The sequence below is a fragment of the Silurus aristotelis genome, assembly GCF_946808225.1.
Source record: "Silurus aristotelis genome assembly, chromosome: 10".
Lineage (NCBI taxonomy): Eukaryota > Metazoa > Chordata > Actinopteri > Siluriformes > Siluridae > Silurus > Silurus aristotelis.
The window spans coordinates 3,361,567-3,420,669 of NC_139583.1; the positions used below are offsets into that span (position 1 = coordinate 3,361,567).

The 59,103-nt window shown below is 41.8% G+C and overlaps 7 protein-coding genes across 7 annotated transcripts; all 7 read right to left on the bottom strand.

Annotated features, from left to right (window-relative positions):
- Positions 1-3,486: 3,486 nt before the first annotated feature.
- LOC310732648 (extracellular calcium-sensing receptor-like) lies at positions 3,487-6,508 on the bottom strand (the record flags this gene model as incomplete). The annotated part of the gene is made up of 4 exons (XM_083553266.1): positions 3,487-4,400; positions 4,502-4,625; positions 4,714-4,941; positions 6,488-6,508. 4 exons carry the CDS (start codon positions 6,506-6,508, stop codon positions 3,487-3,489), a joined length of 1,287 nt encoding a protein of 428 aa, XP_083409392.1.
- A 7,071-nt stretch (positions 6,509-13,579) lies between these two features.
- On the bottom strand, positions 13,580-19,021 carry LOC310732616 (extracellular calcium-sensing receptor-like; the record flags this gene model as incomplete). The annotated part of the gene is made up of 8 exons (XM_083553229.1): positions 13,580-13,711; positions 13,811-13,900; positions 15,894-16,780; positions 16,907-17,030; positions 17,119-17,346; positions 17,423-18,226; positions 18,344-18,635; positions 18,822-19,021. 8 exons carry the CDS (start codon positions 19,019-19,021, stop codon positions 13,580-13,582), a joined length of 2,757 nt encoding a protein of 918 aa, XP_083409355.1.
- Positions 19,022-22,325: 3,304 nt separating this feature from the next.
- On the bottom strand, positions 22,326-25,427 carry LOC310732617 (extracellular calcium-sensing receptor-like; the record flags this gene model as incomplete). The annotated part of the gene is made up of 6 exons (XM_083553230.1): positions 22,326-23,242; positions 23,343-23,466; positions 23,555-23,782; positions 23,857-24,660; positions 24,750-25,041; positions 25,228-25,427. 6 exons carry the CDS (start codon positions 25,425-25,427, stop codon positions 22,326-22,328), a joined length of 2,565 nt encoding a protein of 854 aa, XP_083409356.1.
- Positions 25,428-32,565: 7,138 nt separating this feature from the next.
- On the bottom strand, positions 32,566-35,678 carry LOC310732072 (extracellular calcium-sensing receptor-like; the record flags this gene model as incomplete). The annotated part of the gene is made up of 6 exons (XM_083552311.1): positions 32,566-33,473; positions 33,596-33,719; positions 33,798-34,025; positions 34,102-34,905; positions 35,037-35,328; positions 35,479-35,678. The coding sequence occupies 6 exons, from the start codon at positions 35,676-35,678 to the stop codon at positions 32,566-32,568; spliced, it is 2,556 nt and encodes an 851-aa protein (XP_083408437.1).
- A 2,548-nt stretch (positions 35,679-38,226) lies between these two features.
- On the bottom strand, positions 38,227-41,503 carry LOC310732074 (extracellular calcium-sensing receptor-like; the record flags this gene model as incomplete). Its single annotated transcript, XM_083552313.1, has 6 exons — positions 38,227-39,134; positions 39,415-39,538; positions 39,624-39,848; positions 39,925-40,728; positions 40,838-41,129; positions 41,304-41,503. 6 exons carry the CDS (start codon positions 41,501-41,503, stop codon positions 38,227-38,229), a joined length of 2,553 nt encoding a protein of 850 aa, XP_083408439.1.
- Positions 41,504-48,108: 6,605 nt separating this feature from the next.
- LOC310732618 (extracellular calcium-sensing receptor-like) lies at positions 48,109-53,943 on the bottom strand (the record flags this gene model as incomplete). The annotated part of the gene is made up of 8 exons (XM_083553231.1): positions 48,109-49,016; positions 49,367-49,490; positions 49,575-49,802; positions 49,877-50,680; positions 50,817-51,108; positions 52,355-52,464; positions 52,627-52,743; positions 53,806-53,943. The coding sequence occupies 8 exons, from the start codon at positions 53,941-53,943 to the stop codon at positions 48,109-48,111; spliced, it is 2,721 nt and encodes a 906-aa protein (XP_083409357.1).
- A 1,057-nt stretch (positions 53,944-55,000) lies between these two features.
- On the bottom strand, positions 55,001-58,373 carry LOC310732619 (extracellular calcium-sensing receptor-like; the record flags this gene model as incomplete). The annotated part of the gene is made up of 6 exons (XM_083553232.1): positions 55,001-55,917; positions 56,266-56,389; positions 56,475-56,702; positions 56,777-57,580; positions 57,694-57,985; positions 58,174-58,373. 6 exons carry the CDS (start codon positions 58,371-58,373, stop codon positions 55,001-55,003), a joined length of 2,565 nt encoding a protein of 854 aa, XP_083409358.1.
- Positions 58,374-59,103: the final 730 nt, after the last annotated feature.

Genomic DNA, 59,103 nt, shown 5'->3' on the forward strand with positions numbered 1-59,103 from the left:
CACTGCTTAGAAGCCACCCTCCCCATCAAACCATGTAGAGCTACATCTGCACTAGTGGGGAAGTTCCAGGCAACGGGTCATGCTGGTGCTTCCCTGCACACCATAATGGTTTTGCAGTTGTACCAGGCTGACCAGCTGAAAGACCTGAGCGGAAATAGATGAATTAAAGAGGTGTTTTCAGAGCTATGCTTAGCTATTGATCTCTCTTTTTGTGCAGCCAATAGTGGATAGACATCTGTGCCTCAATGTCAAATGCATCAGGGATAGGGACAAGGTGCCATGTCAACTTCCAGTCTTTTGTTGACTCTGTTGATACAGTCAAGGAACATGAAGAAGTGTTTGATAAATTTAATCCCAGCCATTTGCCTTGATTCAGTCTGGTCCCACTGTGGCATGAATCCCAAAAGCAGAGCATAGTGAGTCATGCATCCCCTCATTAAAACTTTGGAGCAGCTTGATGCTCTCAGAAGCTCAGTAAGTGGCCAGACCTAAAGATTCTAATTTCTCTAAGAAAAAGTGCTAAGGGTGGTGCACCCAGGACCGTGGAGGTGTGTCATCTCAGGGAGGGGCATGAGAAGTTCTTAAAGAGAATAAGGGCTCCTTCCCAGTACTCTCAGGAGACTGCTGTACTCACCGCCACTGGTGTTTCAGGGGCAGTGGTCTCTAACACCTAACCTCCCCAGTAAAGCGTAGCATTTTAGCATTTTATATACAATCCAAGGATTGGTATGTGATAATCTGCCTCAAGGATGCATACTGACATAAATAAAATAATTGCCACCACTCAGGGAGTCCCTGAGGTTTGCTTTCAGGGGCAAAGCTTACCAGTATCAGATTCTTCTTTTCGGCCTTCAAGCAGTTCCTCCAACTGATCTGCTTCTGGGAGCTTTATAAAACACTACGCAAAACCAGTTTACTGCCAATTTGTCTCAGTGCTAAAGTTCCTGCAAGAGAAAATCACTGCACAGGACTTAACTATAGTGGTTGAGGATCTGGTTGGGTCCCTTTTTTTAACCACTAGTCAGCGCCTGTCAAGTTTTTGACTCTAAAGGTGTGTTTACTAATTCCTATTTCTTCTCTAAAGAGAATTAGGGATTTGCAGATTCTGTCAGGTCAAAGCTTTTTTTCATCCTCACTGTAGGTATCTTTCTAAAGTTCCATTCACAACCATACATTAGGTCTTGAAGCTTTCTGTAGGAGAATTCACCTACTGTGTCCAGCACATGCTCTTTAAGCTTATGATCACCGCATCCAGTCTCATAAGTTGGAGCAGTTTTTCATATGCTATGGCTGCCGCAACTGTGGGGAGGCAGTTGCCACTAGGCAAATAATGTCACATTGAGTGAGTGATGCCATTGCCTTAGTCTATGAGAGGAGCAGTTAACCTCCACCTCTAGGAGTCAGGCCCCGTTTAACCAAGGGGGTTGCATTCTCCAAGGTTTTAGCAAGAGGTGTCCCCTTGCATCAAGTATGAAATGCGGCAGACTGGACCCCCTGCCCATGTTTTTTAAGATTTATAGTTGGATGTTCATGCTACTCCAGGCTCATATGCACCTGAGTCAACATCTCAAAGCCATATCTGAGACCTCTTTAATGTTTGTGCGGACACACTACACAACTTTAAGGGGTCCAGACACTTCCAGGGTGGTGGTGTTGATATTCTCGTTTCCATATCGTTATAAAACACAGCATCAGGTGTAGCTTTTGATAAGAAATGTCTAGGGTTACTTTAATGTGTAACCCTGTTCATTGAAAAAGTGAGAACAAGATGCACCACATTGCTGCAATGTGGTCATATCTGGATGTCTCTTTGGACATAACCTGAAGACTTTTCATGTTGCGTCTATTTATAGCCTCACAGTTGCACGCATTTAAATGATGTCAACTGCCGAGGTTATTTAAACCAAATTCTTGGCGTGACACACATGCTTCACAACTGGTCGAACAAGGAATGTTCCCATAGCGTTGTGAAACACAGCATCTCATTGTCATTTTTTTCAGTGAAACGATATATATTTAAGTAACCTGAGACGTTTACACTAGTTCATCACACTTCAGTTTGGTTTGTTTGGTGGCTCATGGACTAAATCCTATGTCCTTTACAATGCTTATCCTGCTGCCTACTTGCATGACATAATTGTTTATTGTAATAGCTAGCATTGGCACTTTCAACACAAAAGTGGTCCTGAGAACCTTGAGGTGGGCAGGACCTACAGCAACTTCAAAAAAAGTTAACAATTGGGTGGGTGGAAATGTGATATATGGGCTTTCATTTGGGTCATGGGCAGGAGCATCCCCAAATTGATTAGACAGCAGTGATTGCAACCTACCTGAGATCCAAGATCAAAAAAGGAGGTGAGACTAGCTCTGGGGCTAGCTGGCAATTATTGTTGGTTTGTTCATTTGAATATCACTAGCTCTTTGATGATCTTACATAGAAGCAATCACTAGATCTGGTCCAGTAGATGATGTCATGCTAGCAGGCTTTTAAACAGGTGAAAGCTGCACTCTGTGTTTGACCACTGTCATATTCCCCTTACATTTCTCTCCTGTCTTACAGACATATTTAATGGACAGGGGGCTAGGGTCATTTTCCCAGGCAGTGGAGGAGGAAGGAGCACCCTGTGCTTTTAAAAAGAGTGTAGGGCAATTAAATGAGTGGTCCTTGCTCTTCGATACTATCTGCTGGGACAGGCCTTCACTCTCTGTTTATTCCACATCAAAATTGAATAGTTTTATAGCATAAAAGATTCCAATGTGTCGATCACTCTGTGGCACTTCAGCCATTTAAGTTCAGGGTGGTCCACAGACAGCTGTGAACAATTTTCTCTCAAGTAAGGAGAGAAATCAGATGTAGGCCTAACAGCTCCCCAACCTGAGTCAGTCTGTGGGGGAATGTGGCACCGAGGATGTGGCCGAGTGGTGGGCTTGTGAAGGGGGTGGTAAGGTTCACATGCCTGTAGGTGTTCTAACTAATCAGTGTTCTCTGTTGCGGTGATCGAAGAAGAAGATAAAGATGGGAGAGAAAAAATATCTTATTACTTATAATATGGACTTATTATAATATTTAGCTGAAATTAAATGATAAGGTCAGATTCTGTATATCTTATGATTACGATAGTATCATGATGCTATTTTGTATGTGCATGTGGACTAGAGTGCAATGATTTTACACTCAGTTTAGTTAATAAGTTTAATTAGCAGTGTTTTGAATCCAAAAGTTATAAAACAGGTGTAATGCATTTACATTTAATAATGACTGGTAAATTACAGAAAAAATTACTGACACATTTTAGTGTTTTAACAAAGCATATTTTTTGTTTGAAAACAAATATAAAAATGCAAAATGGCTATGTCACCATATTTATAATGTTAAAGATATGAAAACATATTAGAAAATAAATAGCAGGGTTTTTTTTTAGCAGTTATTTATTTCAGTTATTGAAATAGTAGCTCTTTATGTAATTTAATTAAAAAGGCTTTAATTTAAGTTAATTTAGCAGGTGCTTTACCCATCATTTGCTTTTTAGTGTTTTTCTCTGGTTCCAGTATGATTATATAACACTTTGGAACAAATATGCAGAATAATAATCCATAGCTTGATGTTAAAATGGCAAAAATCTCCACAGCTACAGTGAATTTTCCAGGAGAGCTGACATAAGCTGGGATAAAAGTGATCCAAACTGCACAGAATATGAGTATACTAAATGTAATAAATTTTGCTTCATTGAAATTGTCAGGTAGCTTCCGGGCCAGAAAAGCCAAAATAAAACATAAAACAGCCAGAAGTCCTATATAACCCAGCACAGCCCAGAAACCTATAGCAGAACCTACATTACACTCTAATATGATCTTTTCCTTGTAATACTTCATATTTCTGTAGGGAAAGGGAGGAGATATTGTTAACCAAAGTATACAAATGATGACCTGTACAAGAGTGAAGGCAAGTACACTGAGTTTCTGCTGTAGAGGCCCAAACCATTTCATGACATTGCTGCCTGGAAGTGTAGCTCTGAAGGCCATTAACACCACCCCAGTTTTTCCCAGAACACAAGAAATACAGAGGACGAATGTGATTCCAAAAGCTGTGTGACGCAGCATACAGGACCATGCAGAAGGCTGAGCAATAAATGTTATCGAACAAAGGAAACACAAAAAGAGTGAGAAAAGCAACAAGAAGCTCAGCTCAGAATTATTTGCTCTAACAATTGGGGTTTCCTTGTTTTTAAAGAAAATTACTGCAATGAAAATTGTAAAAGAAACTCCTAGCAAAGAAAATGCTACAAGGATGATTCCCATTAGTTCCTCAAATGACAGGAATTCCACCAGCTTTAACACACATGCAGATTTCTTGTCATTAGACCACAGTTCAGGTGGGCACTTGATGCAATTTATAGAATCTAAACGAGGAACACAATAATATGAATTAATAAATTATTAATGTAATGAAAATTTATTTTTATGTTTGTGGATTATTTAAACTAAGCAATATGCATAATACCTGTTATATTACTGATTTCCCCCTCTGCACATGATACACAGTCAAAGCAGCAGATTGGCCTTCCTTTCTGTACAGCTTTCCTGGTGCCTGGAGGGCAACTGGGACTACACACAGAGACTGGCACCTAAAATAAATATATATTTTTTTTTTATAAATTAATGACTGTAAAATATTCATTGTACATATCTATTCATATAGATTATTTTGTTTACCTCTGATTTATTGTGGGCCCAGGTTATACTGATGTTGTTAAATGACAACTGATTGTGTTTTTGCAGGGAGCTGTCATAGAAGCCCACTTTAACAAACACTGCTTTACCACCTTTGCTTTGTTGCCAGTTCAGTAATTCATACCTTGCTGCAGGGTCTCCATTTTCATCAAAATATACATCCTCTCCATTTGCAGTGGTGAAACGGAGCTTCTTTAACTCATTCACTACCTAAACAAAGCATTTCAATCTCTTCAGTGCCAAATATAAAGTACATGCTGTTCACCATATATTGTTACACTTACCTGCCATGGTTTATTAGTTATGTTTGCGCATGCAATAAGACCTTCTTGCTCACTTTCTCTCTTAGAACAACCGTATGTGTTATGCAGGGCATAAGCCACAGCATAAACAGCCTTGTAAACATTATTTGGAACTCGTAACTCTGAAACATCTGTGTAAAGGTTTTGAACTTGACTGAGACTTTCATTACCTTTGCACATTTGTTCTATCTTAACATTTTCTTGTGTGGTAAGCTTACATTCAAATATCGTCTCCCAAAGCTCTTTGAAAATCTTTGCATCAGAAGCTGGATTAAGTTTGGTCAAAAACGCATGAAGGCCATTGATTTGAGCTTTTGGCATAGCAAAACCCATTGATCCTTTCAGCAGATGTTGCCATTGAGCATTCGCTCGATCAGAAATCCAGGACTCACTTCCAATCCACTGAAACCCAGTCATGTTTTGTAAGGACATTTCGTATAGAAGAACAGCAAAGTCGGAATTTGAAACAAATGCTACAATAACTTTGGAGGTTGAAGCCTTAATCATATCAACAATATTCAGAATTTTTTCTCTGGGTTCCGTTTTTAAGAATGCTTTGGAGTATTCAACACAGATTCCTTCTTCTTTGGCTGCAATGATAAATTCATTTAGACCATTGTTCCCATAGTCATTATCACTGCATAGGGCTCCTACCCAGGTCCAGCCAAAATGCCTGACTAACTTAGCCAAAGCTCTGCTCTGGTAATAATCACTGGGAACAGTTCTGAAGAATGATGGATATTTCTTCTTGTTGCTTAGGCATGAACATGTTGAAAAGTGGCTGACCTGCAATATGTAGATTTTGTTTACTTTTTGGTTATAATTTTTTATCATTAATTTGACAACAGAAGCTTTAGATTGACAAGAATTTAAAATTAGGTTGGGAAAAAAGAAGAGATCTTACCACTGGTATGTGCAAAGGTCCTACAGTAACAGAAATTGCCATAGAAGGACTGGATGATATTTCTCCTATGATTGCTTGAACTGTAGCAGGTTTGGAGCAAGACATTACAGATGTATTTTCTCCATGGTCATTAACTAGAGACAATGATGCTTTTGTAGTTATTTCTACTGATGAACAGGAATCATAAATCTTATAACCCAATTTGACTCCAGGAAGAATATCAGTTCTGTTGTTGATTTCTTCAATAGCATATAACATAGTTTGCATATTTTGAAATTCACGGTAGCTTAAACTGCACGCAAAAGCAAAAAATGTTACAGTGATTTTCAATGAATCACACATGAATCAGTACATTAACAAGTTTATAAATCTTTTTAAATATTTCTGATCTTTTAATTTATAGATCTATGACCATTATTATAATTCCACTTACTAAACTAAAACATATTAAAATTATGATTGTGCCCTCACCTATTACATTTTGGTTTCCAGAGCCCAGATGTAAAAACATGCACTGTCTGCTCCATTTTGCCATGTAAGGTAAAGATACCTCCAATAAGTATATCGCCATCTTTGCTGAGATGAGGTGGATTAGGCAGGCCTAGTAAGGTGCAGGGAGGATCAGCTGCTCTGACCTGAGTGAATAAAAGCCATGCATGCAGAAACCTCATTCTCATCTCTCTCTAAATGTTTAACAGCTGTTTAGCCATTTATATAATCCTTTTACTCCAGTCCCTTGGGTTTAAGAAGTACATTACCTCATTGTATTGTACTGATTAGTGAGGGACACATTTAATTGAATACTGTAAATTTATACACACATCTATTTTGCCTTTTATTCATGCATTCTTTATATTAGTGACTTATTTAAATGTGCCTTGCATAATGTACACTAGACTTAGTTATTACATGCTGTAGCCTACAGATGTATTTGCACTACAAGCATTCATGACTACACATTTAGTTTTTTGTACAAAAAAAAATTAAAACTTTTTATTTTATAAGAAATGTTATAACATGGCACAAACTGGAATTATAAATTCATGTCCATATTATAGATAAATAATAAAGTGCTAATCAATGAGGAATGCTCTTTCAATTGATAACCTGCTTATAGCCAAATATATTTTCAGCACACCAGACTGACCAGTCCCTGACCTGTGTATATAGGCACAGCTAGGTCGCCGGACAGAGGGGCCAGGTGTGGTACTGAGGTCAAGGTTATAAAACTGAACAAAGTTCAGCAGGGTGGACCAGCCCACAGCATTGCAGATGTTTTGGAGGGACACTCCAGAGGACCAATCCTTAGTGGCTGCCACACTTTGGGTCGAGTGAGCTCTGACCCTGAATGGAGCGGGAAGACTAGAAGACTCATAAGAAGATGCAACAACATCAATGATCCCTCTGCTCACAATCTGCTTGTTAAGTCAAGTCAAGTCAAGTCAAGTCAAGTTTATTTGTATAGCGCTTTTCACAACAGACATTGTCTCAAAGCAGCTTTACAGAAAACAACAGTGAAGGTGAATGGTGTGCGTTTGTCCCTGATGAGCAGCCGTGGCGACAGTGGCAAGGAAAAACTCCCTTAGATGATATGAGGAAGAAACCTTGAGAGGAACCAGACTCAAAGGGGAACCCATCCTCATATGGGTGACATCAAAAGTTTGGTCATAAATCTTTCAACAATACAGAACAATTTGTGATCAGAACAATTTGTTAGCAGGGAGGCCTCTACTCAATGGCCTGTAGCAGACGAGCAGTTGATCTGACTTCCTCCAGGGATCCGTCTTGTGGATTTTGGTTTCCAGTGCTCGCACCAGGCACAGCTGGTTCAAATTTTCCTGGTCTGGGGCCTGAAACGGAGGAGGGTAGAATGCCTGCAACCTAACAGGTCGTGGGACCCAATATTGGGTGCAAACAGATGCACCCAATATTGATAAGCTTTGAGGTGAATTTGAATTGAGGTGGATGAGACCCAATCTGAGTCATGTAGCCTATTTTTTACAGTGCTCAGGAACAATGTAGACACGTTTGGCAAGAGTTTCCATGCTACCAGTTTCTTAAGGGAATCAGTCTCTTAAGACTGACCATCTCTAGGTTACGACCGTAACCATAGTTCCCCGAGGGAACGAGACGCTGCGTCAAAACGCTATGGGAACGCCCCTGCGTGACCATGCTCTGAACCACGTGTGAAATCTAGCCAATAGGCAAGCCGTGACGTCATAGACAGGTGACGTCGCGTAAACCAGGAAGCTACAAGATGGCTGTGCGGTGGTAGCGACATTAGCTTCTGCAAAGAGAGAAGGTAAGCGCCGCAGGGATGCAGGGAGTGTGGCACGGAGACGCAGCGTCTCGTTCCCTCGGGGAACTATGGTTACGGTCGTAACCTAGAGACGTTCCCCTTCAGGAACTCGAGCTGCGTCGAAACGCTATGGGAAAGAGTGTCCAATCACGCCACACTGACCAGACCCTGCCAAAAGAGTGAGGGCCTCGGCACCAGCACGCAGAACAGAGGAGCCCAGGGTGGCTCTGAGGTCAAGGCCATAAAACCAGACAAAGGTCAGCGGGGTGGACCAACCCGCAGCGTCACAGTCCCGAAGTGACACTCCAGTGGATCCGGCCGCAGAGGCCGCCACACTCCGGCGGAGCGAGCCCTGAATCGGAGCGGGGACCAGGACTCGCAGCCAAACAACTGCACCCACCACCTCCAAGGACTCGTCCTGTGGAGATAAGCCCCCAGTGCTCGCACTGGACACAGCCGGGTCTCGTAACCCCCGGTCGGGGGCTATAAACAGAGGAGGGCAGAATGCCTGTAACACGACACATCGTGTGGGAGCACCCTGGCCATGCCAGGGGGCAACTCCAGGTGGGACGAGGCAGCTGCCAAGACCCAGACAGGCACCCTGAGTTGCCTCCCGGGCCACAGCCTCCGGGCGCCGCGGAGGAAACGTGTCACCAATGGGACCCACCCAGTGAACACGGAAACCCTCAGGGTTGAAGGAGTTAACCCTGCGGCAAACTGTACCTGCAAAAACACCAGAACTGAACCGACCGGGCGGTTAACTGGGTCAAAGTCATGGTGCTCACACCGTGACGCGAACAGTTGCCATCGTGTGGCGTACGACCTCCTCGTGGAGGGAGCACTGGAGTGGAGAAGGGCCTCTACTACCTCGGTAGAGAGAACAGCCGCCATGAACTGTGCCCCCTTAGGGGCCACAGCCTCCACAACCCGGGCGGGGGCGAACCAGGGTTCCGCCCGCCCTTGAGGTGCCACCAGGAGGAGAAGACTTCCTCCCGGCGAACTCATACCAGAACTCCCAAGAGCAGCGCGACTGGGTGGAAAGGCGTACAGGCGTAGCCTCGCCACTGGAGGGGCCACATGCGGAGAAGGCCGAGTGGAAAAACACTGGACGCTCCCGACATGAGACCCAGCAGCCTCTGGAACTGCCTCACAGTGACTGGCTGGCCTGCTCCTACCCTCCTGACTGCAGTGAGGATGACTACAAACCAGGCGGGAGACCGTGCCCGTAACCCGGCTGAGTCCCACACCACGCCGAGAAAGCGGTCCTCCGCGCTGGGGAAAGTACACGTTACCCGGCGTTTCAGTCTAAACCCCAGTACCTTCATGCAGGCGAGAACAGCATCTCAACGCCGAACCGCCTGGCGCTCTAACGAGCCAACATTAACCAATCGTCGATATAAAACAAAATGCGGATGCCCTAAAGCCGCAGCGGGGTCAGTGCCGCGTTCACGCACTCTGTGAAGGCACGGGGTGAGAGCGCTAGGCCAAACGGAAGGACCGATATTGGTAAGCTTCGCCCCGAAAGCAACCTCAGGAACCTCCCGTGTGCGGTGAAGGACGGCTGCATGGGAGCATGCAACCACCAGATCTAACGTATGACAAATCAGTCCTCGGACTCGACCTGAGACACGACCTCTCTAAACGAGAAACCTGAACCCGAGCCTCAAAAGTGAGTGGTTCAAGGAGTGGAGATCCAGAATGGGATGCAACCCACCGTCCTTCTTTGGAACAACGAAGCACGGGCTGTAGCAGCCTGACTCTCTGAACAAGGAGGAGGGAACCACCTCGACAGCCGAATGGCCCTTCTCCACAGTACGCAGGACCCCCGAGAGACTCCAGGCAGCCCTCCAGACTGACAGAAAGTCTCCACAGGGAGAACCAACCCCTCAGGGCCGGCCCCTGACCCACTCAGAGCGGCTGGAGCGGTGCACTGCAGCCGACTACACCTCCTGAGAGGCGGCGGATCCCCCCCATCCGCAGCGACCATACGGGCAGAATACGGGGAGCAAACCGCTGGAGAACGCTGCGCCCTGAACACGACCAGTGGCAGGGCTAGCAGACAGTCCTCCTGAACCCGAACGGCAGGAGCAGCGCACTGCGGCCATTGAAGCCCCCTGAGAGGCAGCGGATGACCCCCATCCGCAACGAACCTCCGGGCGAAAATAAGGGAGTTAACCGCAAAAGGGAGGCAGCGTTCCGAACACCCTGTGGCAGGGCCGACAGACTGGCCTCCCTGTGGTGCCAGGGAGGGACGAGCGCCGTAGCATGAGGTGCGCACCGCCCTCCAAGATGCAAGCCATCAGGCCTACGCACCACAGCCCGTTCACTAGAGGCGGGGACGACCATCAGGCCGTCCAGCCCCTCCTCGGGCTCAGAGTGACGCCATGGGCCCCTAGGACCTCCCCGCGGGAATCGGGTGGCAACACTCTCACCGGGCTATTTCGCTGTGCCTGGACGTACCAGGGCGAGGCTGCTGCCAAGCAGCCCCATCGGAGCAGCGAGGAACTACCACTGAAACGCCACCGCGGTCTCCTGAACCCGCCAGCAATCGCCCTCACCTACAGCGTTACCAGGTCAGGCCAGGAGGGGACACCATGGCGCTCAGAAGGAAGCTCGCACCATCCCCCATAGCAGGCCAGCCCGGTATGCCTGCAACACACCCATCGTGTGGAAGCAAACCGTGGCCTGACCTGCCGCGTAGCCCTACCCACCAGAGCCAAGCGGCTCTACATAGGCAAACCGATAGCCGTCACAGACGCAACACTCGGGGAGAGATAGCTAGCTAGCGTCTCTACCACAAGCGGCATCGTCCCGTAGCCACGCCACTTCGCTCCAACAACATTCGCGCACAGCGAAAGAACATCGGAAAAGCACGCGCACACACGGGCCTCCCAGGACCCAGACACCTCGGTGCGCAGATCAGGGAAGGCGCTGAGGCTGTGACATAGGGCGCAGGAAACGCACAACCAGCTCACTGGGTGCCACACGACCGGCAAGCTAAATCCAAGCTAAATCCGGCCCGTGCCACGACCTCAAGGAGCCCCACATACAGCACAGGCTGTGAGGAGGCCGCAGGCTCGCTAGCATCCATCATCTTATCCTCCTTGGAGACAGAGACATGCAATGCTGCTCCGCCCGCACCGGGAGAAGAAGCAGCCGCCAGGCATGCTTCCCCTAATTTCCCGAAATTTCATCCACCTCGGAGGAAGAAATACGGAGCACCGCGTCACACACACCGGGAAAAAAACTATTCCAAACATAGCCACACGGCTAATGCTAACAGCCGATACCATCGAGAGCCGAAGCTTCGAGGGAGAGTGCCCACCTCGGAGAGCGCTCTCCGAAATTCCCCCACCTCGGAGGAAGAATACGGAGCACCGCGTCACACGCACCGGAGAAGGAACCGCAAAACGAGCGCAATCCCCGGGGAACGGGAGCTCGCCTCGCAGCCGGGAGCGCATAGCCGCACAGCTAAAATGCTAACAACCGATACCCTCGAGAGCCGACTAAGCACGCTCCTAAGCTAAGCAAACAACACATCGGCTGCGTGTCACCCCCCCCCGAAATGAATCGGGGTAAGCAGGAAACACGCAGACGGAATTCTGCCTGCATATAAGCTCTAGACTGCACAGATAACACACTCAAAGCGCTTACCTGAACAAGCAGGAGCTAATGTCGCTACCACCGCACAGCCATCTTGTAGCTTCCTGGTTTACGCGACGTCGCCTGTCTATGACGTCACGGCTTGCCTATTGGCTAGATTTCACACGTGGTTTAGAGCGTGGTCACGCAGGGGCGTTCCCATAGCGTTTCGACGCAGCTCGAGTTCCTGAAGGGGAACTCTGGTATGTCTAGAGCAGCTTGAGCAGTGCCCTGAAGCTTTGGAGCCTCTGGGGAGATGGCACGACCCCCAAATCCTGTACGTTTTTGGGCGGAAACTGAGGGAGGCACTCGCTGGAGATCATTGTGCCCTGAAGCATCGGAGACATACACCTCCCCCACTCAGCAGAACCCCTTTGACGTCCTGAGCAGTTAAGACCTTTTCGTCAAACCCTTTTGTTGAAGATCAAGATCCTCAGATCTGTCACCTCCCTGGGCTGAATTTCTACTCCTCTTGATGCCTACTCGTACTTGGCTGTTGTAGTGCCTGCCGAGCAGCCTCATGAGAGCGAGGTAAAGAAGCACCGACTGTCTTTTCGACTCCTGATACTTGACTATTGTATTAACAGCATCGCCGAACAGGCTGGTCAGCATGAGAGGGGCATCCAGGAGAACGGCTCTGTCCCTGTCGGAAAGATCGGACAGGGTCAGCCAAAGGTGCCTCTCAGCAGTTACTAGGGCTGCCATAAACCGGCCTATGGCCTAAGCAGCTCTAAAATGTTGTCATCTCTCCTTTAATTTCTTTTGTATCTTTATAAGTAGGTTTGCCTGAAAGGCTTGCAAACAACCTCCAGTCTGACCTGCCACCATATAAGCTTTGCAGACGAAGTCCACTTGCCCTTATTTGCTTGCTTTTCCATTTCCTGATTTTTATAATTTACCGACTTAGCAATGCTTACCTGATCTTATAAATGCGCCAAACAAACATACACAAAGCATTTCCTGAAAAACAGAAGCTAGTGCCAACTACATGGCATGCACTTTCATACTTCTGCTCCATCCTGGCGAACTCTCTACAGAATTCCTGGGAACAGCGTGATAGAGGGGAAAGCGTACAGGCGCAGCCTTGGCCACCATGGTGTCCAGCCCCAGGGGGGCTGGATGAGTGAGGTAAAACCAGAGGGGAGAGTACAATGTCTCTTGAGTCGCAAACAAATCCACTTGTGCTCTGTAAGATCTGTTGCACCACCTCGATGTGGAGCCTCCATTCCCTGGGCCTTGACCCTTGCCTCCAAAGGGCGTCTGCTCCCTGATTTAGGTACCCAGGGATGTAATCTGCCCTCAATAAGCACAGTCCTCCCTGGGACCACAGGAGGATCTGCAGTGCCAGCCTGTATAGGAAGCGAGATCGCAGACCCCCCTGATAGTTGATATAAGAGACCACCAATGTGTTGTCCATATGGAAAAGCACATGGCGATTCCTCAAGTCTCGGAGAAGTGCTTCTGAGCCCTTAGCATGGCCAGCATCTCCAGGCAGTTTATGTGCCAAGTGAGATGAAACCCCCTTCATTAACCTTGGGTGTAGGGCCACTCATGACCACTCCTCACTCAATGAGGGATGCATCCATTGTTAGCATTGTTAACAAGGAGGTCCCAGGACGGGGCCTTTAGACAGAAACACAGGTTCTTTCAGGGAAAAGTCAGGCAGGCCATGGAGGTAGTGCTGTAAGATGCAGAAAGCATTCATCCATGCTGCTTCTGCTTCTCGTCTGGCCAAGCCAATTCAAGTTTGAACACAGCATGAGTCACTGCCTCCAAGAGCTCCTCATACAGCACAGGCTTGTAGAAGTCTGTGGGCTTGATAGTCTCCATACTCTCCTCGGAGGAGGAGGAAGTTCAGAAGGCAGAGTGCAGTGCTGCATCTACTGGGGAAAGAAGAGACAAACCCATCTCCAAGTGCTCTGCCAGACTTGCCTGCGAGCCCGACCAGATCTGATGCCGCCTTGCCTCAGCAACAGCGGGGCCAGAGCCATGAGGGAGAGTGCTCTTTTTAAAGAGCACTCTCTGAGAGCGGAGCATTCGCATAGACATGCAAACACAAAGTTCACGGCTAAAAGACCGGGGCCAAATGTGCGCAAAATATCCTGAACAAACAGAATCTAGTGGCGGCTCCACTACATGCACATTTTACGCTTCCTGATCGTGCCGTTACCCCACCCGGTGACGCATCATTCCATTGGCCAAATTACATATGTAATTGAGAGCATCAAACACCGGAAGCGTTTCCAAAGCATTGTTGACGCAGCTCGAGTTCCTGATAGGGGAACCCTCCAAGCTGGATGAAGATTTCTATTAGATGGCCAGGGGGTTGGATCCTAATGTTGGCCCCTCCCATTTTTTCCTGCTCTCCATAGTGAGTTTTCTTGCTCAAAGAGTGTAAGGGTGCAGGAGTATACTATGATATCCCAGGTGAAAGAGATGATTGAATGGTATCTCTCTTGACAATGCATCACTGCTTTTGAACCACCCTCCCCATGAAACCATGTAGAGCTTATTCTGCACTGGGGGGAAATGTGTTCTAAGTTGCAGGTCATGCTGGTGCTTCCTTTCACACCATGATGGTTTTTCAGGCTGACCAGCTATAAGACATAAGCACAAACAGGGGGAATTAAAGAGGAGGCATTTTTAGAGCTACACTCCATTGATCTCCTTTTCTGTGCAGCCAAGCAAATGGTGAATAGACATCTGTGGCTCAATCTAAATTGCATCAGGGATAGGGACAAGGTGCCATGTCACCTTTCAGTTTTTGCTGACTCTGTTGATACAGTCAAGACACATGCCGAAGTGTTTGATCAATTTCAGCCCAGACGTTATATATTGTCCCAAGAGCTAGATAGATGGGAAGCCATCCTAGCTCACCTCAAATCTTAAAACTCAATGCCAAGAAAGGCATTCTTGCTCCTCCCAAGATCACAATGTATTTGGAGACTTTAGGGGATTTGGTCATGATGCATGCGCAGCTGCCACCTGCACGTATTGCACCCAGTTTAAATATCCTAAAGAATATCAAGCTAGGCCAGAAAGGTCCTGTCAATTGACATCAAAGGTTTTAAGACTCATGGCGGCTGCATCCACGGTGATTTGTTGTCGTCACAAGATGCTAATGACAGGGTCGTGTTTTTCCAAGTAGTGGAGGAGGAAGGAGCACCCTGTGCTGTTGAAAAGGCATGTATGGCAATTAAATGAGTGGTCCTTGCTCTTCGATACTACCTGCTGAAACAGGCCTTCACATCCGTTTAGTCCACACCACACTTCAAAGGTTTTATAGCATAAAAGATTCCAATGCTTAGTAAAGCCTGTTTGATTGTTGTGGTTAAACTTGTCTTCTGACTTTTTTTGCTTCCTTCCTGAACCAGTAAGCTCTCTATAAGTAGATATGCTATTTATTTGGTAATCATATTAGTTACTTTTATTCTCTGATTACCATGTGGTCACAATGCTTAACCTCATATTAAATTTAAGTGGGGTTATACTGATAATAAAAAAAAGGTATTTTATTAAAAACAATTTAATTGCTTATTATATGGACCTATAATTTGATTTCAGCTAAATCATATTATAGGGTCAGATTCTGTATATCTCATAATTACTATAGTAGCATAATGATGCCATAGTGTATGTGCATGTGGACCAGAGTGCAATGATTTTACACAGGGTTTAGTTAATGAGTTTGATTAGCAGCTTTGTGAACCCAAAAGTAATAAAACTGTTGTAATTCATTAACATTTACTGATGACTGGTGAAATACAGAAAGAATTACTGACAAATACATTTTAGTGTTTTTACAATGCATATATTATGTCTGAAAAGAAATATAAAAATACAAACTGGCTATACCACCATATTTAAAATATTAACGGTATGAAAACATTCCTTCAAAAATTAGAGAATGAACAATTTATTTAGCAGTTATTCATTCTAGTTACTGAAATAGTAGCTCTTTATGCAATTTAATTAAAAAAAGCTTTTATTTAAGTTCATTTAGCAGGTGCTTTACCATCATTTGCTTTTTAGTGTTTTTCTCTGGTTCCAGTATGATTATATAACACTTTGGAACAAATATGCAGAATAATAATCCAAAGCTTGATGTTAAAATGGCAAAAATCTCCACAGCTACAGTGAATTTTCCAGGAGAGCTGACATAAGCTGGAATAAAGGTGATCCACACTGCACAGAATATGAGTATACTAAATGTAATGAATTTGGCTTCATTGAAATTGTCAGGTAGCTTCCGGGCCAGAAAAGCCAAAATAAAACATAAAAGAGCCAGAAGTCCTATATAACCCAGCACAGCCCAAAAACCTATAGCAGAACCTACATTACACTCTAATATGATCTTTTCCTTGTAATACTTCATATTTCTGTAGGGAAAGGGAGGAGATATTGTTAACCAAAGTATACAAATAATGACCTGTACGAGAGTGAAGGCAAGTACACTGAGTCTCTGCTGTAGAGGCCCAAACCATTTAATGACATTACTACCAGGAAGTGTAGCTCTGAAGGCCATTAACACAACGACTGTTTTTCCCAGAACACAGGAAATACAAAGGACAAATGTGATTCCAAAAGCTGTGTGGCGCAGCATACAGGACCATGCAGAAGGCTGACCAATGAATGTTATCGAACAAAGGAAACACAAAGTCAGAGAGAACAGGAGCAAGAAGCTCAGTTCAGAATTATTTGCTCTAACAATTGGTGTGTCCTTGTGTTTAAAGAAGATTACAGCAATAAAGATGGTGAGTGAGACTCCTAACAAAGAAAATGATACAAGGATGATTCCTATTATTTCTTGAAATGACAGAAATTCCACGAACTTTAAGATACAAGCAGTTTTCTTGTCATTAGACCACAGTTCAGGTGGGCAACTGATGCAAGTTATTGAATCTGGAGAAGGAAAAAAATTAAATATGAATGTAAGTAATTTTCTTTCTTCTAAAATGTATAAAGTGAATCAAAATATATTTGAAATAACGGTTAATTATTAGTAAATATATGTAATATGCATAATACCTGATATATTACTGATTTCCCCGTCTGCACATGGTATACAGTCAAAGCAGCAGATTGGCCTTCCTTTCTGTACAGCTTTCCTGGTGCCCGGGAGGCAACTGGGACTACACACAGAGACTGGCACCTAAAAAACATTGTTGCTGTATCTAATTTTGACAATTTCTTTATATTTTATTGTTTTCTTATATAGATGTAGATATAGTGTTATTTACCTGTGATTTGTTGTGGGCCCAGGTTATACTAATGTTGTTAAATGATATCTGATTGTGTATTTGCAGAGCATCATCATAGAAGCCCACTTTAACAAACACTGCTTTACCGTCTTTGCTTTGTTGCCAGTTCAGCAGTTCATACCTTGCTGCAGGGTCTCCATTTTCATCAAAATATACATCCTCTCCAGTTGTAGTGGTGAAATGGAGCTTCTTTAACTCATTCACTACCTAAATAATGAATGACATACTCTTCAATGACAATTATAGGCATTTGTTAGTCTTTAGGCTATATTGTTACACTTACCTGCCATGGTTTATTAGTCATATTTGCACATGCAATAAGACCTTCTTGTTCACTTTCTCTCTTAGAACAACCATATGTGTTATGCAGGGCATAAGCCACAGCATAAACAGCCTTGTAAACATTATTTGCAACTCGTAACTCTGAAACATCTGTGTAAAGGTTTTGAACTTGACTGAGACTTTCATTACCGTTGCACATTTGTTCTATCTTAACATTTTCCTGTTTGGGAAGCTTACATTCAAATATTGTCTCCCACAGCTCTTTGAAAATAGTTGGATCAGAAGCTGGATTAAGTTTGGTTAGAAATTCATTTAGTCCATTGATTTGAGCTTTTGGCATAGCAAAACCCATTGATCCTTTCAACAGATGTTGCCATTGGATATTAACTGGATCAGAAATCCAGGACTCACTTCCAATCCACTGATACCCAGTCATGTTTTGTAAGGCCATTTCCTTTAAAAGAACAGCAAGGTCAGAGGTTGAGAGATATGCTACAATAACTTTGGAGGTTGAAGCCTTAATCATCTCAACTACTTTTAGAATTTTTTCTCGGGGGTCCGTCCTAAAGAATGCTTTTGAATATTCAACACAGATTCCTTCTTCTTTGGCTGCAATGATGAATTCATTTATGCCATTGTTTCCATAATCATTATCACTGCATAGGGCTCCTACCCAGGTCCAGCCAAAATGCCTGACTAACTTAGCCAAAGCTCTGCTCTGGTAATAATCACTGGGAACAGTTCTGAAGAATGATGGATGTTTTTTCTTATCACTTAGGCATGCACATGTTGCAAAGTGGCTGACCTGCAATCAAAAGATTTTAATTATGTTAATCATGTGCATTATAATGGTCATCAATAATTTTACAATTGTAAGCATTAGTTTAAAAATATTTTTTTATTTACACAAATTAATTCTTACCACAGGTATGTCTAAAGGTCCAACAGTCACAGACATGGCAATTGATGGGCTGGAGGCTGTTTGTCCTAAGATTGCTTGAACTGTATTAGGTTTGGAGCAAGACATTACAGCTGTGTTTTCTTTATTGCCATTAACTAAGGACAAGGAGGCTCTAGTAGTTATTTCTGCTGATCCACAGGAATCATAAATGTTATATCCCAATTTGACTCCAGGAAGAATATCAGTTCTGTTGTTGATTTCCTCAATGGCAAAAACCATTGTTTGTGCATTCTGAAATTCACGGAGGCTCAAACTACAAGAAGAAAAAAAAAATGGATAGCAATTCGGCAAACTCTGTAATTATTATTAAACAAGTGGGTAGATGTTGTATTTTTAGTTAACTAATATATTACTTATACAAATGTATATCACCTATAGAATGAATATAATTCAATTTACCAATTCCTACTAAGTTTAGATTCTAGTAATATGTTCTCACCCTATACATTTTGGTTGTTGGAGCCCAGATGTAAAGACATGTGTTGTCAGGTCCCATTTGACATGAAAGGAAAAAATCCCACCAATTAGTACATCACCATCTTTGCTGAGTTGAGGTGGATTAGGCAGGCCGAGTAAGCTACAGGGAGGATCAACTGCTCTCACCTGAGTGAATAAAAGCCATGTGTGCAGGAACCTCATTCTCATTGCTCTCTTTGTACAATGACATCCATTTCATCATTTATATAACTCCTCAACTCCCATATTTACCAGACCCCTGGGTGTTAGGAATTGGATTATCTCATTGTATTGTACTGACTATTACAAGGTGCACATTTTAAAATTTAATCACACTGTTGTTTAAATCTATTTACGATGTCATAAACAGGTTTGGAAATGAACTATTTTAGAGAACAAATGTTCTTAATGACCCAATGTTAGACCGTAGTTTCCCATTACGCCCCCAACATTTTTAGCATGTTGGTCTTTGTCAGATATCAATATAAATGCATTTTTTTTTCCTGTGAATCAGCAAAACAACACCCAAATGACAAACTGATGCCTATATGCATTACCAAACAGATCTCATTCTCCTAAACTTCATTCTTGTACAAAAGTTTGTGGAGACTGTTTTTGACTACAAGATGTTTATGCTCATTTATCTTTACATTTATGGCCAAAGAGCAGGGTCCTACCCAGGTTTCTAGCCATCTATCTACCTAATTTTTGCTAAATAAATTTTATATACAATCAAATAACAAAAAAAAACTAATAGAAAGATGCATAATAATCTTTATTGTTTAGTTTCTGTATAAATAAATTAATAAATTTATTCAATTATTTATTCATTCATTCATTCGTGCCTTCAGTGTGGTGGTAAATACTTCACTGGTTGCTGACTTTAATTGTGTAGCACCTCACTGCAGAATGGGTTGAACACAGACATTATGCACCATTTATGTAGGGTGGCTTAGGTTGTTTGTAGTGAACATTTTGTGAAGATGTGCATGTGAGCAGCAGAGTCGGCCCATAGGTGGAGGTAAGAGAGGGGCATGTTGGTTGTGCATAATGGTTTGGGCAGGGAGGAATGGGCTGGATTGCATGTGAACTGTGTCGGCACAAAAATGTCTCTCGTCTTCCAAGGAAAGGCGTAGGATTATCTGAATCATCTCCACAGCTGCTGCTGTCACCAAGAAGAAGAGAGAGAGAAACAGATCCAGTATTAGAGTATAGCCAAAACTTTTTTCAGCTGGCAGTCTCCTCAGTGTCTTTTTACATGCTTGTAGACAGTGAGGAGCTTCCATCTCATTATTCCCTTCCAGCTGTGTCTGGTTACACTGCCCCGACCTCATGCTATGTGTTCAACAGTGGTGCTAAATTGACACTATACATTCAGCACCTTGCCGGCAGTTGTGTTTGGGAGTCAATGCGTGAGTCAATGGCCTATTGTCACAGTGCCCCCCAAGACCCACTATCAGCGGTGCTTGTGCCTCTAGTCCATGTCTTTAAGAGAGAACATCTGCATTGCTTTGGCTGGCCACAACTCGGTGCTGGACCTAAAATGAGAAGTCCTGTATTGACAGAAACCACTGGGTTGCTCTTGCTTTAGTCTTTTGTGTGGGCCATCCAGTGGATTTGGGCATGGTCAGTGACCAGCATGAATTGTCTTCCTGCCAGGTACTAATGTAACTATTCCCCTGCCCACTTTATTGCCAGGGCTTCTTGTTCTACCACAGCATACTGTACCTTACCTGTTTGGCAAGTATCAGTTATCGGCTGACGTACAGCACCTGATGTTCTTCTCCCTCGATGACTTGTGAGAGTATGGCCCCCAGCCCGGTTTCCTGTGAATGAAGGAAAAGCTGAAGTCGGTGTTTCTCAGCACTGCCGCACGGCGAGTGTCCATTTTAGTTCCAGGAATGCCTGGTTTGCTGCCTTAGTCCACCGACTCATTCAGGCTGTCCTTCCTTAATAAGATCTGAGAGGGGGGAAGCCGGAGAGGAGAAGTTTGGACATAGGGTGGGGATATTCCATCCGTTTCAGCAAATTCTTGCCAATGCGTCAGGTACTGTGCTTTGATCAGCACCAGATTTCTCCTCTGTGTACAGGCCCTCAGCAGTCACACTTGGTATCAGGAGTAGCACCCAATTTCCATGATGAAACTCCCTTGATTAAAATGGGCAGTTGTAGAAGCATTGCTGTTTGGCCTGTGCTTCCTAGCTGTGCTATCTGACAAGACGTGCTTCTCTGTCAATGCACTACTGCATTTCCTTTACATATTTAAGGAGGGACCTGTAGAGTAAAGGTTCAAGGTCCCAGTTTCTCCCTTCTTTGTCCACCACTAGTCATAGCTTTTGCTTCAGTGTCTGGTTAAAACGCTCCACAAGCCTGTTTGAATATGGATGGTAGACCGATGTCCTCATGTGTTTCACTTACATAAGCAGATGAAGGTCTGCAATTATTTTGTCATAAAGCGTGTACATTGATCTGTCAGCAGTTCCTTGGGTATACCCACCTGGCTGAACAGGAACATCAATTCACGGGCAATGTTTTTTGAGGTGATTTTACAAAGGGGAATTGCTTCGGTGTTCCGAGTGACATACTGTATATTCCTTTGTTTCTGTCTGGTCTGTGCTAAGTATTATGGTTAGCTTGTTACATATACCAAGTATTTCATTTTTATTTCTTTTTTTGCCAGTCTTTGAACTTATTTTGGTACATTTTCTTGTATTGCCTTAGTAACATTGTGTGCCTACCTTTGCATGCTAATTTGGTTGTTTGTCTTGGATATTTAAATTAAATAAACTTTTGTTCCTTTTTAAACATTCTTGCATCTGCTTGCACTCGGATTACATGACAAATAGTAATACTACCAGATAAAAAAATGTGCTAATGTACATGAAAGTGCCTTCACGCTATCAATACCGTATATTATTGTATGCATTGTAGGTACAGCTGAAAAGATTTTAAAATATTACAGAATTATTGACATTTTACCCATTATCATTATTGACATCATGCTATTATTATTAATTTTTTGTGTGTGCTTGAATAAAGTGACTTGGGACAGGGCCTAGTTGCAGGTTATGTAACAAATTAAATAATTTGTCCTTGTAGTGAATTTAAACCCAAAGGTTATAAAACTGATTTTGTTTTCTGTATGGATATTTTGGGGTGTTTTTTGTTTTCATTGGAATATGCACTCTGCCAGCAGGTTATCTTTATCGCCAAAACTGAAGACAATAATTTTGTGTCACAAATGATATGGAAAACCACACTGTGGTTATGTCAACATAATTAATACACTAAAACTAACATTTGTAAAATATCATGCAATACAGACAATAGATATAGCAGTTTATTGTCTGTAATTAATAAAATGGTAATTCTTTATGCAAATCCATTTAAAAAGCTTTTATTTAAACTAGAGCTTTCCCTACAATTAAGGGTTAGGGTTAGGGTTAGGGTTAGGGTTAGGGTTAGGGACAATTTTAATAGTGGGTATCTAAGAAGTTAATTTAGCAGGTGCTTTACCCATCATTTGCTTTTTAGTGTTTTTCTCTGGTTTCAGTATAATTATATAACATTTTGGAAGAAATATGCAGAATAATAATCCAAAGCTTGATGTTAAAATGGCAAAAATCTCCACAGCTACAGTGAATTTTCCAGGAGAGCTGAAATAAGCTGGAATAAAGGTGATCCACACTGCACAGAATATGAGTATACTAAATGTAATGAATTTGGCTTCATTGAAATTGTCAGGTAGCTTCCGGGCCAGAAAAGCCAAAATAAAACATAAAAGAGCCAGAAGTCCTATATAACCCAGCACAGCCCAGAAACCTATAGCAGAACCTACATTACACTCTAATATGATCTTTTCCTTGTAATACTTCATATTTTTGTAAGGAAAGGGAGGAGATATTGTTAACCAAAGTATACAAATAATGACCTGTACAAGAGTGAAGGCAACTACACTGAGTCTCTGCTGTAGAGGCCCAAACCATTTCATGACATTGCTGCCTGGAAGTGTAGCTCTGAAGGCCATTAATACTACTACTGTTTTCCCCAGAACACAGGAGATACAGAGGACGAATGTGATTCCAAAAGCTGTGTGGCGCAGCATACAGGACCATGCAGAAGGCTGAGCAATGAATGTTAGTGAACAAAGGAAACACAAAGTCAGAGAGAATAAAAGCAAGAAGCTCAGTTCAGAATTATTTGCTCTAACAATCGGTGTGTCCTTGTGTTTAAAAAAAATTACAGCAATGAAAATGGTGAATGAAACTCCTAACAGAGAAAATGCTACAAGGATGATTCCCATTATTTCCTCAAATGACAGGAATTCCACCAGCTTTAAAACACAGGTTGTTTTCTTGTCATTAGACCACAGTTCAGGTGGGCACTTGATGCAATTTATAGAATCTAAAAGAGGGAAAAAATAATATGAATTAATAAATTATTACGTAATGAAAATTGATTTTTATGTTTGTGGATTATTTAAAATAAGTAATATGCAAAATACCTGTTATATTACTGATTTCCCCCTCTGCACATGATACACAGTCAAAGCAGCAGATTGGCCTTCCTTTCTGTACAGCTTTCCTGGTGCCTGGAGGGCAACTGGGACTACACACAGAGACTGGCACCTAAAATAAATATATATTTTTTTTAAATAAATTAATGACTGTAAAATATTCATTGTACATATCTATTCATATAGATTAATTTGTTTACCTCTGATTTATTGTGGGCCCAGGTTATACTGATGTTGTTAAATGACAACTGATTGTGTTTTTGCAGGGAGCTGTCATAGAAGCCCACTTTAACAAACACTACGTTACCATCTTTGCCCTTTTGCCAGTTTAGTAATTCATACCTTGCTGCAGGGTCTCCATTTTCATCAAAATATACATCCTCTCCATTTGCAGTGGTGAAAAGGAGCTTCTTTAACTCATTCACTACCTAAACAAGGCATTTCAATCTCTTCAGTGCCAAATATAAAGTACATGATGTTCACCATATATTGTTACACTTACCTGCCATGGTTTATTAGTTATATTTGCACATGCAATAAGGCCTTCTTGTTCACGTTCTCTTTTAGAACAACCATATGTGTTATGCAGTGCATAAGCCACAGCATAAACAGCCTTGTAAACATTATTTGCAACTCGTAACTCTGAAACATCTGTGTAAATGTTTTGAACTTGACTGAGACTTTCATTACCTTTGCACATTTGTTCTATCTTAACATTTTCTTGTGTGGGAAGCTTACATTCAAATATCGTCTCCCAAAGCTCTTTGAAAATAGTTGGATCAGAAGCTGGATTAAGTTTGGTCAAAAATTCCCATAGGCCATTGATTTTAGCTTTTGGCATAGCAAAACCCATTGATCCTTTCAGCAGATGTTGCCATTGAGCATTCGCTCGATCAGAAATCCAGGACTCACTTCCAATCCACTGAAACCCAGTCATGTTTTGTAAGGCCATTTCCTTCAGAAGAACAGCAAGGTCAGAATTTGAAACAAATGCTACAATAACTTTGGAGGTTGAAGCCTTAATCATCTCAACAACAATCAGAATTTTTTCTCTGGGGTCCGTCTTAAAGAATGCTTTGGAGTATTCAACACAGATTCCCTCTTCTTTTGCTGCAATGATGAATTCGTTTAGACCATTGTTCCCATAGTCATTATTACTGCATAGGGCTCCTACCCAGGTCCAGCCAAAATGCCTGACTAACTTAGCCAAAGCTCTGCTCTGGTAATAATCACTGGGAACAGTTCTGAAGAATGATGGATATTTCTTCTTGTTGCTTAAGCATGCACATGTTGAAAAGTGACTGACCTGCAATATGTTTTTATCAACAATTTACCAATTTACCAATTGATTTACATGAATTTAAAACAAAGCTTATATAAATAAAGAGATCTTACCACTGGTATGTGCAATGGTCCCACAGTAACAGAAATGGCAATAGATGGACTGGAGGATATTTCTCCTATGATTGCCTGAACTGTATCAGGTTTGATGCAAGACATTACAGATGTATTTTCTCTATGGTCATTAACTAGAGACAATGAGGCTCTTGTAGTTAGTTCTACCGATGCACAGGAATCATACATTTTGTAACCCAGTTGGATTCCAGGAAGAATATCACTTCTGTTGTTGATTTCCTCAATGGCAAATATCATTGTTTGTGCATTCTGAAATTCACGGAGGCTCACACTATGGGCAGAAAAAAAAATTAAACTACATAGCTATTTAGAATGCTGTATTAAAAAAAATAAATTAAGTTTGCAGATGTTGTATTGTAAATCATTTAACATATTCCTCTCCTTCAAATGAATAGATTCTTTACAATTGTTGTAATTCTAAATACAACCAAATAAAATGATCCTAATATGTTCTCACCTTATGCATTTTGGCTGTTGGAGCCCAGATGTAAAGACATGTGCTTTCTGGTCCCATTTGATATGGAAGGAAAAAATGCCACCAATTAATACATCACCGTCTTTGCTGAGTTGAGGTGGATTAGGCAGGCCAAGTAAACTACAGGGAGGATCAACTGCTCTCACCTGAGTAAATAAAAGCCATGTGTGCAAGAACCTCATTCTCATTGCTTCCTAAATACAATGACAGCTGTTGAGCCATTTATATATCCCTTTAACTCCCAGATTTACCAGACCCCTGGGTGTGGCATTACAAACTGCATTACCTCATTGTATTGTATTATACAATGATAACCATTTTTTAGACCCAGTGGGGTTTATGAGTGTCCCAGTGTTATAGACAGACCTTTGTCTTTCAACCCCTATCATTTTCAGCATGTTGGTCTTTGTCGGTATACCACTAAAAATGCAGTACCAAAACATCAACCACCTGACCACCTCATCATGATTCATACATGCATTCTATAGAAGTTGAGTCATGTCAAGTAAACTTCTTTCTGGTTGGATGAAAAGTTTCTCTACACATCCAACTAGTTACTTTAGTCTGAGGAAAGTTGGCAATATTCCACAATTTTTTTGGGCAGAAAACGCTGCTCAGATGAGTAGTGTTTCAATCAAACTAGATAGATCAGTGTCCAGATAATTACACCTGGATGACTTTACAGACATATTTCTGTATGCATTGCCAAAAAGGTATCCTGCCCCTTACCTTCATTTTTGTGCAAAAGTTCCTGAAGACTCTTTCGAATCAAAGATCTTCACACTTGCTTAACTTTACATTCATGTCCAATTAGCAGAGTCCAAACTAGATTCCCCTTTTGAAACTGGAGCTGAGGCAACAACGCTTTGGGAATGCTTCCATGTTGTCCATAGCCTAATTTACGTGTTTACTCCGGCGGAATGACATCACAATGAGGAAGCTATAAAACGCACATGGAGTGAAACCAGTGCTAGCTTCTGTCTGTTCTTGAAGCACTCTCTGGTAAGTGGTTAATGTCCGAAAAAATAAAAGAATAAAAAAATTTAAAACAAGCAACAAGACTTTCCGTCTGCGTGTTCCTCCTTGCCCCCACTATATCACGGGTGGGATACACACACCCTCTCGGGAGAGCCAACTGCGCAGATTTGTGCTTGCATGTCTTTACGAATGCTTCGCTCTCGAAAATTACTGAGATTCTGTGTGTGATGCTGAGATTCGACTCAGCATCACACACAGCATGAAACTTCTGAACTGAAATGTCATGATCTTCACGGAAACATGGCTACACAGCGGCATTCCGGACAACACTATTGAGCTAGTGGGGCGACACACACTCCGGGCGGATAGGACATTAGATGGCTCCGGTAAGACCAGAGGCGGTGGATTGTGCATTTATGTTAACAAAGCTTGGTGCACGAACTCTGTTATTGTCGAGAGTCATTGTTCAGCTAACCTGGAGTTTCTCCTGGTTAAATGTAGACCGTTTTATCTACCGCGGGAGTTCACTTCCACCATTATTACTGCTGCTTACATTCCCCCCGATGCTGATGCTAAGCTCGCTATGATGGAACTTTATGCGGCCATCAGTACACAACAGACTGTTCACCCGGAAGCTGTGTTTATTGTTGTGGGAGATTTTATTCACTTAAACTTAAAGGCAGTTCTTCCAAAATTTCATCAGCATGTTTCATGTCACACCAGAGGGAACAAAACTTTAGACCATGTATACACAAACATGGCTGGAGCTTACGTTGCGACCCCCTCCCCCACCTGGGACAGTCAGATCACCTTTCTTTGTTTCTCACCCCCAAGTATGCACCCCTCATTAACCGGGTAAAGCCATCAGTAAGAACCATCAAGGTGTGGCCCGCAGAGGCAAATTTCACACTTCAGGAAAGGTTTTTACACACAGACTAGAGTACATTTGCTTCTCAGGCCACCAGTGACTCTCACACAGACATTGACTGCTATCCCTCCTCTGTACTGGATTACATTAGTTCCACCACAGACAGTGTTACTACCCAGAAACAGATCATTACATACTCCTGCTGAAGGCACGCACTACCGCCTTCAGGTCAGGTGATGCTCAGGCCTACAGCACATCCAGAGCTAACCTGAAGAGGGGCATCAAAGAGGCCAAGCACTGCTACAAGCTAAAGATAGAGGAGCATTTCTCCAACTCTGACCCTCGACGCATGTGGCAAGGCATCCAGGCCATCAGTGATTACAAATCCTAACACCCCACCCCCGCTGCCACTGATGTCCTCTTTTTGCATGAGCTTAATGACTTTTATGCTCGCTTTGAGAGAGACAACAAAGAAACTGCCACAAAGCTTAAACTTTAGGCTGATCACTTTTCAATCAAACTCTCCTCCATAGATGTCTGCAATGCACTGAGCCGGATCAGCGCTCACAAAGCCGCTGGACCAGACAACATCCCTGGTTGCGTACTCAGGGCATGTGCTGAGCAGCTCGCTGGGGTCTTTACTGACATCTTCAACCTGTCTCTTGTCCAAGCAGCTGTTCCCACTCCAACCCAATGTGCCTGAATGACTACCGCCCTGTAGCACTGACACCCATTGTCATGAAGTGCTTTGAGCAGCTGGTCCTGGCACACCTGAAGGACTCGCTGCCAACCACATTAGACTCCCACCATTTTGCCTACCGAAGCAATAGAAGCACAGAAGATGCAGTTTCCATGGCACTGCACTCTGTGCTCACACACTTGGACAATAAGAACACCTATGCACATATGCTGTTTGTTGACTTCAGCTCAGCATTCAATACCATCATTCCATTCAAGTTAATAGCCAAACTTCTAGATCTGGGCATTAACACCTCCACCTGCAACTGGGTCATGGACTTTCTGACCAACAGACCCCAGCAGGTTCGATCTGGCTCCATCTGCTCCAACACTATCACACTCAAAACTGGTGTACCACAGGGCTGTGTGCTGAGCCCCTTCCTCTACTCCCTCTTCACCTCCGACTGCAGGCCTGTGAATGGATCTAACTCCATCATCAAGTTTGCAGATGACACTACCGTGATCGGTCTCATCACCAACAATGATGAGACTGCCTACATGGAGGAGATCCAGCACCTAGCCACATGGTGCAATAACAATAACCTGCTCCTTAACACCTCCAAGACAAAGGAGCTTATTGTGGACTTCAGGAAGGAGGCAAGAGGCACGCATGACACCACCCACATCAATAGGATGGCTGTTGAGCGCGTCTCCAGTTTCAAGTTCCTGGGGATCCACACCTCGGCGGACCTGTCCTGGAACATCAACACCTCCAGCCTGGTCATGAAGGCTCACCAGCGCCTCTTTTTCCTGAGGACACTTAAGAAAAATCAGCTCTCCTCGGATATCCTGGTGAACTTCTACCGCTGCGCAATAGAAAGCATCCTGACCAGCTGTGTCACAGTCTGGTATGGGAGCTGCTCTGTTGCAGAGCGTAAGGCACTGCAGTGGGTGGTGAAAACTGCCCAGCGCATCACAGGGACTCCACTCCCAGCCATGGAGGACATCCAAAAAAAAACGCTGTCTGCGTCGAGCTCGCAGCATTCTTTAAGGACTCCTCTAGTCCCGCCCATAGACTGTTTACTCTTTACTCTACTGTAAGAGTAAGCACCCTCGTCGTTTTCCGCCTGTTACTGTAGCGGACTTAAAGGGCTTGCTGCCTCTTAGGAGCCCCCTAGAGCTGCACCAGGGCATAGCTCAGACTTTAGGCATACCTGAGAGACTATCTAACCCTAACCCTAACCCTCTCGACGTTGGGGGCTAAGGTCCGGGGATTGGTGTCTCCACCTAAACGCGGTGGAGAAAATTTTGGAGAAATTATACTGAGCTCAGGTGGACCTGTTTGTGAATCAAGAGACATTGCACTGTCCCCTCTTCTCCCTCACACACCCAGACCCTCTAGGGATGGATGCTCTGATGCAATGGATGCCTTTTTTCCCATCACAATGCTGGAAAGTTCTGTAGAGAGTTTGCAGAGACTAAGTCCGTCTTTTTCTGGTGGCCCCGCGGTGGCTGGTGACCTGTTGATGACAGGTTTTCTCCGCGGTACCAGGAAGCTAAGGCCTCCGGTACGATCTAGAGTACCTGCATGGGACTTGGCCATTGTCTTATAGACCCTGTTGGAGCCTCACTTTAAGCTATTGACCGAGGTGCCTTTGAGGGTTCTCACAGTAAAGACTGTGTTCCTCTTGGCCATCTCCTCTCTTAAGAGAGTAGGGGACTTGAGGCCCTCTTTGTGGCCCTTCTTTGCTAGAATTTACTTCAGGCATGGCCAGTGCCTTCCTCTACCCTTACTAAGGGTATGTCCCTAAGGTATCCTAGGTCATCCCATGACCTGTTATTCTCTGGGCATTATTCCTGCCTATGTATAACACCCCAGACCAGGAGAAGCTTAATTGTCTGTGCGAGCACAGGACATATATGTCCACAGAATGGAACTGTGGAAACAGTTGAAGTAGCTGTTCATCAGCTATGGCCCTCCAAGGAAAGGTCTCTCTACGAACAAGCAGACACTCAGCAAATGGATTTTGGATGCTGATGCTTTTGGACTCTGGTCTCCCTGCTCCTTTCGGGGTCAGAGCTCACTTGACTCCATGTCTTATTCACGTGTGTATATGTACCTCTTTGTTTCTTTTTTTGCTAAAGATTATAGTTAGCTCACCACATATAACCAAGCCTTTGTTTCAATGTTTTACATTTCTTGATTTTGCCTGTCTTTGATTTTTATTTGTTTCATGTCCAGGTTTTTTTTTTTTTTGCCATAAATACTGGATGTTATTTGACGATCTCCTGTACTTTGCCTGTTTCTTGTGCCATTGGGCGTTTTATGTCTGCTATAGTTGCTGTGGAGAGACATCTGTGGCTCACACTCACGGGTCTCAAGGATAGGAATAAATTGCTTCTCCTGGAAGCCACCATCTTGCCATTCTGAAAATTTGGCGAGTCTGTTTATATAGTAGTCTGAAACTTCCCCACTGTGCTCAGGGCTCGGGGATGCAGGCGGCACAGCCCTGACCCAGTCCAATTCTGCTGTTGTGTGAAGCCCAGAAACAAAGTATAGCAAATCATGCGCCCCCTCAAAAGGACTGGGGAATGGCTCGCCGCTCTCAGGAGCCCAATAAGAGGCCAGTCCTAAAGATGCTTAATTTGTCCAAAAAGAAGTCCTGAAGGTGGTGCACCCAGGACCATGAAAGTGTGTCCCCTCAGGGAGAAATGCGAGAAATTTTATAAGAAAGTAACATCTCCTTCCCAGCACCTTTAGGGGACATTGTACAATATTCGCCATCACTAATCTTTTTGTGGGCAGCAATCTCCAGTGAAATCTTATATGTTTGTTTGCCTCCTGCCAAGGTTCAGGGCATTTAACAACCAAATCTGCCCCAGCAAAGCATGGTGTCAAAAGTAGTGCCCCTTTCAGAGAAACTGGAAGCGTAGAAACTACTGCCAAACATGTCTCCATAGGTTGAAAGGACCATAGAGAATGGTTGCATAGTACAGTTTTCCGCATCATCCTCAGCACTTCAACGGCATGGTACACACTACCATGAAACCAGAACAAGTGCATTTGTTGACACAAAAGTTGCAAGCTCTGCTGGACAAAGATGCTTTATAATGTTTTCCCCTGCCAGACAGAAATTGATACAGCTTTGTATATAGTTACCAAGGAAGATTAGGGGTTGCATCCAATTTTTGACCTTTGTGGGTTAAGCCACTACTTTAGAACATACAAGTTCAAAATACTGACAGACACAATGAGTGTATCTCAGATCCAATCCAGGGATTGGATGTGTGGTAAATTAGCCTCAAGGACGTGTACTTTCATATAAAAATTTTGCAACAATTCAGGAAGTTCCCTTTTAGGAACTCAAGCTGCATCAAAACACTTTGGGAATGTTCCCAATGATGTGTCTCGTTCCCTCAGGGAACTAGGTTTACATACGTAACTTATAGACATTCCTGAGGTTTGCTTTCAGGAGCAAAGGTTTCCAGATTCAGCCTAGTTATATCACGCCACACAAACATGAAATGTATGGATGCAGTACTGGCACCTCTGCGATTACAGGGCACCTGAATTCTAAACTACATAGACAACTGGCTAATTTTTGTTCGGTTTCAAAAGCTTGCATTTCAACATCCAACATTTTAACATGGAGTCTGTATGGAATTCGATCACATGCAGGCACAACTGCCTAACGCATAGGTCAAAACCATTCTAAATGCAATACAGAATATCAACCTAGGCCAGGAGGTTAATGTCCATTACCTTCAAAGGGTTTTAGATCTCATGGCGACTGCATCCATAGTAATACCATTGAGCAACCTCTAAAAGAGGCCATTTAAGTTGTGGCTCAGAACCAGGTGATTTTATTCATAGGATAATTTTATTCAAAGGATTATTCATAGATTTTTATTCATTGTCATGCTTTGTTTAACTCTGTAGGCAAGCATACCCTAATCAGCCGCTTCATTTGTCGAGCAAAGTGACTGAAACTGAACACCAGAGAAACAGTGGATTTCACTTTAGTGCTTGAGGCTCTGGGTGGTACCACTTTTGAACTACTGGAGTTAGTACCTTTTAAGCTTCTGACTCTAAAGATGTTATATCTCGTAGCTATAAATTCTCTGAGGAAAATCTGGGATTTGGGTACTCTATCATTCTCACCATCCTATATATTTACACACACACATATACATATAACTTAAGAATTTTAACTTGCTTTGGTTCAGCTTCTTGTATTGCCTTAGTAACATTATTTCCCTGTTTCTTGTTTCTGTTCTTGCCTGTTGATTTGTTTTTTTTTGCCTTGGATATGTTCACCTCACAAGCAAAATGGATTTTATTTTATATTATATGTGCAGTCTGCTAGAATTTACTGACTTGGGACAGGGCCTAGTTGCTGAATATTTCACAGATTAAATGAGCTTTCCTTGTAGTGAAGTTGAACCCAAAGGTTATGAAATTGATTTAGTTTCCTGTATGGATACTTGATCTCTCCACTTTTCATTGGAATATGCGCTATGCCAGCCGGATATCTTTATGGCAAAAAGCAGGGGACAGGGGATAATTTTGTGTCTCAAGTTATATGGAATACCACACAATGGTTATGTCAACATACTGAATACACTAAGAACTAACCATATGTGAAAGGTACTGCAAAATTAGACATTAAATAGCATTTTATTATATGTAATTACTGAAATAGTATCTCTTTATGCAAAACCATTTTAAAGCCTTTCATTTAAACTAGAGCTTGGTCTTGAAATAAGACTTTGAACAGACACGTTTGATAAAAAGCTCATTTAGCAGATGCTTTACTCATCATTTGCTTTTTAGTGTTTTTTTCTGGTTCCAGTATGATTATATAACACTTTGGAACAAATATGCAGAACAATAACCCAAAGCTTGATGTTAAAATGGCAAAGATCTCCACAGCTACAGTGAATTTTCCAGGGGCGCTGACATAAGCTGGAATAAAGGTGATCCAAACCGCACAGAATATGAGTATGCTGAATGTGATAAATTTGGCTTCATTGAAATTGTCAGGTAGCTTCCGAGCCAGAAAAGCCAAAATAAAACATAAAAGAGCCAGAAGTCCTATATAACCCAGCACAGCCCAGAAACCTAAAGCTGAACCTACATGACATTCTAATATGATCTTTTCCTTGTAATACTTCATATTCTTGTAAGGAAAGGGAGGAGATATTGTTAACCAAAGTATACAAATAATGACCTGTACTAGAGTGAAGGCAAGTACACTGAGTCTCTGCTGTAGAGGCCCAAACCATTTCATGATATTGCTGCCTGGAAGTGTAGCTCTGAAGGCCATTAACACTACCCCTGTTTTTCCCAGAACACAGGAAATACAAAGGACAAATGTGATTCCAAAAGCTGTGTGGCGCAGCATACAGGACCATGCAGAAGGCTGAGCAATGAATATTAGTGAACAGAGGAAACATAAAGTCAGAGAGAACAAGAGCAAGAAGCTCAGTTCAGAATTATTTGCTCTAACAATCGGTGTGTCCTTGTGTTTAAAAAAAATTACAGCAATGAAGATAGTGAAAGAGACTCCTAACAAAGAAAATGATACAAGGATGATTCCCATTATTTCCTCAAATGACAGGAATTCCACCAGCTTTAAGACACAGGCAGATTTCTTGTCATTAGACCACAGTTCAGGTGGACATCCGATGCAAATTATGGAATCTGGGAAAAAAAACCCCATTTATATTAGTTGAGGTAATTTAGATTCTATTAGCAATTATTATCGAAATTACATTTTGAAATAACTTTGAACAATTAATGAAGCAAAGCACTATGCATAATACCTGTTATATTACTGATTTCCCCCTCTGCACACGGTATACAGTCAAAGCAGCAGATTGGCCTTCCTTTCTGTACAGCCTTCCTGGTGCCTGGGGGGCAACTTGGACTACACACAGAGACTGGCACCTAAAAAGGATTTCTGTTGTATTAAATTATGGTAACAATTTAGTAATTTATTATTTGCTCATATAGATAATCATATACCTGTGATTTGTTGTGGGCCCAGGTTATACTGATGTTGTTAAATGACAGCTTTTTATGTCTTTCCAGAGAGTCATCATAGAAGCCCACTTTAACAAACACTGCTTTACCATCTTTGCTTTGTTGCCAGTTCAGCAGTTCATACCTTGCTGCAGGGTCTCCATTTTCATCAAAATATACATCCTCTCCATTTGTAGTGGTAAAATTAAGCTTCTTTAACTCATGCACTACCTAAACAAAGCATTTCAAACCTTTCAGTGAGAATTATAAGCATTTGTTAGTCTTCAGGCTATATTGTTACACTTACCTGCCATGGTTTATTAGTTATGTTTGCACATGCAATAAGACCTTCTTGTTCACGTTCTCTCTTAGAACAACCGTATGCGTTATGCAGTGCATTAGCCACAGCATAAACAGCCTTGTAAACATTATTTGCAACTCGTAACTCTGAAACATCTGTGTAAAGGTTTTGAACTTGACTGAGACTTTCATTACCTTTGCACATTTGTTCTATCTTAACATTTTCTTGTGTGGGAAGCTTACATTCAAATATCGTCTCCCAAAGCTCTTTGAAAATAGTTGGATCAGAAGCTGGATTAAGTTTGGTCAGAAATTCATGTAGTCCATTGATTTGAGCTTTTGGCATAGCTAAACCCATTGATCCTTTCAGCAGATGTTGCCATTGGATATTAACTGGATCAGAAATCCAGGACTCACTTCCAATCCACTGATACCCAGTCACGTTTTGTAAGGCCATTTCCTTTAGAAGAACAGCAAGATCAGCATTTGCGACAAATGCTACAATAACTTTGGCGGTTGAATCCTTAATAATCTGGACTATTTTCTGAATTTTTTCTCGGGGGTCCGTCCTAAAGAATGCTTTTGAATACTCAACACAGATTCCTTCTTCTTTGGCTGCACTGATGAAATCATTTAGGCCATTGTTCCCATAGTCATTATCACTGCATATAGCTCCTACCCAGGTCCAGCCAAAATGCCTGACTAACTTAGCCAAAGCTCTGCTCTGGTAATAATCACTGGGAACAGTTCTGAAAAATGATGGATATTTATTTTTGTCACTTAGACATGCACATGTAGCAAAGTGACTGACCTTCAATAAAAATATTTCAATTATGTTATTCACATATGTATATTATAACAGACATCAATAATTTTACAATTGAAACATTTGATTATTTATATAAAAGATGTTTTTTATACAGATTAATGAGGATGTCTTACCACAGGTATGTGCAAAGGTCCCACAGTTACAGACATGGCAATTGAGGGGCTGGATGATGTTTGTCCTATGATTGCTTGAACTCTATCAGGTTTTAAACAAGACATTCCAGATGTATTTTTATCATTGCCATTAACTAAGGACAAGGAGGCTCTTGTAGTTATTTCTACTGATCCACAGGAATCATAAATTTTGTACCCCAGTTTGACCCCAGGAAGAATATCAGTTCTATTGTTAACTTCCTCAATGGCAAATACCATTGTTTGTGCATTCTGTAATTCACGGAGGCTCAACCTACAGGGAAAATATAAAATAAAACTAAATAGAAGTTCAGCAAACCCTGTATGAATTAATACAATAAATACTTTAAGTTTGTAGACGATAATACGATAAATCATTTTAATAAATTCCTGATCCTATTTGATTATCCTAATCTGTTCTCACCTTATGCATTTTGGTTGTTGGAGCCCAGATGTAAAGACATGTGTTGTCTGGTCCCATTTGACATGGAAGGAAAAAAGGCCACCAATTAGTACATCACCGTCTTTGCTGAGTTGGGGTGGATTGGGCAGACCTAGTAAGCTGCAGGGAGGATCAACTGCTCTCACCTGAGTAAATAAAAGCCATGTGTGCAGGAACCTCATTCTCATTGCTTCCTAAATACAATGACAGCTATTTAGCCATTTATATAACCCTTCAACTCCCAAATATACCAGACCCCTGGGTGTGGAGTTACAAATTGCATTACCTCATTTAATTGTATGATACAAATATAACCAGTCTATAGACCCAGTGGGCTTAATGACAGTGTCTGAACATAATAACAATCTTTATTTTTTTATTTTTATTTTTTGCATTCATTCATTTATTCATTTAGGTGTCTTTGATAGCTAAAACTTTGTTTTCATGTATTGACGTGGCGGTAAACCCTTTACTGAGTGATCCCTTATTATTGTAACCAAGAACAATCTCTAATGTTCTAAAAGCCTGCACAATGTTATATTACTTGCATTTAATTGTGTACTGTGTAAAAATGCCAGAGATTTCTCCCTTGCTTAGTTTCTTTCTTCATATATTCTTATGTTGTCTCAAGTAAAGCTGTTGACTTCAATGTCAAAATCAGGTGAGTGTATATATACCTTTTTGTTTCTGTCTTTACTAAACATTTTAGTCAGCTCACCACATGTAACCAAATCCTTTGCTTGTTTACACATTTCTTGATATGCCTATCTTTGATTTTGATTCGTTTCATGTACAAATTTTGTTTTGCCTTAAAAATGTTTAATCAGCTGAACTTTGCCTGTTACTTGTTTATGATAATGCTTGCTGATTTGAATTGTTTGCATTAGATATTTATATTCAAAAAACTTTGTTCCTTTACAAAGAACACGCATTAGCTTGCATTAGTATCACATAACAGAATACTTAGCTGACCTCATTGATGCAAAGATGAGGAACACATGACCACTATGGTAGCTTTTAACATGGTCCATCTTCTTCATTTGGAACCACCACACTATGTTGTTTTTGCAGTTATACCAGGCTGACCTGCTAAAAGACCTGAGCAGGGGCATTAGTGAGGAGGTGTTCTCAGAGATATGTTAAGCCACGGATCTGTCTCTCTGTGCAACCAAGCTAACAGCCTGCGCCATCGGACATTCTATGGCTGATATGGTGTCTGTGGTGAGACAACTGTGACTCAACTTTATGGCTCTCAAGGATAGGGAAAAATTGCTCCTCCTGGAAGCCACCATCTTGCCTTTTGGCCTATCTGGCAAGTCTGTTAATATGGTGGTTACAAGGGTCAGGTGATGCACACAAAGATGCGTTTCATAAATTTCTCCCCTGCCATGCACAGAATTCGGGGCTGTCGGCCACCCAGTCTGATTTTGCTGTGTTGTAAAGCCCAAAGACAGACAATAGCAAGTCATGTGCCCCCTCATAGGGACTGGGGAATGGCTCGCCATTGTCAGGAGCCCAATAAGAGGCTAGACTTGATGATGATCATTTTGTCCAAGAAGAATGTGCTGAGAGTGGTGCACCCAGGACCAGGGGGGGTGTCCCCTTGTGGAGGAGCATTGCAAAATTCTAACAAAGAGAAAGGGCTCCTTCTCAGCATCCTTACGGGATATTGTACACTGTTTGCCACCACTGTTGTTTAGGTGAGCAGTGACCTCAAGCAAAATGTGACTAATTTCCAAGTTTCAGGACACCAAACACCTAACCTCCCTCATCAAAGCGTAGTGTCAGAACTAGTGCCCCTTTCAGAGAAAATGGCAGCAGGGAAACTACTACCAAACATCTTTTCAACTGTGTGGTACCATTACCATGAAGCCAGAACAAGCACATTTTTGACAAAAAAAATTGCAAGGTCTGCTGGACAAAGGGGCTGCATGATGTGTTCCTCTGCCAAAAATAAAGTCGATACAGCCAGAATTTTCTAGTTTTTAGGGAAAATTTATGGTTGCGACCTTTTAGTGTTATTATACCCAATTTTAGAGCTGCTACTTCAGAACATACATTCTGAAGTATATAATTCCTTTGTTTCTGTCTTGTCTTTTTGAAGTATCATGATTAGCTTGTTACATATAACAAGTATTTAATGTCTTGTTTCTTGTTTGAACAGTCTTTAAACTTGTTTTGGTTCATGTTTTTGCATTGCTCTAGTAACAATGTTTGCCTAATTTTGCCTGTTTCTAGTTTATGATTATTGGTTGGTTGCCTTGGATATTTATATGAAATAATTTTTTTTCCTTTTTATACATTATTTCCTTTACTTGCAGTCGTGTTACATAAAAATTAGTAATACTACCAAATAAAAAATAATGCCCATGTACATGAAAGTGCCTTCACACTATCAGCATATTAGTTTATGCATTGTATGTATAACTAAAAAATAGTGAAAGAGAAAAACATTTTGGGAATTGTTACCTCATCAACAAAAAGGTTTTATTATATATTTGCATGTGTAGTGTGCTAACCCCACACCATGGTTATGTCAACATACTTAATGCACTTAAAACTAACCCTATGCAAAAGGTCCTGCACAATTAGACAGTAGAAGTTATTAGACTGTATTTATTAAAATAGTTATTCATTTTAAAATTTATTTAAAAGCCTTTCATTTAAACGAGAGATTGCTCTAGAAATATGATATGAACACCCAGCTTTTATATTGGGTATCTAAAATTTTCATTTAGCAGGTGCTTTACCCATCATCTGCTTTTTAGTGTTTTTCTCTGGCTGCAGTATGATGATATAACACTTTGGAACAAATATGCAGAACAATAACCCAAAGCTTGATGTTAAAATGGCAAAGATCTCCACAGCTACAGTGAATTTTCCAGGAGAGCTGACATAAGCTGGAATAAAGGTGATCCAAACCGCACAGAATATGAGTATACTGAATGTGATGAATTTGGCTTCATTGAAATTGTCAGGTAGCTTCCGGGCCAGAAAGGCCAAAATAAAACATAAAAGAGCCAGAAGTCCTATATAACCCAGCACAGCCCAGAAACCTATAGCAGAACCTACATTACACTCTAATATGATCTTTTCCTTGTAATACTTCATATTTTTGTAGGGAAAGGGAGGAGATATTGTTAACCAAAGTATACAAATGATGACCTGTACTAGAGTGAAGGCAACTACACTGAGTCTCTGCTGTAGAGGCCCAAACCATTTCATGACATTGCTGCCTGGAAGTGTAGCTCTGAAGGCCATTAACACGACTACAGTTTTCCCCAGAACACAGGAAATACAGAGGACGAACGTGGTCCCAAAAGCTGTGTGACGCAGCATACAGGACCACTCAGAAGGCTGAGCAATGAATGTTATCGAACAAAGGAAACATAAAGTCAGAGAGAACAGGAGTAAGAAGCTCAATTCAGAATTATTTGCTCTAACAATCGGTGTGTCCTTGTGTTTAATGAAAATTACTGCAATGAAAATGGTGAAAGAAACTCCTAACAAAGAAAATGCTACAAGGATGATTCCCATTATTTCCTCAAATGACAGGAATTCCACCAGCTTTAAGACACAGGCAGTTTTCTTTTTATTAGACCACAGTTCAGGTAGGCACTTGATGCAAGTTATGGAATCTGTAGAAAATCAAAAAATTATAAACATATTATAAACAGTTTTCCCCGCATCTCCGCATGTTTAGAAGCTAGGGTCAGAGAGCAGAAAAAGCTATGATGCAGTACCCTGGGACACAGAGGGAATGTTTAAGGGCCCAAGATTAACAGTTTGGTGATACCAGGGCTTGAACCCAACCTTCTGATCAGTAACCCAGATTCTGAGCTACCACTCCCCCTTTTTGATTGCTTTTAACAGAATAAAAAAATTAAATAGTGGATAGTTCTGCACTATGCATTGTACCTGTTATATTACTGATTTCACCCTCTGCACACGGTATACAGTCAAAGCAGCAGATTGGCCTTCCTTTCTGCACAGCCTTCCTGGTGCCTGGGGGGCAACTTGGACTACACACAGAGACTGGCACCTAAAACCAATTTTTGCTGTATATAATTATGATAACATTTTAGTATATAATGATTTGCTGATATAGATACAGTAGTTTTATTTACCTGTGATTTGTTGTGTGCCCAGGTTATACTAATGTTGTTAAATAACAGCTGATTGTGTCTTTCCAGAGAGTCATCATAGAAGCCCACTTTAACAAACACTGCTTTACCATCTTTGCTTTGCCAGTTCAGCAGTTCATACCTTGCTGCAGGGTCTCCATTCTCATCAAAGTATACATCCTCTCCATTTGCAGTGGTGAAATGGAGCTTCTTTAACTCATTTACCACCTAAATAAAGCATTTAAAACCTTTCAGTAAAAATTATAAGCATTTGTTAGTCTTCAGGCTATATTGTTACACTTACCTGCCATGGTTTATTAGTCATGTTTGCACATGCAATAAGACCTTCTTGTTCACGTTCTCTCTTAGAACAACCGTATGCGTTATGCAGTGCATAAGCCACAGCATAAACAGCCTTGTAAACATTATTTGCAACTCTTAACTCTGAAACATCTGTGTAAAGGTTTTGAACTTGACTGAGACTTTCATTACCTTTGCACATTTGTTCTATCTTAACATTTTCTTGTGTGGGAAGCTTACATTCAAATATCGTCTCCCACAGCTCTTTTAAAATAGTTGGATCAGAAGCTGGATTAAGTTTGGTCAGAAATTCATGTAGTCCATTGATTTGAGCTTTTGGTATAGCAAAACCCATTGATCCTTTCAGCAGATGTTGCCACTGGATATTAACTGGATCAGCAATCCAGGACTCACTTCCAATCCACTGAAACCCAGTCATGTTTTGTAAGGCCACTTCCTTTAGAAGAACAGCAAGGTCAGCATTTGAGACAAATGCTACAATAACTTTGGAGGTTGAATCCTTAATAATTTGGACTATTTTCAGAATTTTTTCTCGGGGGTCCGTCCTAAAGAATGCTTTGGAGTACTCAACACAGATTCCTTCTTCTTTGGCTGCAATGATGAATTCATTTAGGCCATTGTTCCCATAGTCATTATCACTGCATATAGCTCCTACCCAGGTCCAGCCAAAATGCCTGACTAACTTAGCCAAAGCTCTGCTCTGAAAATAATCACTGGGAACAGTTCTGAAGAAAGATGAATGTTTTTTCTTGTCACTTAGACATGCACATGTAGCAAAGTGACTGACCTGCAATAAATAGATTTCAATCATGTTCTTTCCAACTCTGTTTAAAAAAATACAATTTAAAGCATTATCTAATTATATTTAAAAAAGAGAAAGAAAGAAGAGATCTTACCACAGGTATGTGCAAAGGTCCCATAGCTACAGACAAAGCAATAGAGGCGCTGGATGATGTTTCTCCTATGATTGCTTGAACTCTATCAGGTTTTGAGCAAGACATTACAGATTTATTTTCTTCATTGCCATTAACTAAGGACAAGGAGGCTCTTGTAGTTATTTCCACTGATCCACAGGAATCATAAATATTATAACCTAGTTTGACTCCAGGAAGAATATCAGTTCTATTGTTGATTTCCTCAATGGCAAATACCATTGTTTGTGCAGTTTGAAATTCACGGAGACTCACACTTTAGAATGAAGAAAATTAAAGTACACAGCTTTTCAGTGAAACCTGTCAGCATTAATAAATTAAACAAAGCTGTAAATGTTTAAAATATTCCTGATCTTCTTAAAATCAGTACCTCCTATAAAAAAATTCAATTCCATTTTACCAAATTTAAATTATCATAATGTGCTCTCACCTTATGCATTTTGGTTGTTGTGGCCCAGATGTAAAGACCTGTATTTTCTGGTCCCATTTGACATGGAAGGAAAAAATGCCACCGATTAATACATCACCATCTTTGCTGAGTTGAGGTGGATTGGGCAGACCTAGTAAGCTACAGGGAGGATCGACTGCTCTCACCTGAGTAAATAAAAGCCACGTGTGCAGGAACCTCATTCTCATTGCTCCCTTTGTACAATGACAGATATGTAACCATTTATATAACAGTTTAACTCCCCAATTTACCATACTCTTGGGTGTGAGTTTAAGAAGTGCATTACCTCATTGTATTGTCCTGATTTATTTAGAATTATATTACACTGTTCTTCAAATCTCTGTAAAAAATTTATTTTCTTATATGTTTTTTTTTTATTGTTATAAACAGGTTTTGATAAGCATTTTTTATTTGGCTCTCAAGAGAACTAAATTATTAATGAAGGATGAGGCTGCTAATGCTAACTCTTTATAGACCACCTGGTCTATTAGTGTCCCAGTGATATAGACAGTAGTTTTTCTTTTCAGCCCCCACACTTTTAGCATGATGGTTTTTGTCAATATATAAATATACTGTATATGCAGTTTATTCTTCGCATAAACTGCAAAAAACTATTTGGCCACACTGAGCTGACCTCCTCAATATATAAAATAATGACTACATGCATCCCTCAACCAGATCCTCCTACCCCTTACCCTCAAGTGGATCAGCTTCCTCTGGGCCCACAGGAGCATCTGATGTTGCAGCTTGTACAGGAGGCGAGATTGCAGACCCACCTGGTGGTTCATGCAGGAAACCACCAAAGTGTTGTTGGTACAGACCAACACATGGTGGCGTCTGAGGTCTGGAAGGAAATGCTTCAAAGGTTGAAGCATGGCCAGCATCTCTAGGCAATTAATATGCCACATCTGATGGAGCCATTCCCAGAAACTTTGGGTGGAGTAGGCACTCATGACTGCCCCCCACCTGGTGAGGGACGCATCTGTCTTAAGCATTATGTGACGATCAGAAACTCCCAACATGAGGCCCTGCGGCAGTACCATGGGATCTCTCCACACATCTAAGGCACGTAGGGCTCGCCGCATGACCTTGATCGTATGGAGTGAATTGCCCCTTCGAGAGAACCCTTGGGCCCTTAGCCACCACTGGAGGTGTCTCAGGTGCAGGAAGCCAAGTGGAACCATTTTAAATGCTGCTGCCATCAGACATAGCAGTCTTTGAAACAGCTTTACAGTGATTTACTGGCCTTCTTCTCTCCTCTAGGCCATGAGGATGGATTCGACACGAGCAGGGGACAACTGCGCCTGCATAAGGGTCGGATCCCATACTACACTAGATAGGTGGTTCTCTGTAATGGAGAAAGCACACTCTTTTTGGTGTTCAGTCTCAACCCCAGCTCCTTCATGTGGGCAAAAAACACATTTTATGATGGACTTCCAGCTTCTACAATCAAGCCAATATCAACCAATTGTCAATATAATTTAGCGGATGCCCTGAATTCTCAGCGGGACCGGTGCCGCATCCACACACTTTGAGAGGGTGCGGGGTGAGAGGGCAAGACCACACTTTGGCCCCAAACGCAAACCTCAGGAACTTTCAGCTGAAAAGATGGATGCCTGAAAGTATGCATCCTTCAGATCTATCGTGACAAACCAGTCCTCGGTCCTGATTTGGGACACCCTGATTCAAGGTCATCATCTTGAACTCAAAAGTCTGTGGTTCATGGACCGGCCAATGGCAGCAAAGCTCCTGGACTTCCTGACCACTTGAGGTGCCTCCCACGTTTAGCTCCCACAGCAGGTCAGCTTGATAGGCCTGCAGCACAGCCATGGTGTGCAGACAGTCTGCGGCTTGAAACATAAGCCTTGCCAACCAGTGCCAAGGTAGTTTGAAGGCGCTTGGTGGGCAGTGCCGGGGTTAGTAGGGACGACGCAGCATCTGGGAAGCCTCTTAAACCTGGGGCATCATCCCTTAACCACACTATTTTAGTCTAACTATTATCAGAGTATAGCGACACTTTAGGAATGAAGACACCTCGGTCTATCTCAAGCTTGGCTACAGCATGGGTCACTACCTCAAATAGTTTGTCAAAAAGGACTAGCTGAGGGGTTGTCTCTCAAGGCTCGCAGACCTCCACTCCCACCCCTCCTCAAAGGAAGAGAGGCAGAGCTGAGCGCTTTTATCTCTAAAAAATAAAAAATTCGCGAAACGCGTGCTTTCCAAACCTCGCAACAGAACGCTGGACCCGGCTGGTAAGGTTTGCGAAAGGGACAAGCCCGTCTCCAGATCTCTTCTGCCAGGTCAATTCGCGAGCCCCAGGCCCTCGAACACTGCTTTGCCTCAGCGAAAGTGGGGCTAGAACTCTCCTCTTCAAAGAGTGCTCTTCAGGAGTCGAGCGTTTGCATCGACATATGAGTGCAATCTGTGCAGTCGGCTCCCTCGAGAACCGAACTAGCATGCTTCGCTCCCTACACACAGGTTGTGAGTATGGCCCCCCTGCCTCGAAGTATAGCAGGGGCTGGGAGGAACACACGGATGAAGCAATGCTTCATCTTCTTTCATCTAGTTGCTTTTGTTTTTGTTTTTTTTATTTACCCTTTACCATAGAGGGCAAACACACACAGAGCACTTCCTCAAAAAACAGAAGCTAGCACCAGTTTTACTCCATGTACTTTTATAGCTTCCTCGTTGTGACATCACACTGCCGATGATGTCACACTTTCCATTGGACTGATTACACATTCAGAGCATGAACAATGCAGAAGAATTCCCAAAGCATTGTTGATGCAGCTCGAGTTCCTGAAGGGGAACCTCTGGAGTCAGTGTCTGTCAAGCTTCTGACTCTAAAGATGTTTTTTCTCACAGCTCTGACTTCTCTAAAGGTAATTTGCAGGCTCTATCAGTCTCGCCATCCTGCCTAGACTTGACCCCGGGGCTGGTTAAAATCTATTTTGCATCCACACCTGAACTACAAGGTGGTAACAAAAAGTTTTGAGACTAGTTTTGTAACATGACAACAGTGGGCAGGGAGCACTGATGTTCTGCAAAGAAAATTGAGAGTTTTATCCACCCACAGCTTCTGGTTGGGAAACGTTCTAATGGTGGTTTTCTACAGAAAAAGTGTCATCCTCAAATTTTTAACATGAATCCCACAATCGCTTCCATACACATGTTGACATCATCAGTAACACTTCCACAGGAACACGCTATGAACCACATGTGAATTCTGTCTAATGGAAAGGTGGGGTGATGTCATGACCAGGAAGCTGTAAAAAGCATGTGCGTTGGAGATGGCACTAGCTTCTGAAATGAGAAGAAGGCACTGCAGAGATGCAGGGAGTGTGACCTGGAGATGCAGAGTCTCGTTCCCTCGGGGAACCAAGGTTAAATATGCATCCTAGAGTACGACCTCCTTGTAGAGGGAGCTCTGGATTAGAGAATGGTCTCTACCACCTCAGCTGAGAGACCAGAGACTTAGAGCTGTACCCCCTCAGGGGCCTCCACAGCTCCAGGCAGGGGTTAAGTAAGGTGCCCCCTGCCTGAGAGAGAAGATCCCTCCTGGGAGAAATCTCCCAAGGATTGTGCTTGAGAAGGGCTACCAGGTCCACAAACCATGGCTTGCATGGCCACCAAGGGGCCACCAGAAGGAAACGGACTCCATCCCGGCAAACTCTCTCCAGAACTCCCAAGATCAGCACAACAGGTTGAAAGGCTTAAAGGTGCTGCCTTGGCCATGCCTGTACCATAGCCTCCAGCCTGAAAGGGGCTGGGTGAGTGAGGAAAAACCAGAAGGCACAGTGCAAAGTCTCTTGAGTTGTAGGTCCACTTGTGCTCTGTACAACTTCCTTCATATCTGCTTCACCATTTCTGGGTGGAGTCTCCATTCCCCAAGCCTCAGCCCTTGCCTCGAAAGGGCATCTAATTTTTAGGCGCCCTGGTATGTTTACTGCCCTCACCAAAAGCAGCTTCCCTTGGGCCCACAGGAGCATCTGACGTGTCAGCTTGTATAGAAGGCAAGATTGCCGACCCCTCTGATGGTTGATGTAGGAGACCACAGATGTATATTTAATGGGTAAGCACATGGTGGCCTCTCAGGTCTGAGAGAAAATGCCTCAAGGCCAGAAGCACAGCCAGCATCTCTAGGCAGTTGATGTGCCACAGAAGCGTCTGTCAATAATGTTATTCAACGACAAAAATCCCCTAAAACATTAACAGGAACTGGGTTCTGTCCACACTTCTAAGGCTCGTAAGGCTCACCATGTAAGCTTGATTGTGCTGATTGAGTTGCCCTTCTGGGAGAACTTTCTGTCCCTGAGCCACCACTGAAAGGGTATCATGTGCAGGAGGCCAAGTGGTACCACGTTGAACGCAGCTGCCATCAGACCTAGCAGTCTCTGAAACTGCTTTACAGTGAGTGACTGGCCTTCTCTTACTCTCTTGACAACCGTGAGGATAGACTCCAGTCGAGCATAAGGGTCAAATCCCACACTATGCCTAGATAGGTGTTTTTCTGTACTGGAGAAAGAACACTTTTCTTGGTGTTCACTCTTAATCCTAATTCCTTCATGTGGGCAAGAATGACATCTCAATGCTGGACAATTGAAAGCTCTGATTGAGCTAATATCAACCAGTCATCAATATAGTTCAGTATACGGATGCCCTGGAGTCTCAGGGGAACCACCGGACCACCTCAATGGCCTTCTTCTGTAAGAGAGTATTTACTTCTTGTTCCATAATGAGAGCCTGCTCGGGTCCCACCACCTGTGCTGGGCTGGGGCTGCGCCTGCCAAGCAGCCACATGAAAGCGATGTGGGAGGAAATGCTGGAATGCCACCGACTGCCTTTTTGCCTCCTGAAATCTGACAATGGCTGTATTCATGGTGTTGCCAGTTGGCACCATGGGGGCATCCAACAGTAAAGCTCGGTGAGCCACAGGTGCCTTTCAGTGGCCACCAAGGCTGACATGGATCGGCCAATGGCCCTAGCGGTCTCTTTGATGGCCCTGAGAGCCAGGTCTGAAGCACAATGAAGCTCTCGGACAGTGCCATTGCCCATACTCACTCCCTCATTTATCTCTCCCATCAGGTTGGCCTAATAAGCCTGCAACACGGTCATGGTACTGGGGTCTTGAGGGATGGTGCAGTGCCTGGGAAGAGATAGACAGCCAGCGTCTTTTCAACAGGGGCATCGTCCCCTAACCGCACTCTTTCAGCATCAATACAATGGAGTAGAGAGAAACAAGATGATTAAGGGCTGCTCCAGGATCTGGACACCTCGGTGTGCAGGTCCAGGAAAAAAGGCAGACCTCGGCGCAGAGGCAGCAACTTAGGTTGCAGAAAAACTCTCAGCTTACTGTACGTTTCTTCCTCCAGATCTCACTCGGCCAACATGGGTCCGGGTTTAAAAACAATTAAAATTGAGTAGATTGTATACCAATAGATATTAGTGGCTCTGTCATATGTAATGATGGGCATCTTATATAAAGAAAACAGTAGCTGTTTAGATAAATAAAAAAAAAAAACCAACAAACAAGCAAGCAGTCGTGACGGCAGCCAACGTCACCAGCACCTGAATCTTGAATGTTGTGGCGGTATGGGTTTTCTCATTCCCATAGCATTATGAAACCACCATGAAACACAGCATCAGAGTGTAGCTTTTGATAGAGAACGTCTTGGGTAAGTTTACAGGTACAGGCTTGGCTGATGGGTTAGAGCCTCACAGGTTCGCGCATTCTGATGACACCACCTGTCTAAGATTTTAAATATAAATTATTGGTGTGTGTAACACACATGCTTCACAATTAGTCGAACAAAGAATGTTAGTTTTCAGGAACAGGGTTACAGTCAAGTAACACTATATATATTCCTTTGCTTCTGTCTTGTCTTATCAAAGTATCATGATTAGCTTGTTACATATACCAAGTATTCCATTATTCCATGTCTTATTTCTTGTTTTGCCAGTTTTTGAACTTGTTTTGGTAAATTTTTTTGTATTGTCTTAGTAACATTGTTTGCCTACCCTTGACTGTTTCATGTTTATGATTATGCCTGCTGATTTGGTTGTTTGCCTTGGGCATTTATAATAAATAAACTTTTGTTCCTTTTTATACATTCTTGCATCCACTTGCACTCATGTTACATGACAAATAGTAATACTACCAGATAAAATATGATACCATATAAATCTATGTTCATGTACTGTACATTAAAGTGCCTTCACAATCTTTAAATTAGTGTATGCATTGTACTCTATGTACAGCTAAGAAAATAGTGAAAAAGAAAAACACTTTGGAAATTGTTACCTTATCAGCAAAAAGATTTTATTATATTTTTGCATGTGTAGTGTGCTAGAATTAAGTGACTTTGGACAGGGCCTAGTTTATGATTAAGTCACAGATTAAATAATTAAATCACATAAAGCGTTAATTATAATAAAAATGAACCCCCAGTTTATGAAACTGATCTAGTTTTCTTAATTGACACTTTATTTTTTCTATTTTCATTGGAATATGCTCTATGCCAGCAGGGTTTCTTTATAGCAAAGGCTGGAGACAATAATTTAGTGCCTCAAATAATATGGAAAACCACACCATGGTTATGTCAACATACTTAATGCACGTAAAACTAAACATATGTGAAAATTAGACAGTAGATAGGAGGTTATTGACTGAAATTAATAAATAAGTAATTCTTAATGCAAATTCATTTTAAAGCCTTTCATTTAAACTAGAGCTTGCCATTGAAAATAAGATTTGAAGACCCAGCTTTTATATTGGGTACTAAAAAGTTTATTTAGCAAGTGCTTTAACCATCATCTGCTTTTTAGTGTTTTTCTCTGGCTGCAGTATGATTATATAACACTTTGGAGCAAAAATGCAGAACAATAACCCAAAGCTTGATGTTAAAATGGCAAAGATCTCTACAGCTACAGTGAATTTTCCAGGAGAGCTGACATAAGCTGGAATAAAGGTGATCCAAACTGCACAAAATATGAGTATACTAAATGTGATAAATTTGGCTTCATTGAAATTGTCAGGTAGCTTCCGGGCCAGAAAAGCCAAAATAAAACATAAAAGAGCCAGAAGTCCTATATAACCCAGCACAGCCCAGAAACCTATAGCAGAACCTACATTACACTCTAATATGATCTTTTCCTTGTAATACTTCATATTTTTGTAGGGAAAGGGAGGAGATATTGTTAACCAAAGTATACAAATTATGACCTGTACAAGAGTGAAGGCAAGTACACTGAGTCTCTGCTGTAGAGGCCCAAACCATTTCATGACATTACTACCAGGAAGTGTAGCTCTGAAGGCCATTAACACCACTACTGTTTTCCCCAGAACACAGGAAATACAGAGGACGAATGTGATTCCAAATGCTGTGTGGCGCAGCATACAGGACCATGCAGAAGGCTGAGCAATGAATGTTAGTGAACAAAGGAAACACAAAGTCAGAGAGAACAGGAGCAAGAAGCTCAATTCAGAATTATTTGCTCTAACAATTGGTGTGTCCTTGTGTTTAAAAAAAATTACAGCAATAAAGATGGTGAAAGAGACTCCTAACAAAGAAAATGATACAAGTATGATTCCCATAATATCCTCAAATGACAGGAATTCCACCAGCTTTAAGATACAGGCAGATTTCTTGTCATTAGACCACAGTTCAGGTGGACATCTGATGCAAATTATGGAATCTGTAGAAAGAAAAAATTATTATGAATTTAAGTAATTGTGATTTTATTAGAATAGAATAGCCTTTATTTGTCACATACAAATTGTAACAGTGAAATTATTTTCCCTGCATATCTCAGCATGTTCAGAACCTGGAGTCAGTGTTCAGTGTCAGCCATGATGCAGTGCCTTTGGAGCACAGAGGTATTAGGGCTTTGCTCACGGGCCCAAGAGTGACAGTTTGGTGATACCAGGGCTTGAATCAAACCTTCTGCTCAGTAACCCAGATTCTGAGCTACCACTCCCCCTTTTTGATTCCTATTAATAGAATCAACATTTTAAATAGTGGATAGTTCTGCACTATGCATTATACCTGTTATATTACTGATTTCCCCGTCTGCACACAGAATACAGTCAAAGCAGCAGATTGGCCTTCCTTTCTGCACAGCCTTCCTGGTGCCTGGGGGGCAACTGGTACTACACACAGAGACTGGCACCTTAAACCAATTTTTGCTGTATATAATTATGATAATTTTTAGAACATTATTAATTGATCATATAGATACAGTAGTTCCATTTACCTGTGATTTGTTGTGTGCCCAGGTTATACTAATGTTGTTAAATAACAGCTGATTGTATCTTTCCAGAGAGTCATCATAGAAGCCCACTTTAACAAACACTGCTTTACCATCTTTGCTTTGTTGCCAGTTCACTAATTCATACCTTGCTGCAGGGTCTCCATTTTCATCAAAATATACATCTTCTCCAGTTGCAGTGGTGAAACGGAGCTTCTTTAACTCATTCACTACCTAAACAAAGCATTTTAATCTCTTCATTGCCAAATATAAAGTACATGATGTTCACCATATATTGTTACACTTACCTGCCATGGTTTATTACTCATATTTGCACATGCAATAAGACCTTCTTGTTCACGTTTTCTCTTAGAACAACCGTATGTGTTATGCAGGGCATAAGCCACAGCATAAACAGCCTTGTAAACATTATTTGCAACTCGTAACTCGGAAACATCTGTGTAAATGTTTTGAACTTGACTGAGACTTTCATTACCTTTGCACATTTGCTCTATCTTAACATTTTTTTGTGTGGGAAGCTTACATTCAAATATCGTCTCCCAAAGCTCTTTGAAAACAGTTGGATCATAAGCTGGATTAAGTTTGGTCAGAAATTCCCATAGGCCATTGATTTGAGCTTTTGGCAAAGCAAAACCCATTGATCCTTTCAGCAGATGTTGCCATTGAGCATTCGCTCGATCAGAAATCCAGGACTCACTTCCAATCCACTGATACCCAGTCATGTTTAGTAATGCCATTTCCTTTAGAAGAACAGCAAGGTCAGAGGTTGAGACAAATGCTACAATAACTTTGGAGGTTGAAACCCTAATCATCTCAACTACTTTCAGAATTTTTTCTCGGGGGTCCGTCCTAAAAAATGCTTTTGAATACTCAACACAGATTCCTTCTTCTTTGGCTGCAATGATGAATTCATTAAGACCATTGTTCCCATAGTCATTATTACTGCATAGGGCTCCTACCCAGGTCCAGCCAAAATGCCTGACTAACTTAGCCAAAGCTCTGCTCTGGTAATAATCACTGGGAACAGTTCTGAAGAAAGATGGATGTTTTTTCTTGTCACTTAGACATGCACATGTTGCAAAGTGACTGACCTGCATTAAAAAGATTTCAATCATGTTCTTTACAACTCTGTTTATACATTTTTTAATTTAAAGCATTTAAATTAAAAAGAGAGAGAGAATGAAGATATCTTACCACAGGTATGTGCAAAGAATGAAGATATCTTACCACAGGTATGTGCAAAGGTCCCACAGTTACAGACATGGCAATAGATGTGCTGGATGATGTTTCTCCTATGATTGCTTGGACTCTATCAGGTTTTGAGCAAGACATTACAGATGTATTTTCTTCATTGCCATTAACTAAGGACAAGGAGGCTCTTGTAGTTATTTCTACTGATCCACAGGAATCATAAATTTTATAACCTAGTTTGACTCCAGGAAGAATATCAGTTTTATTGTTGATTTCCTCAATGGCAAATACCATTGTTTGTGCACTTTGAAATTCACGGAGGCTCAAACTTCAGAATGAAAAAAAAATGAAAGTGCATAGCTTTTCAGTGAACCCCATTAGTATTAATACATTAAACAAGTCTGTAAATTGTTTAATATAATTTCTTTATATTATCCCTAATCATTTTAAAATCAATACCTCCTATACAATTCCATTGAACAAATTCAGATTATCATCATGTGCTCTCACCTTATGCATTTTGGTTGTTGGGGCCCAGATGTAAAGACCTGTGTTTTCTGGTCCCATTTGACATGGAAGTTAAAAATGCCACCAATTAATACATCACCATCTTTGCTGAGTTGAGGTGGATTGGGCAGACCAAGTAAGCTACAGGGAGGATCAACTGCTCTCACCTGAGTGAATAAAAGCCATGTGTGCAGGAACCTCATTCTCATTGCTCCCTTTGTACAATGACAGCTTTTTAGCCATTTATATAACACTTTACCTCCCTAATTTACCATACCATTGGGTGTTGGTTTAAGAAGTGCATTACCTCATTGTATTGTACTGATTATTTGAAGATGCACAGATTTGTATTGCACTGTTGTTCAAATCTCTGTACAAATATATTTTCTTATATGTCCCTTTTAATTGTTATAAACAGGTTTTGCTAATTTATGTTTTTATTTGGACCTCAAGAGTATTTACTACTAAAGTACTTACTAATCTAGGATGTGTCTGCCAATGATATCTCTTCTATAGACCAGGTGATCTTGATGACAATGTACCAATAGTATAGAAAGTAATTTCCCTTTTCAGCCCCCAACACTTTTAGCATGTTGGTACTTGTCAATACATAAATGCAGTTTTTTCTTTCCATAACAAAACCAAAACTTTTTGGACTGATCCCTTCAACATATAAAGTAATGACTACATGCATTCTTCAACCAGTTATCTCTCGGGAACTCGAGCTGCAACGCAAAGCATTGGGCACGCTTTCGCGTTGGCCACGTTCTGAATCACGTGTATGTAATCCAGCCAACGGATAGACGCAACGTCAATGGTGGGGTGACATCATGACCAAGGAGCATAAAACACTCATGTGGTGGAGCCGAAGATATCTTCTGTTTGTGTAGTAAGCACTCTATGTGTGTGATGTCTGTGTGTGATCTGTCTGAAATTTTAGAATTTGAGTAAGAAGAGCAAGCATGACTTCCAGCTGTGTGTCCCTCTTTGCCCCCGGTTTTTACGGTGGGGGAATAAACACAGCTTGTGCCTTTATTGACACCTGGGCAGATGGAGCTAGTCTATACCAACAGTTGGGCATATTATCCGAACCGCTGCCTTCCACCATCCTGGTCAGGCTCTGGATGGTGACATCCTTTGTGGGGATTACCCCCAAACAAAGCCTGTACATGTCATCCTAGAACATCACCAGGAGTGGCAATCCTTTTTTGGTAATCCCTTCCTCTTATGCCCTGGTACAGCTGGGATTCTTCAGCCACGGGCATGTTCATCAGATCATCAGTTCATCAAAGTCTGATAAACTGATTGCTGCCCCTTCCAAAATATCACTTTCACTCACCAGAAAGTCATCTGGATGCCAGAGGCCAAAGAGGCCATCCAGAATCTCAAACACTGTTTCTGTATCAGCCCGTTGGTTTTTGAGCTCAATGCTTCTGATCAGGTAGTTAAAGCAGTCCTGCAAGAGAGGGGGATTCTGGTTAACTGGCTATACCCATGCAATTTCTTCCGCTGCCACCTTAGCCCACCAAACAGAACTATGACATCAGGGAGCAAAAACCTTCTGGCTGTGAAGTTTGCTTTGCACTCGCATGTCAATGCAATCGCTCCTCTGCCTTTCTTTTTTTTTCTTCCCCCTGTGACAGAAGCATTTAGCTCCGCCTCTCTTCTTTTGAGGTGTGGGGGAGGGGGGGTCTAAGTGAGTCTGAAGTCAAGGAGCTAATGGAGGTTGTGACTCGCGCTGTCTGATGAGCAGAAAGCCCCTCCGTTCAGTAAGCTTGACAAGCGCTTTCTGCTAATGCCATCACAACCTCCACATCCGGGTCTGCTGTTCTTTCCAGACCTGCACACTGAGGTGTCCAGGTCCTGTGCAAAGCCTTTATCGGCACGCTCCTTTAGCCCCAAAGCTTAAATCCGAGGACTGGTTTGTCACGGTAGAGCTAAATGATGCATACTTTCATGTATCCATCCTCTCTTATCACAGGATGTTCCTGAGGTTCGCTTTCAGGGCCAAAGCGCACCAATATCCGGTCCTTCCATTTGGGCTTGCCCTCTCACCCCGCACCTTCTGCCTCCTGTACAGGCTGGCATGCCAGATTCTCTTGTGGTCCCAAGGTAAGCTGCTTTCCTTGAAACATCTGCAATGCTGCGGGCTGGTCCACCCCGCTGACCTACATCAGGTTCTATAACCTTGACCACAGTGCTACTTCTGACCCCTCTGTCTTTCAACCTAGCTGTGCCCACACACACTAGGCAGGGACTGGTCAGTCTTGCGGTATTGGACACTCGTATCCAAAGCATTGTTGACACAGCTCGAGTTCCTGAAAAGAAACGTCTCTAGGTTATGTATGTAACCCTAGTTCCCTGAGGAAACGAGATGCTGCGTCAACAATGCTTTGGAAACGAGTGTCCAATACCGCACTTACCGTACTTGCATCAAAATGAGGAGGCCCCTCTGGAATGTTTCCTCCCCAGTCAGTTACATTTTGTGCTCACCATCTGGACATCAAGAAGAGGGTACAATGCGCAAGGCCGGTCTACTCTTCCCCAACAGTTGTCCAGGGAACACTCTTTTCATCCCAGGTAAGCTCTGCTCCCAGGTCTTTAAGTGGTGCCATAACTCCACCCTGTTCTGAAATCTTGGGGTCACCTGCACCATGCTCCTCACGTCCACCCAGAGTTATACCCACTGGGCCAACCACAAGTGCTGTCTCACTCCCCTATCATGTCAGCCAGAGAATTTGGCCCCGCCTTTACCATCCAGTGGCAAACTGGAGGGCCATTCTGAAACATTCATCCTGCACTTTTTGCACTTCCCTGTCACAGTTAGCACTCATCTTGGACCGCCACTTTGCCATTCTTCTGCAGCTACTCAAAGATGCCATTTTCATCTCCCCTGCCGCCAAATTGTCTTCTCCTTTTATGCCATGAATTTATTGGACTGTTTTTTCAAACTTTGTTAATGCCTACTCTGTATTGCTCTGTTTGCCATTATTGGATTTTTGGACTGTGTTTTCTGACTTTGCTCTAGCGAACTCTGCTTTCTCTGATTTCTGCTTAGTGTGGACAATAAGAACATTCCATGCTCTCCTGTGTTCGGTGTGCCTGTGGAACTGTGTTACTGTCCTTGCTTTTCTGAAGCATCATTAAAAACTTTTATTGCAGGCATACTGCATTTAGGTGCCACCTGCCCCTTGCTGGTAGTTTCAGCTAAAATATAATGGTTAAAGATTTTATTTTTGGTAAGGAAAAACTTTATTAGATATTTTACCTTGTCAGCAAAATAATTTTATAGGATATACGTATGCATGTGTATTGTGTTAGATTACAGTGATTTGGGACTGAGCCCAGTTGCAGAACATGTCACAGATTAAATAAACTTTCTTTTCAATAAAGTTGAACCCTAAGATTATAAAACACAGGAATTTTGTTATGTTCTTCTAATTATATCATAATCTAACCAAGAAAGGTATATCAAATAATGTATAAAAAAAAAAACTCACAATAGTTGTCAACATACTTAAAGAACTAACTGATAACCATATGCAAAAGATACTGCAAAATCATAAAAAAAGATTACAGTTTATTTACTGGCTTTATTAAAATCTTAAAATAATAGCTCTTTATGGAAATCCATTTTAAACCTTTCATTTCAACTGAAGAATGTACTTTAAGACTTTAAACAGATTATTTTTTAATGATGTAAAGTTAACTATTTAGAAGGTTAATTTAGCAGGTGCTTTACCCATCATCTGCTTTTTAGTGTTTTTCTCTGGCTTCAATATGATGATATAACACTTTGGAACAAATATGCAAAACAATAAACCAAAGCTTGATGTTAAAATAGCAAAGATCTCTACAGCTACAGTGAATTTTCCAGGAGAGCTGACATAAGCTGGAATAAAGGTGATCCAAACCGCACAGAATATGAGTATACTAAATGTAATGAATTTTGCTTCATTGAAATTGTCAGGAAGCTTTCGTGCCAGAAAAGCCAAAATAAAACATAAAAGAGCCAGAAGTCCTATATAACCCAGCACAGCCCAGAAACCTATAGCTGAACCTACATTACACTCTAATATGATCTTTTCCTTGTAATACTTCATATTTTTGTAAGGAAAGGGAGGAGATATTGTTAACCAAAGTATACAAATGATGACCTGTACTAGAGTGAAGGCAACTACACTGAGTCTCTGCTGTAGAGGCCCAAACCATTTCATGACATTACTACCAGGAAGTGTAGCTCTGAAGGCCATTAACACAACTACTGTTTTCCCCAGAACACAGGAGATACAGAGGACGAACGTGGTCCCAAAAGCTGTGTGGCGCAGCATACAGGACCATGCAGAAGGCTGAGCAATGAATGTTATCGAACAAAGGAAACATAAAGTCAGAGAGAACAGGAGTAAGAAGCTCAGTTCAGAATTATTTGCTCTAACAATCGGTGTGTCCTTGTGTTTAAAAAAGATTACTGCAATGAAGATGGTGAAAAAAACTCCTAACAAAGAAAATGATAAAAGTATGATTCCCATTAAATCCTCAAATGACAGGAATTCCACCAGCTTTAAGACACAGGTAGTTTTCTTGTCATTAGACCACAGATCAGGTGGGCACTTGATGCAAGTTATGGAATCTGTAGAAAGAAAAAAATTATGAATTTAAGTAATTGTGATTTTATTAGAATAGAATAGCCTTTATTTGTCACATAAACATTGTAACAGGGAAAATATTTCCCTGCATATCTCAGCATGTTCAGAACCTGAGGTCAGAGTTCAGTGTCAGCCATGATGCAGTGCCCCTGAAACACAGAGGTATTAGGGCCTTGCTCAAGGGCCCAGGAGTGACAGTTTGGTGATACCAGGGCTTGAATCCAACCTTCTGATCAGTAACCCAGTGACTGAGCTACCACTCCCGCCTTTTTGAATCTTATTAATAAAATCAAAGTTTTAAATAGTGGATAGTTCTGCACTATGCATTATACCTGTTATATTACTGATTTCCCCGTCTGCACACAGAATACAGTCAAAGCAGCAGATTGGCCTTCCTTTCTGCACAGCCTTCCTGGTGCCTGGGGGGCAACTTGGACTACACACAGAGACTGGCACCTAAAAAACAATTTTGCTGTATATAAATATGATAATATTTAAGTACATAATTATTTGCTCATATAGATACAAGTGTGCTATTTACCTGTGATTTGTTGTGGGCCCAGGTTATACTGATTTTGTTAAATGACAACTGATTGTGTCTTTCCAGAGAGTCATCATAGAAACCCACTTTAACAAACACTGCTTTACCATCTTTGCTTTGTTGCCAGTTCAGCAGTTCATACCTTGCTGCAGGGTCTCCATTTTCATCAAAATATACATCCTCTCCAGTTGCAGTGGTGAAACGGAGCTTCTTTAACTCATTCACTACCTAAACAAAGCATTTCAATCTCTTCAGTGCCAAATATAAAGTACATGCTGTTCACCATATATTGTTACACTTACCTGCCATGGTTTATAAGTCATGTTTGCACATGCAATAAGACCTTCTTGTTCACGTTCTCTCTTAGAACAACCGTATGTGTTATGCAGGGCATAAGCCACAGCATAAACAGCCTTGTAAACATTATTTGCAACTCTTAACTCTGAAACATCTGTGTAAAGGTTTTGAACTTGACTGAGACTTTCATTACCTTTGCACATTTGTTCTATCCTAACATTTTCTTGTGTGGGAAGCTTACATTCAAATATCGTCTCCCAAAGCTCTTTGAAAACAGTTGGATCAGAAGCTGGATTAAGTTTGGTCAGAAATTCATGTAGTCCATTGATTTGAGCTTTTGGCATAGCAAAACCCATTGATCCTTTCAACAGATGTTGCCATTGGATATTAACTGGATCAGAAATCCAGGACTCACTTCCAATCCACTGAAACCCAGTCATGTTTTGTAAGGCCATTTCCTTTAGAAGAACAGCAAGGTCAGAGGTTGAGACAAATGCTACAATAACTTTGGAGGTTGAAGCCTTAATCATCTCAACTACTTTCAGAATTTTTTCTCGGGGGTCCGTCCTAAAGAATGCTTTTGAATACTCAACACAGATTCCTTCTTCTTTGGCTGCACTGATGAATTCATTTATGCCATTGTTCCCATAGTCATTATTACTGCATAGGGCTCCTACCCAGGTCCAGCCAAAATGCCTGACTAACTTAGCCAAAGCTCTGCTCTGGTAATAATCACTGGGAACAGTTCTGAAGAAAGATGGATGTTTTTTCTTGTCACTTAGACATGCACATGTTGCAAAGTGACTGACCTGCAATAAAAAGATTTCAATCATGTTCTTTACAACTCTGTTTATAAATTTTTTTAATTTAAAGCATTATCTAATTATATTTAAAAAAGAGAGAAAGAAAAAATAGATCTTACCACAGGTATGTGCAAAGGTCCCACAGCAAGAGACATGGCAATAGATGTGCTGGATGATGTTTCTCCTATAATTGCTTGAACTCTATCAGGTTTTGAGCAAGACATTACAGATGTATTTTCTTCATTGCCATTAACTAAGGACATGGAGGCTCTTGTAGTTATTTCTACTGATCCACAGGAATCATAAATTTTATAACCTAGTTTGACTCCAGGAAGAATATCAGTTCTATTGTTGATTTCCTCAATGGCAAATACCATTGTTTGTGCAGTTTGAAATTCACGGAGACTTACACTTTAGAATGAAGAAAATTAAAGTACACAGCTTTTCAGTGAACCCTGTCAGCATTAATACATAAAAAAAGTCTTTAAAAGTTGTAATGTAATTTTTCAATAATTTCCCTAATCTTTTTAAAATCTGTACTTCCTATAAAATTGTTTCAATTCCATTAAACAAGTTAAATTATCATCATGTGCTCTCACCTTATGCATTTTGGTTGTTGTGGCCCAGATGTAAAGATCTGCATTTTCTGGTCCCATTTGACATGAAATGAAAAAATGCCACCAATTAATACATCACCATCTTTGCTGAGTTGAGGTGGATTCGGCAGACCTAGTAAGCTACAGGGAGGATCAACTGCTCTCACCTGAGTGAATAAAAGCCATGTGTGCAGGAACCTCATTCTCATTGCTCCCTTTGTACAATGACAGCTATTTAGCCATTTATATAACACTTTACCTCCCTAATTTACCATACCCTTGGGTGTGGGTTTAAGAAGTGTATTACCTCATTGTATTGTACTGATCACTTGAAGATGCTCAGATTTTTATTAAACTGTTGTTCAAATCTCTGTACAAAAGGTTTTTGCTTTGATGTCCCTTTTAATTGTTATAAACATGTTTTGATAATCTATGTTTACATTTGGCCCTCAAGAGTACTCACTATTAAAGTACTTACTAATCAAGGATGTGTCTGCCAATAATAGCTCTTCTATAGACCAGGTGGGCTTGATGACAATGTCCCAGAAGTACAGACAGTAATTTCCATTTTCAGCCCCCAACACTTTCAGCATGTTGGTGTTTATCAATATATAATTATAAATGCAGTTTATTCTTTGTATAACAAAAACAGAACTATTTGGCCACACTGAAATGAACCCCTTAACTTATAAAATAATGACTACATGCATTTCTCAACAAGTTCCCTCTCAGGAACTCGAGCTGCATCGCAAAGCTTTGGGAATGCTACATTGTCCACGCTCTGAATCACGTGTGTAATCCGACCAACAGATAGACGCGACGTCACCAGTGGAGTGACGTCATGACCAAGGAACATAAAACGCGCATGCAATGGAGCCAAGACTAGCTTCTGTTTGTTTAGTAAGCACTCTATGTGTGTGATGTCTGTGTGTG